The sequence below is a fragment of the Strix aluco genome, chromosome 28, assembly GCF_031877795.1.
Source record: "Strix aluco isolate bStrAlu1 chromosome 28, bStrAlu1.hap1, whole genome shotgun sequence".
Lineage (NCBI taxonomy): Eukaryota > Metazoa > Chordata > Aves > Strigiformes > Strigidae > Strix > Strix aluco.
This window is the reverse complement of record NC_133958.1, coordinates 7,075,353-7,129,742: the sequence shown is the minus strand read 5'-3', so window position 1 is coordinate 7,129,742 and position 54,390 is coordinate 7,075,353. Positions and strand designations below refer to the sequence as shown.

The 54,390-nt window shown below is 39.8% G+C and overlaps 1 protein-coding gene across 3 annotated transcripts; it reads left to right on the top strand.

Moving 5' to 3' along the window:
• Positions 1–891: 891 nt before the first annotated feature.
• On the top strand, positions 892–49,601 carry KAT6A (lysine acetyltransferase 6A). Of its 3 annotated transcripts, none has more exons than XM_074808331.1 (18): positions 892–1,009; positions 2,882–2,931; positions 3,046–3,813; positions 23,938–24,046; positions 24,616–24,731; positions 24,954–25,035; positions 25,812–25,947; positions 27,643–27,980; positions 29,154–29,272; positions 29,644–29,759; positions 31,976–32,117; positions 32,544–32,705; positions 33,639–33,732; positions 34,835–35,066; positions 36,199–36,409; positions 37,327–38,019; positions 38,848–39,163; positions 44,494–49,601. In XM_074808331.1, the coding sequence occupies exons 3-18, from the start codon at positions 3,211–3,213 to the stop codon at positions 47,079–47,081; spliced, it is 6,057 nt and encodes a 2,018-aa protein (XP_074664432.1). In that variant the 5' UTR covers positions 892–1,009; positions 2,882–2,931; positions 3,046–3,210; the 3' UTR covers positions 47,082–49,601. The 3 variants fall into 3 exon arrangements, with proteins under 3 accessions (XP_074664432.1, XP_074664433.1, XP_074664435.1); XM_074808332.1 differs by having other exon boundaries at positions 893–1,009; positions 27,643–27,956; XM_074808334.1 differs by lacking the exons at positions 892–1,009; positions 2,882–2,931 and adding an exon at positions 8,663–8,727 and having other exon boundaries at positions 3,680–3,813.
• The last annotated feature ends 4,789 nt before the right edge of the window (positions 49,602–54,390 follow it).

Genomic DNA, 54,390 nt, shown 5'->3' with positions numbered 1-54,390 from the left:
CAGGATGGGTAACAAAATGAGATTCTTTCAATCAAATATAACCTAGAAGAGAATGCTGTAAAATGAGAATTTGCCCTTTGCTCATTTCTGCCACCTTTCAGGACACGCTAGTCCAACACTGTACCTCTGCAGAGCAGAAGAGAACCATGTTGTTCTATAAATTAGCCAAGGATGGACCCCTGTTCTCAGACCCCTTTTGATTTCAGTGACAGCCAGCTCTGCGGAACCCAGACCAAAGTACCTAGACAGCTCCCAAGGTATTTCCACATGGAACCGCTAACGTTCTGGCCGCATATTTTTACTCTACAAACTATAAACGTATCAAATATATCAGAAAGTTACAGAATTACCTCACAAAAATGCCCAAGGACCGACCAGTCTTGCACGTGCAGGCACAGGCGAGGCACACCCGCTCTCCAGGCCCAACGGTGTCGTTGTGTAGGAACTCCACACCGCTTCGGTACCCTGAAGTCAGAAAAACCCAGAGCCACTGTGCCAAGCGCAAGCTTAAGTGAGCGTAAGAGACGGATTTCCTACCTTACAGGTCACAACCACCTACACCAGGGCACAGCTGCCCGCCGAAGCCCGCCCGCCGAAGCCCTCCCGCCGGCTTACCGGCGGCCGCACGCCCACGGTCCGAGGCGCGGAGGACCCCCCCACCCTCACCCAGAGCGAGACGCTCCCACCCCAGCGCCGCTGCCGCTCCGTCGGCCCCGGCCCCGTCCACCTTCCCGCCGCGGCTCCGCGCGCTCTGTCCCATGGTGGCGGCCCCGCCCCTCGCCGCCGCGCGCTCCCGGCCTGGCCCCGCCCCCGCAGCTCTTCCCGGCGGCGGCCGCTCCCGCCCCGCCGCGCTGTTCCCCGCGCGCGCCCCCGCCCGCCGCGGGCTGTTCCCCTCCCACACCCCCTCCCCCCGCCGCAGAGCTCCGGACCCAAGATGGCCGCCGTGTCAGTTTCGGGCTTCGCCGCCGTCCGGCCTTTGCCTCTCGGTTCCCGTCTCTCGCGGGCCTCGGTAAGTAGCGCCGGCGGGACCCCCCCTGCCTCAGGTGCCTGGTGCTGGGGAACCCGGGGATAGGTGACTGGCGAGCTCCATGGTCTGGGGAAGGGGAAGGCCCGCTGGGCGCTCCAGGCTCGCGGCCTGTTCCGGCCCCGCCGCCGCTCTGTGCCAGGCCCGGACCCGGCCGCCCGCTCCCCTGGGGCCCACTGGGCCTACAACTGCGGGGCGGCGGCGGGCATGGCACGGCGCAGATGAGGCAGGCGGTGCAGGCCGGCGGCCGCGGGCTGAGCTCCTCGCTCCTCTCCGCCCCTGGCGCGGGAGAGCGCGTCTGAGGCGGGCGCGGGCGCGGGCCCGGCCGAACCGGTGCGAGGAGCCGCGCTGCGCTGCCCGTCTCCGTGGGGGTGAAGAACTGTGTGGGGCCCGGCCGGGCGCCAGGGCTGCGGCCTGCGCCTCATTTCTCCTGATGCTGCTGGTGCGAGTCCCTCGGCTGAGGTTGGGCACCCCTCGGGGCGCCGTGTGCGGGGCCTGTCCGGGATGGGGATGGGGATGAGCGGTGGCAGGTGCAGGGGCCGCTTGTCGCGCAGACAGCGAGAGAGCGACCCGGCCGGGCTGGGACCGTCCCGGTATCGCCCCGGCCTGGCCGGGCGGTTACGTAACGTCCTGCGCACGGAGCTCTGCTGGGGACAGGGCGCTGCGTCCTCCTTGGCCCCGGCATCCTGGCGTGCTGGGCACCCCAGGAGCACAGCTCCGCGTTGCCGGGCGGGCAGCGCTCGGGGACCGTATTTCCTTTCACATCTGTTGTTCACGGGCTAAAAGAACTCTGGGCAAGCGCCGCGCCCTTTTGGTCTAAACAGTAGTTCTGAATCTTTCCAGTACTGGCTGTATGGAGCTGTGCAATTGAGTCTGATATCTGTATGCAAATGTGATCTGTGTGTTGATAAATTCTTCAGTACTTACTAGAAAGTAGAATGGGTGAACTGTGTTGATTACTAGCTTGTGACTAAAACTTCCCTTGCAGAAAATCGTTATTCCTTATAACAAACAGTTTGCAAATACTTCTTGGTTAGTGTACTTTTGCGGTAGAACTTCAATACAATGTAGTGTTATCATACTTAGAAAAAGTCTTTGTTAAAAACAACTAAAGGCTGTGAAGTAGAGCCTCGTACCCTTCCATCTACATCTTTAATTAGCAGTGTCATAAGCATTCATTCTTCATTGTGTATGGTCACCTGTTACTTTGTCCTCAAGTGTTTTCAGTGTGTCTCATCTATACTGAAGATTATAATGTTGTATTCTTCTCTTCTCTGGTCTCTGAAAGTGGAACATTTAATTACAATCTCCAGCTGCGTTTCTTCACTTTTTTCCTTGATGGAACAACTGTCTTCGCTTTTCTTAGCAGGAGGGAATCAGACCTATGATTATGCTCCTAGAAGAGCTCTGAAAGTTTCTTGCTGTTTGCTTAAGACTCTTAGCTATTCCTAGTGCTCTCTCTTGAAGTTTCAGACAGTGTCTTCCATGTGCAGAAATGAAGAGAGCTGCTGGTTTTTTTTAAGATCTTTGTTGTGGTGGTTTTTACCCGCCAAATACTTATTTAGGTTGTGCCCAGTAATGATGTAAAACTTGGTATAGAATTTATGCTGACTTATGGATGGAAATAAAAAGGGCACACTTTTTTTCTCGAGGTTGTATGGAGTTATTTCAGTGTTAAAGCATGCTTTTGTTAGCAGTGAAGATGAAACTTTAAGTATTACTTCAGGGTTTCCAAACTCTAGTAGTGGATTAAAACTCAGCTATGTGTTTAATGAATTAATGTTGGCTGCTAATTTTTTTCTTCTTTTTTCTTTTTCCTAACTGTTCTTTGGAAATGTCTCTCTTGTTTTCTTCCAGGCCTAATGTTACAGTTCTTCCGATTGTGAGTGCGCAGACCAGAAGCTGAGGTGAGATACGCTAAAATCTTTATACCTTTGTGGAAAAAACCTTCTCTGAAGCTGTTACGGGATTTATTGGAAAGAATGAGGAAATTTCTAATTGTTTTACTTTCCTCTCTTTAGTGGAAAACATAATGTTTGAGAAAGGAGGAGTAATTCAGAACAGAAAACGTGTATGCTATGGTTAGCTGGTTCCCATCAATCGAGAATCTGTTTTCTCATTGTGTGACACTTGTTCAGCATCGGGATAAAGGATAACGACTCTATGGATATACAGAATTCTTCACCATGGTAAAACTCGCCAACCCGCTGTATACAGAGTGGATTTTGGAGGCAATCAAAAAGGTAAAGAAGCAAAAACAGCGTCCTTCAGAGGAGAGGATATGCAATGCAGTGTCGTCTTCGCACGGTTTGGACCGCAAAACTGTTCTGGAACAGTTGGAGTTGAGCGTTAAAGATGGAACTATTTTAAAAGTCTCCAACAAGGGTCTCAACTCCTACAAGGATCCAGATAATCCTGGGAGAATAGCACTTCCAAAACCTCGGAACCATGGCAAGTTGGATGGTAAACCAAATGTGGACTGGAATAAACTTATCAAACGGGCAATTGAGGGCTTGGCTGAGTCTAGTGGCTCATCCTTGAAGAACATCGAGCGCTTTCTGAAAGGTCAGAAAGATGTGTCTGCATTATTTGGAGGTAGCGCTGCCTCCATTTTTCACCAGCAATTACGACTAGCTGTCAAACGTGCTGTTGGCCATGGTAGGCTCCTTAAAGATGGACCTCTGTACCAGCTCAACACTAAAGCAACCACTAATGCTGATGGGAAGGAGAGTTTTGAGTCTCTTTCCTGTCTCCCTCCAGTGTGTCTCCTTCCCCATGAAAAGGATAAGGTAAGACCCAGTTTTTGCATGGGCATTTTCTTGTGATGGATGAAATGTGTCAATACACTGTTGCAATTTGAGGTCAATGATTTGTTTAACTTGCATCTTCTAAGTTAGACATGACTGATGTGCATTTAGGATCCTACCGTGTCCAAATCTCTAAGCGTAATAGATCATAATTTGTACTTTGGACCTAAAAACTGCAAACGAACTACTGTGGGGAATTTACCTCTTAATGCTTCTGTACAGTGAAAGTGAATGTATGATAACAGGCTTACTATAGTTATGTTAGCCAAATGTAGGAAGTAAGCCTCCTCAATTTAAGGTGAGGTGGATTTGCAAAGCAAGCTTGAGGTTGTCTCTTATTTTCTCATTTTTATTTGACTGCCAGTTCAGCTTCTTATTTGAATACATATAATATAGTGAAGCGCTGATTAGCAATTGCCACCTAATGCTGTTGTAGAGGCTTTCTTTGTTCACAATGAAAAAATCACTTTCTGTCCCAGAATAGCTTTGTTGTGAAATAGGAAGAAAAGGTATATAGGATATAGCAGTTGAAAAGAGTGAAATCAGAGGATGTGGAGAGCATGGAAGTGCTAGAATGAACACTCATGGACTTCTACTCCCTTTTGTGTGCCTCCCCCCACCCTTCTTAAATACAGTTCATTATACAAACCAAAGTATTTTTATATTATTTTCTCTTTTTTATGCTTTTCCCCCCTCCTTTCTTCCATCCTTCTGCATGCCTGAGGTCTTTGATCCTCCACTCCAACCTCAAGATGAAGTTGTTGGAGTGAAATTTGTACCCAGTCAGTATCTTTCCTGTCCTTGTGCTACTGTGGAAGCAGAGCAAAAAGGAAGTCTGTCTTTGTTTATTGAAGACCGATTTTCCAGTAATTCATATCTTTGCACTACTAGTCTCCAGGACTTCTAGAATGTGAAAATTATTTTTTTCTATCCATAATAGACACACTTTTCAGCAGTGTTGGAAAGTTTTTGTTGTTGTAAATATCCTCTTCAGGGATGAGTTCTTTGAGTGTCTACTGCTTGTGTTTTTTCAAGTCAGCTTTACTCTGGTGAGAGGGTTGCTTTATGATCTATTAGGATTTGAAGACTTAAAAGTACTGTAGGAGTCTTCTTCCTAAAAAAAAAAAATTATTCACAGATGCTTTATCACCAGTAAAGTTTCTCTGAAGCTCTCATTTAACTGTTGGAGCTCTACTGTGGATGTAGGACTTAGCTAGTCAGAGCATTGTGTTGTGGGCTGGTGGAACATAGGAAGTAAGTATTACTGTGCTGAAAATTCCAGCAGCTTCCTCTATCCTTTTTTTCAAGTGTTCTGTCTACAAATGTTTCCTACATACTTCTCCAACTATATCTGTAATGAAATCAATATAGCTGCAAAATGAAAACTGGATGTAAACAAGCCTGGCAGATGAGGCAGCTGGATTGAGAGTGGTAGTGACAGTGGAAAATACTAGCTGTGCATATTATTATTAACACAGTATGTTTTGCAGCCTGTTTAGTCTTGTAATGTCCCAAAAGTCAGGACCAGCTTGATATTCTTTCAGATGAAGTGTTCCCTGAGGTTTTCTTAAAATGGGTTATATCAGAGTGGTGAATGATAATATGGACTACTGTAAATACTGAATTTGGTCTGGGGTTTGGTTTTTGTCCCCTGGAGGAGTATGTGTATGAAGTTCTTGTGTGTGCAAGTGTGCATAAATATAAACACACATGCACAAGTATATGTATGTGTGTTTTGGGCTGTTAGATGTGCTCCCTAATTCCTTCCTACCTGCTCAAGTCTGAGCAGCTTGAACACTAAAAGGATTGTTAGTAACATTAGAATGCACAGTAGCTATAGTAGAAATTTTGCAAGGGATTTCTTCATGAAATTATTTTGATTGGGGGGGGGGGTATATGTTTTAAACTAACATCCTAAATTTCTGCTCTTCATGTACCATCTCTGTGCTGTGTAACCAATGCTGAGTTTCATACTAGTTTCTTAAGTCATTTTGAAGGTACGATATTAAAACAACTATGTAGATTCTGCCAGCATTAATTGACTGGCAAGTTAGTGGAAGTGAAAAGGTCAGTTCCTATTCTATATCAGTTATCTATATCAGTATATTTTGGTGGTTTTTTTTTTTAATGCACACACTATGTGATAATCTTCCTTCACTCTACTGTTCTATGTTAAATCTCAACCAGTTATGCAGGTGCAAAAGGCTTACTGTGTTGCAGTAATTTTCTTGACTTATTGGGTGCTTAAGAGTGGTAAGGGATTTTGGGTTTTGTGGGTTTGTTTTATGGTTGTTTTTTTAATGGAATTATTCAGTACAGATTCTTTGGGAGTGTTGTGACAATGTGTTTCTCTTGATTGTTAGAAGAGCCTTGGCAACAACATGAACAAAAGCTCCTCCCAAACCTGAGAAATCTTAATGACCTGTCTCTTGTTTGCTCTTGTTAATCTTTTATCCTTGCACTGTTTGGTCTTTAACATCCATTTAAGACCTCTCTATATATCATATGATCCAAATTTATGAATCTTAAAGGCATAATATTTTTTCCTTTCACTTGTTCAAACGTAGCTTCCACTCAGCTGCGTGTTTGACTGTCTGTTTCATAGTAGTGTTACTTTATTTAGATGCCTAGAAGTGAATATTCAGTTTTGGATATTTTCCGGTGTATTATGAAATTGAGTACCTTGCAAGAGGTCTATGAAAGTTGAGGCTTAAATTTTTTAAACAAAATGAACATTAAAGCAGCACTACAGATCTTTGTTTAGTAAATATTATTTGCTTTTTCTTTGATCTTATTTTTCATCTCAGTGTTCTGTGAACACCACATTCTAGCATTCAAGGGCAAAAAAAAAATGGTAAGTTACCATGATTTACCAGGTAGTAATGACGTGCTGCTGACATTATGGTTTTGAAATCCCTGGCCTAAAAGCACTACTTGAATAAAAACAAGCAAACAGAAAAAAAAGCCTGCTGATGGGCAGAGCTCAGTGCTGAAATTTGCTTATCTGTTAGTGACGATGGCTGACCAAAGAAGAGTTGTCTTTTAATTTCAGTTTTAAGCGCTATGTGTGCCTTCACTCGTGTGAAGGCTTTAGGGAAGTGGCCTTTTCTTTCTCTTCAGTTTCCTGTAGTTCAGAAGCTAAAATGGGAATTGCAGTTAAGGGCTATTTTTGCATTCCTTGCGATGTTTTGGACAAAATGCTGCACTTGACTTTGTTGTTTCTGTGATAGGTGTCAGGCTGGTAAGATTCAATACCTACCCCCGTTTGTGGCCAGAAAGAAGGGGGGGTGGTGGCAAATTGTTGCAATATCTAAAAGTAAAGGGAGTTCATACTGAAATTATAATGAAAGAGAGGCCGGTTGAGTTGCTGCCTCTTGGGTAAGTATTGGGCGAGCACTATCCCTTTAACATAGCTGGAAGTGAGGAAATGTAGATGTCAGGCCTCCCACATAGGTCAGCCAAAGAGGTGATAAGTGTGGAGCAAAGAACGTTCCAGCTGAGTCCACCATCCATCAGTGACATCTGTAGGGAAGGAGCAATACTGTGCAAACGACTCTAAAATAAGTAATCCCACTATTACAGTGCAATTTCTACAGTAAAGCCCTGATTAAATATGCATGAAATAATTCTTTAAAGTGTAACTGTCACTTCTGTTTCATGTGTAGTTAGTATGCTTGTAGACTGAAACAGGACTTTTTAAAGTTTGTTTTTTCTTGAGGAAAAATTGCTGTATGTTAGTATTTGTTGAGAGTAACTGTTTCATTTCTTGAAACTTCCTACTAATTATTATTTTTAAAAAAGCTTTTTCTGAGGTGGGAGAAAAAATTCTTTGGTGCTGCTTTGGAAGCCATAACTTACCTTTAAATGAATGCCATGTATCTTTAGATAGCTGAGGGCAGAAATTTTTTTCATCTTCCTAACAGCTAAACAGATCGACAGTGGTACTGTTTTAATATATACTGGCTATTGAGATGTCTTTGGGAATAGAAAGGCTTGACATGAGTATGCAGAAAAAACTGAGTATCTTGATGAGACTTTCTGGGATACTTTCCCACCACTTGATTGGGTTTTTAGGTTGTGGTTTTTTTTTTTATGGGGGTGGTGGTGTCATGATTGGGGCAGGTGCTGTAGAGGTGATTTAGGAAGTTAATCTTACTTGTACTGACACCTTGCATCTCTGCCAGAGGTTACCATAGCCATTGCAAAGATAAAGCAAGTGGTGTTTTGCTCCTCAACTGCTGTGGTTTGTAGCACGGTTTATTACTATTAAATGAAATTGTTGGTTTAAGTTAATGTTCTGTGTTGTGAAATTCAGCTGCTGCTGGAGGGAGAGAATCTCCAGTGAAGGGACAGAGAGGGCAGGACAGGGCAGTAGCCTCTTTGATAATCTCTGTTGTGAACTGGCACATCATCAGAGGCCTTGGCTGTGTGCTATTGAGTTGGTCATGCAACCTATGATACCTTTGTATTATCTGTACCACTAATACTTTTAGTTCTTTGATTACATTTTGGCACAAAAGGTGGGTTGCATTTGCCAGACAATAAAGACTGATTTCTCTCTTATAGGCACTTAGTTTGAGATGATCTATTTGTGCATTTGAAGCCCAAAAAGTAACGAGTATCTGATGCTTATGTATGAATATCAAATGCATATAATATATTTAATTGTGAGAAACTTCTTATGCAGTTGTGTGCTGCATCTCTAGAATGCTGGGGGAAAGGATTGCAGATTACAATACTTTAAGAGTCTTTTTTGATCAGAAACTTTGAAATGGATAACTTTGCGTGCTTTTTTCTTTTTTTTTTTTTTTTTCTGTTTTGTTTGAAACAGAAGAGCTCACTGAACCTATGTTAGTCTGGAAAGCCCTGGACTGACTTCCTGAGCAGTTCTCACTGGTACAGTGGCCTTTATTTGTAGGGCTGTGGTACTGAAAAGCATCTTGTTTTAGAAAGTTGGCATTTAGTGTGAAATAAGGCAATACTCATGAGATGGAGAGCACAAGATAACACTATCTATGTAACAAATAACGGTCATGGTATATTAGCTACATGCTGAAAATTTTAATCATGTCTTTTAGTCCTTGTAAACCATATGCATTCATGGTTTTGAGATTACAAAAAGTTATGACTGTGTATTATGGAAGTACTTAACTGCAGGGTGTATTTTCCTTTGGAATCATTTAGTATTATTTTAAAATTGTGTAGTATGACGGTCAAGCTAGAAGGAGGAACGCAGCCACAGCTTCAATACTAGCTTTAGTCAAAAACCGATGGAGATGTGGGAGATCAGAACATAGTACTTGTATAAAAGTCCAGGCAAACTGTGTTACCTTATTAATGCAGCAGGTTTTGATAAACGCTAAAGCTGTTATTCCCAGAGTGCTGAAGTTTCATTACCTGCATGTTCTGTTTATGTATTCATTGTCAACAAATACAGTAATAACATATTTAACAAATAGGAATTAAATTTACCATTTGTATGGTCTATGTGTGATTTTTTTTTTTTTTCAGTATGACTACAATTAACAAGTACTGTTTATTAATTAATATTGCTACAAAGTAAGAATTGCTGCACTACTACAAGACTATTACAATGCAGTAATGCTTAGTACTGTTTAAGAGCAAAGAGCTCTTTCTTGGTACATTGTTGTGAGGAACTAAGCTATAGTAAGATGCAGGTCTTAAGGCTGGAAGCTCTAGATAAAGACAGTTTGCTCTGCTTTTGTTGACACTTGTTACAGAACACAGGTTAAAAAGGCTGTAAGAATTTTTGTAAAATTATTGTTATTAAAAAAAATAATATGTTAACACATCAGCTAAATGAAGGAGAAGTTGAAATAATTGATGTACATGTTGGAAGTTTCCAGAGCATTTGAAATTTGATCTCAGGACAACAGTAGGACTGTTTCTTCCACAATTAAAAGGAAAATACAGATGGTATTTATTGATCTCCATTTGCACTTTCCTTGAAACTGTCTTTTATGTCAGTTAAAACTGGATAGGGCTGTAGCAACCCTTAAGTAAATATCTTAATATTGTGCTGCAGTACAGCTGAGAGTATAAAAACAAAATTCTGAAAGTGCTTCCTAAAAAAAAAAAAAATGAGGGAAACTTGTGGCTGAAAAAGAGGAGGAATATTTAAAGTAGATTCCCTGTGCCGGTGTCTCGTGTGTTCCTTATGGCATGTCTGTTTCCTAGTTTTATGCTGCTATTTATATCTGTTAGTACTTATCAATCACCTTAACTGTGAGTTATTACACATGCATCCTCCTTTAGGACTTTCCTCTTGAAAGTAATAGTTCTAGATCCCAGGGTGTACTCGTGTTTATCACATGAAGCCAAACTTGGATCTTTTTAGAAAGTTCGTATGCTTTGAGGGCATCATAGTTGTTTTGAAAGCCTTTAAACATACAATAGCTATTGCTATATTATGCCTGGTTTAGGTTAATAACTGTTAATTCCATGTCTTAAAGCAAAGGACTGTCCCATTGCTGGTAAGGAAGTTATTTGTGGATTGGTTTGTTTTGGGTGGAGTACATAAATGATCTGCAACCAGAGCATTGTAATTACATTTTGCTCTCCAAGGGTGCTCTTCAAGTTTTGGCTCCCAGCTGGAGGAGGATTAGGATTCATTCTCTTTCAGTGGGTTGTGTGGAAGAGAAGGCTGTAGTTCTATCTAAAAAAAATCATGGTTGATAACAGATGGCCTCCATCTGTACTCTGTGTAACTTTGGAAACTCAAGTGCTAAAAAATTACTTTGACTTGATGCACTCAGTGAACAGGTGAAGTAGCTCTTAGTTAATAGAGTAAGTGTGAGCATGTCAGAAATGTTACTGTCATGGACAGCTATGAATGGATGCTATGAGACAGTGCATTCAGGGTGAAATGGTGTGGAATAGTACCAAGAGGGGCTCTGGCAGTATTTAGAGAAATGGTATCTTGAAGGCAAAGTTTGTGACTGTGGGAAGACATCAGATGTTGTGATGAGTACCAACGTCAGTGGGGTGCTACTGTGGAGGAAGTGTTTTTAACGGCATTCTCTTGACACAGTTTCAGCAGAAGCTGAGTATAGGATAGGTGCTTTAAAAGGAGGAGACTAGTCCAGTATGTTGGTTTGGATCCATGTTGTTAGTCCTTTCTGCCCTGGGGATTGTTGACAGATATGGAATGACACATCTCTGAAGTTTGGTTAATAAAGGAACCTTATTTACTACACAGCTTTAAAGTATTGTCAGACAGGGAGGAGGGTGGATGATGGAGAACATTGCTAAATAAACAGCAGCTTGATTCCAGTGTTAGATTTGTTATGTAGCAAGGGAAGAAACAGCAGAGAGAATGAGGGCAGATAATTCTGTCCCTGCCCTTCCTCTAGTCTCACAGCAGTTTTATCTTATAAAGTCATAGTGGTGGTAGGAAAACCAGTTAAAAAGGTATAAATATTAAATGAAGTAATGTCATTTTAGTTGAAAGATAGGTTCCATGTTCTTAAAATAAGTACAAACATGCAATCAACAGAAAATCTGGCAAACAAATCCTGTGTGACAGACTGCTGAGTCTTTTTACGTCTGTCCTCTGTGGAGTAGGTGGATAGATAGGTTTTACTCCTACTTGCCTCGTTAAAGGGTTTCAAAGTAAATTTATCCTAATGAGTTATAAGTCATGTTAGTCGTCGTTCCACCTATTTGGCTTTTCTCTTTATTTGTTGTGTAAATCTGACTTATTTTTCTGTCCTCACCAATTTTTTCTGACTGTGTGAACACCTTTCCTTGGAACAGCTATTAGTACTGCTTCAGACATTGGATGAGAAATTGTAGCTCATTGCTTGTTTCATTGTCCAACAGTCTGGCAGTCTTTTCAATGTTACCGCTATTGTAGTAAATCTGGACTCGCAGTCAGATTAAAAAGAAAGGAGGGAGAAGGGTGTCCAGAAAGAATGGCCCCTGCGTAGCAGACAGAATCCCATTAATAATATATTTGCTTGTTTTGAGTTACTTTTGAAGGCCAGTTAATCAGTCTGTGGAGCCATCCATGAACAGTGAATTCTGGGTTGAAAATACTGGATCTTTCAAGCATGTTTCTATGAAGACCTGTGAATTATTAAAACTTCTGATTATCAATACCTCTATCAGTTCACTGTATTTATGAAAATTGGATAGAACAAATTATGGATCTTGGTATACAGCTAAAGGCCTGCACAAGTATTATTAAAAATATGAGAACGGAGCTCTTCCTTTTCTGGAATATTTGCTTTTAAATCTTCATCAGCAAGTTGAGTCACCATTCTGTCTCCATTTATTCATATGTAAAATGGAAATTACATCAGAACTAAAGGTGTTCTGAATTATAAAGCAAATTACCATTTCTATGCATTTCTCCCCATTTCTGTTAAACTGTCCCATCTAATCTTAAAAGTCCAGAAAAGTTGGTGATGGATACAGCTTTTATATGTGTGTGTAAATTTGACTTCATTTAAAATTCTTCAACAATATACAGCCTCTCCCAGGCATTAGGTTTCTCCTCAGTCTTTGAGATTCAATCCTGGATATTTAGTAATGAGGTGTTTTGATTGGAGCGCTGGATCTCTGAACTTGTCTGGACTCATAGTGAATTCCTTGTGTGTGGAAGGAAAGGATAATTCTGCTGCTCAGTGTTACAATGACTAAGATTCAGAAACTGCTAATCATTAAGGTGCATGCAGAATCTTTAGCATGATCTCAGGAAAAAGTAGATGCACTTGCTTTGTGCTGCTACCAATTTTTATTATTTTTTTAAAATATACATCCATAAACATACAGTGACTGAGTGCCTTCAACACAGGCTTCACCTGGCTTTGCAAATTCAGGGTACCTTTGTATGGGCAGTCTCTCAGCAGCAGAGTTGTTTGGAAAAGGTTTTGTCTGCACCTGTCTGGGTTTTTGCCATGCTTGCTGTATGAGGCTGCTCATGTGGGAATGATCTATGCTTGTGCAGACCGCAAAGGGCGTGGAGAAGAATAGTGCTGTGAGAGGACTGTGGGTCAAGAACATGGGACTTCTGTTAAATCTTACCTTCAAGAGTGTTACACTGAGCAGTGGATTTTGATAGTGAAGAATCATATGCAGAATGTTTATTTTCTTTTTTTCTCTCATATCTCACATTCAAGGTGGTAGAGCTTCAAAAAATAAGTAGAATTTAGTCCTGTAGTTGCACTTGTGTGGGTATCCTGAGTAAACTACAAATAGCAGCCTTGTATCAGGTGTTTTTAATGTGCACTCAGTTCTCATCCACAGTTCCTTTTGTGCTTTCTCCATTACCATGTTTATGTGGGCCCCTGCATTGTGTTAAATCTTTTTGTTCATTCATGTTTGTTTTCTAACAAGTATTTTCCCTTCTTTTAAGGATGCAGCTAATGTGAAAGTAAAGCAGTACTTAAACATGGAGTAATTACCTATATGGACAGAAGTTACTTGGGTGTTTACAGAAGTCTCTTCCCCAAAATAATTTGTTATTTTTAGAAATCAAAGTCAATATTGAAGTTCCTTTTCTTTTTTTTCTGAAGACCGAAGTATCATGGAAAGCAAACTGTTTTCAATGGGAGGAGTTAAGATAGTAGTTTACTGTTAATTTGAGGGGTGTGTTTTGACTTTGTAGCTGTGGAAGTCTATGACTTTTTAGAAACATTTTTTTTGTCTAAATTGTTATGGAGTTATAGAATCATATTTTACTTCAAAGACAGCATCCTTTATTTTCTTGAAAATTAGGAAGCTGCACAAAGTATAGAAGAGAGCTTACAGGATATAGCTTCAGTAACTTGAACTGCCAGGTTCCTGAATCAGTGTCAAATGAAGAGGGTTTCTTTATACTGCAAATAAAGAGATTTGAGACTCCCTTCCCTCCTGCCCACCCCCCCAACCCCCAGTTTGCAGGCAGGAAGTCTTGGCATGTGATTCTGATTGTGACGTACAAATCTTGAATTGTTTTAATCCTCTGATTAGGGGACTTGTTAGCTCTGGGAAGGTTATTTAACAGTTGACTGTCTAAATATTTCCAGTTGTCATTCTGTAAAGTTCTTATCTTGTGCATGTCTAATAGTAAGGCAGTTTCTTCAGTTTGAATGTCAGTCCCAAGTAGTATCTGTGTTGCTTTTTTTTGTAGGTCTCCAGATGTCATAACAACTGCATAGAATTCAGCCTGTATGTACTGCAGTAGTATATAAACTACTAACCTTCACACTTCACTTTGCACTTGTAGCAGCATTTCAGATGTTCTTTCTGTTGTAAGAGTCCTTCCTGGAACCGCAGCACTTATTTTGAATGTCCTTTGATTTTTCTTTTTAAATGACACTTTTATGTTTCTGTTAGGAACAGGTATGTATTTCATGCTTGTCCTTTCTTCTGTATACTCTTTATCTTTTCTCCCTTACCCTTGTTTTAATGTAGCCTCATGTTTTAGGCCATCATTCTGCCATATAAATATGCCTCTTTCTTTCGAGTGAGACTCAACTAAGTGAATTGGAGACAAAATATCCATTGACACAGGCAAACATATGTGTGTTATTGTAATAGTTTTTCATGTGTCTATTACAATATATTTAGCAGTGTTTTCTTGAACATAAAGAGTATCTTAAGGAATTTCCATTTTTACTTTCAGTTGTTTTGTATTTTTTCTTCACCATACTCTCTGGAGAGAGTGTTAAGAATTATGATTTGATAACTCAGGTAGAAACAGAAGGGTGAGTCATTCACCAGGTTAAAAAGCCTGAACCCCTTGCTGCCACAAGTTGATGCTACTGAATAGTATTTCCCAAATTACGCTGTTTTCCCTATATACAAACAAAAATTACTTTGGTAATATAAAATTCATTAGTTCTGGTTTTATTGAGGCATGGAACTGAAGCAATTTTCTTCCCTAGCCACTGGTCCAAAAGGCATGGTATCTAGGCTTTGTGATGCCCCACTCACTCACTGAAACATGTTTCTTCATGTTTGAAATCATTTTCTTCACGTGGTGTAGGTTGTACTTCCCCTCTGGCTTTTCTGGTTCATCTGCTCTTTCCAGTAGCTTCAGCATTTGAGGCAGATCTTTGCAACAGCATGGGCTATTTGAAGTGAGGAGTAATGGTTTGTCTCTTGTTTAAAAACAGACACACAAAAAAACATTACCTAGCATGAATTCTCAGAAGCTGTCTATCAGTGCTCCCGGATCATAACTTCCTAGCTAAGAAACAAATGTACTGTGGTGGGGGTGGTTCTGTAAATCCTAATTGTGGTGGATTCTCTCTGTGGAGGGCTCACATTCAGGATGTCTTAAAGAGCAAAGCAAAAAAACCCTAAAAAAAAGTTGGTGTGAATGTATGTGTTTCTTTTACACTAGCTTTAATTTTACACCTCCTCGATTCTAACCACAATGACTACTACAGGCAGATGTGTGATGATGGGGAAGAGACAGTCCTGGTATCCAGTGAGTTTCTGATGGTATTAAAATATCTGCAGGAAGAAAAGTGCATTCAGGTTACTGACGGTGATCACTGTGTCACTGTGGGCTACAGAGTTGGCTGTGAGTTTTGAGGCATTTTTCTGCCTCACTTTCTGAATTGAGATGACTGTAAAGCAGATGGATTGTCCAAAACTGAGATTTTAAAATTCCGCGCCGCGCTCCCCCCCCCCCCCCCCGCCCTTCTCCATAGGCACTTCCCTGTAGTTGCCTTTAGGAGGGGATACAGTCTGTGAAATCTGTAGAGCGCGTTTGGTTTCTAGACATCCTTTGTATAGTAACAACATGTGCTGAGACGCTGGCAGGCTGTAAGACACTGTCAGTCCAATTTGTTCAGGCTCCCTCGCTGAATCTGGTGACATCACACAGATAGATGTGCTTGCGAGAAAAACAGCAGAAGGAGTTGAATGTCTGCCAAAAATTTTCAGTATGAAACTGAGCTGGCTGCTTCCAGTCTTGTTTTCACGAATCTTTCATTGTGTGCTTGCGTTTTTCACTTGCCAGGATGTTCTTTGCTGAACAAACACAGCAGCACTGAAATCTCCCCATACTTAGCATAACACAGTCTCACACAGAAGCTTTGGAGGAGTGGCCTGATCTCCACATTCAAAGTTATTCCAATTCATTAAATTATTCTAAAACGTTTTGAATTCTAGTAGAATCTTATTCTTTAGTTCCCCAAACTCTAGCTGATTTGTTTTTTAAGTGTGGTTAAGTGTTTGTTTGCAGTCTGTCAGAGGTGGTAAATACAGGAAACATTGAAGCTATGAAAGATAGTCTTTGATCTGGTTCTGCCAAAGCTAGGCTGTTTATGTGTGGACATCCAAATTTGAAGGACTGTGGGGATGAACGGGGTGTGCACAAATACTGGCTAGACGATATAAGAAAGACAACCTTAGACTGTTGGCTGTACAGAGGTTCTATAAAATCCTCTTTGATTAAATGAATTGCTCATGTATTTCCTGCAGACGATACATGAAATAGTTTACTTCTTTCCCTGAAAAGTTGTATGAATGTTCCAACTTTGCTTTCACAGATGTTATAGCCACTGTTAGATAAGGCCAGCTGTGTTTGGGGAATTTTTTTCAGTGAAATGGTATACACTTACTGCTCCTGTTTGCAGCAAAGTATTTATATTCAAGAAAAAAAATCAATTGCAAGACAGCTAATGAAATTCACTGCTAAGATTTGCTAGTCAGTAACCTATAGAAAAATAGGAGATAGGGAGAACCATAACAAATATAACTGTTCATGTCTTCTAATGTTTCATGAGGAATATGCAGCTATTATGGTCATAAAAGCATTCTGTAACTAGCTCAGCTGGAAATGTATGTAATCATAGGAAGCTATCATTGAATCTGAAACAGTTCAGATGTGAACTATTAATACAATAAATTCCCCATGACTTGTCTGCAGGGGCCGTAGTAGTACTGCTTTTTTTAATGCAAGAACAAAGTATATTGCACTGCAACTAGTGAAGCAGTTGTAGAAGACTCTTTGATGCAACATTGTGTGGCAGTCATGGGAGTATCACTAAAGTTTGGTTACTTAGATTACTTGAATGAACTTTATTTGTAGGTCATTTTTTCCTACAAATTAGGTTTCTTCTGGCTAATGTCATATACTTTGCAGCTACGTGAGGATTTTGGAGGTGAAGTTGGATAGTGTCATGTACAAGGTGAATAGAAGCATAGTTAACCGCAGTTTGCTATTGGGTGACTTGCAAGTACACATGCAGTGTAGCATGCAAGTGAAAGTGTGGACTAGGAAAGTAATTTTGAGGCTTGTTCTTAGTGAAGCAGGATGGCAGTCTGAAATATATCAGACACAAGCTCACTTGGTTGTACCTGTTTTTTCATGCTCACTGTTCTTTAGTGCCATGTTGCTGTTACATTATAATAATATTCTAAAACACCTCAGTAAAATGTTCAGCTGCCCTGGATTGCACAATTGCTTCAAGTTTTCCCTTCAAGTCAAACAGATGAAAGAAAAATAATTCTTCCCTTACTTATTCCAGTTAACATCTAGTAGTAATGCATACACACAGCTGAATGAAAATAGTTGAAATGACAATGAAAACATTGAAGTTGTTCTGTTTCAGTGTAACTGCCATGCTGAAATTGAACTCTAATACCAGAATTGGAGAAAGGGAAATGTTTCCTTTTTACATCCAAGTAAATCAAAAGTGGAGGTTATTGTTGTCACCATTGTTGGTAAGGTGGAAGTGTCCTTGCTCACCAGGAGAAAGCAAATACACTTTGGGGTACTGCTGCCTGGAGTAAGTTCTTGCTCCAAAGGAAAATATAATTCCTTGGTTAGTAGATTACATAATTCATGCTCTGACAGATTTTTGTCAGGGAGCGTCTCTGAGATTGCCATGTTGCTAACTGTCCGTTATAAAATATTAACTTTGTAGAGCACTTCTTATTTTAAACAAAAACCAAGGACTTTTGCTTAAAGTTCTGGATTTTTTTTTCCCACTGTGTCTCTTCCTGTACTGGCCTTTCTCATGGAAGGTGAGGGAGCAAATTAAAGAAGAAGGAAGTTGACATGTTCTTTAGGATGTACTGGTAAAACTACCTTCAGCTAAAAGGCTTGGAGAGTAGCAGGTGTTTTTCATATTTAAAAAAATGTAGGACTGAAGCTCAGGAAGTTTTCATTCTGACAGCAATCCACTGATTGAATAAAGATATGTTTATAAAAGATAAATTTATAAATCTGGTATAGTAGTCTTATCTTTTTTCCCAAAGGCAAACTGCCTCATTAATGTACTAGACATCTTTAAAGCATGTCAGATTATATAAGTGATTTAACTCCTAGGGTTTGATTTCTAAGAACCATGGCAGTTTCTTACAGGGGCTTGCACCAAAAAAAAAAAAAAAAAAAAGTGGTGGGTTTGAGACAGATAAAAAGAAACAGTAGGTCAAAGTGTGTATAGTTTCCTCCCAGGAAAAGAAATACTGTAGTCTCTTGGATCAAAAAGTCAGAGGTCCCAACAACATTCACTGATGCTAATAATGCAGCCTTCACTGTTGAATTGATGTTTGCTGGGTGCTCTTTTTGGGGTGTGGCGGCGTTAGTGGTTTTTGCCATCAGGAGAAAGGTGGTAGCTATAAATATTGGTCAAAGGGGCATAGCTGCCTACAATCTTTTCTAAGCTTGGAAGTCTGTCAGACCTTTGATCAGACTGCTTCCAGAAATTACACTGCTTGACATGTCACTTACATGTTCCTATACAGTGTAGTGGGTGATATTGCTGTTCATTGCTGCTGGCTTTTCTGTGCCAAAAGGAGTGAATTGCCATCAGTCTTACTCTCTGCTGCAAAAACTATTCCGATGTGCTCTGCATGTAGTTTAACAAGTTGATATTTTATAATTACTTGTACAAAAACTAACCACAGCATTTGGACCAGCAAGATGTGAAGATGCAATTGATATTGAATGGATTGATGCTTTCAGTGGATAATAGTATCACTGGTATCCAGAAATGTCTGCTGTCACTTGTGAAATGTCTGTTCTTGTATGAATAAATTGCACGTACTTGGTAAGAGATTCATATGTGTGGGCATGTGTAAGTCATCTAAAACTATATCAAACAGTACTCATGGTAGAGGCTAACATATAATTTAAATGAAAGTTTGGACCAACAGGTGAATTTTGATGTGGTGTAGTAAATATTCTTGAAGTATACAATAGGGTTAAATGCACAATATTTCTTTATAATGCATTTAAACAGTCAATTTTTAAATTCCTTTTACTGTCCCGGTTCTTTGATTAATAAGTATATAGAACTGCAGCATTCAGTGCCACAAGGTTTCCCAACAGGTAAGAAGGAATTGGCAGAAGAGATGTATTTAATGCATCTAAGCTGTTAATTGTTGTTCTTTAGGAAAATGTACAGAAAGAGATCTTTTAGTAAACATCATAAAGACTGGAAGTCTTAGTAGTATCAGCTGTTGGCATATGAACTGTAACTCGGGGGGATTTTTAAATGGGAACTACTTAAGGTTGCCAAAGAGGGCATTTCATTGGCATCGTGTGGTAGGATTACCTCAGTAGCTGTTTCCCAAATATTTGTTGACTATTTCTGCCTTTCTTCATGTTTTCAATAATAATTCCATGATGTTTTGTAAGAAAAGCTGTGCTTGGGATTCTTTACCCATAATACATTTAAAAGAGATTCTTATTATCTATACATCTGCTGGCTATGGATTTCTCTTATCTTTGTTACTTGATTTGCATATAGAAAATAATAATTTAAGACTGTGCCTATCTAACTGTGGGGAATTGGTTCATCTGCTATTGCTTTGTCAGAAAGGTTGCTCTATATTCATGTTTTATAGTTCTTCCATGTATAAATACTTACATTTAGTGTCCAATTCATTTCTCAGTCATTCCTGAGTATATTAATTCCTGTAGGTCATCTATTCTTAAATAATTTTATTGTCTGTTCTTTGAAAACTATTTCCCTATCCTGCTGTTATGTGAATATTGAAGCTAGACATACAATCCTAATAATAGTCTCAATAAACGAATTTTTATTTTATATTCTTCTTGTATTTGTCTAATATTTAAACGTATAAAGCAAAAATAGATCAGAAATATTTATTCCTTTTTTTTCATCATTTACAATTTTATCATCTGCTCCCTGCAAGGAGCCTGTTGCCATTTCTTTCTCCCTTTCCCTTCTTGTAGGTTGTTCTGTTCTCTTTATTTTTCTTACTTGCTGCCCAATAATAATTTGTAAATTCTTACTGTATCTTTCATGTATACCTAATACTACTGGCAAAAATCTGCCAATCTTCTTGTCCTATTTCATGTGATCTATCTCATTACATGGTGTCTGCTGTGATGTTGACCAGAGGGGAAGAAAACCCCTTTTATACTTCGTGCTTTGCGAGGGGTTCAGTTTTTCAAACTACATCGCTTTGTCAGGAGCTGTAGCATGAGACTCCTTCAGAAGTAGTAAAGCTATTCTCCTTCATTTCTAAAAAAACCCAAAATACCCCCAGTCATAATTACCAAATGGTGTTTATGTGTTAAGTGGTGCCAAAAATGTGAATGTCATATCTGTTGTTACATTGCAGTTCAGTAATACAGTTAATAAGGTGTGACTGTGTAATTAAGTCCATTTCACTACACTTGCAGATGTCAAACCAAATACATTCTTGAAGTAATCTGTAAGGGATGGTAAAAACATCAATTCTCACTTTCTGAACACAAATATGATTTGCCTGGTTTGTCTTGTAATGTTGGGGTACAGCCCTTCTCTGTGAATTAGTAGTCTCTCCAAGTGCTACTGTGATTACATATACAATAGAAAATGAAATTCTTCTGGTTATTTAATTATAACTGTATGTTGACAGCACTTCTTAGTACTTATCTTCAGCAGTTTGATTCTATATATCCAGGTTTGCAGAGTAGGCATTTTAGGCTTATGTCAAGTCTCTGAATTAACTCATCATTTTACAGCCCTTTGAACTAAAGCCATAAATGTTTTCTTGAGACGCGTAAGCAATTTAGATGGAAATTTGGTACAGACTTCAGTTCTGAAAGTATATCATCCCTTTGTATTAAGAAAAAACAGCATTTTGTGCTTGTTCTGTTCTACTACAGTATCACTGAGATTATTCTGTATTCAGAGCAAGGAAGTGCTGGGGTTTTGGATCATGGTTTCTTTTTGTATTTTTGGCAATCTTCATTTACTTAATTATTTATGCTTTGAATTGGTAACTTCAAAGGCAACAGAAGTGTGTAGAGTAATATAAATGTTTTTGTCAGAGCTTGGTTGTCAGTCTTAACCCCTCTTCTCTGCTTCATTGCTTTTTTTTAATACCAGATGTAAACCTCAGCATTTGATACTGCAACTTTAATGTCACATTGGCTCTTAACTGTGAGTTAAAAATCAGTAAATTGTTTGTGTCAGAAAGTAAGATTTAGCCAGGGAAATTGATGCTGTTGAATGTTCAGTCCCATTAAAGTTTAACTATTAGAAAGAACAAATGTTCCTCTTTTACCTTCTGTCTGAAATACTGTTATACCGTAGTTGAGATTCTCTATGCAACTTTATCATAACCTCAGACTGAATTGAGAGGAAAAAGAATGATTCTGGGATGTTAAATTATGTTTGCTGAGTCTATTTCTGGCAAAACCGCACTTTTAATATTGTGGAAGTTACAATTTGCTTTATTTAAAAGAAGCTAAAGAGTTTTGTAAATTTTTATTTTATTTTTATTTTAACTGACTGAGCTAATATATGACCAAATATAAAGAATGAACGAACATGCCAAACTGGATTCTAAAGGATTCTAAACCTTTTTACTGCAACTTTGTGGTGGCTCAAGATACTGCATTTCTTTCGGAGAAGACCAGCAGATGCCTAGACAGGAATCACTACATTCTGTAGTTCTCACGGTGATCTGCTTGTTGACATTACTCAAGGAATTTTCTCTGAGCGTTTTCTTATCTGAAAATGGGAATAATGGTGCTTATCTACTTTGTGTAGTATTTAAATATGAATAAAATAGCAAAAAAAGAAGCAGTTACTATCCTTACAGGAAGGATGAAGGTTAGTTAATAATAACTTTTTCCAAGAGGTAGTAAGTATTCCTCAGGAAGAAGAGATTGAAGGTAAGAAGACAAGTGAATGTTTCTCAGAAGGTGGAGGGTAAATGTAATTCCTGAAATCTTAATTCCAAAGAAGTTAAAGCATTGACAGACCCTTAAAACAGTTTTTCTCCCCAGTAAACCTCATACTGACTGGGAGCAGCTAGCTGTCTGGCACCTAGGGTCCAGTCATGAACAAAAAGAAAACGATCTGTGTACAGTTGGTCCTCTCTCTATTAATAAAGAGGATGGGGGATCTCTACATAGCTATTTTAGCCAACGTTACTATGGTGACTATGGCTGGAAAGATACTTCCTAACTTCCTGTGGAAGTGAAGATGCTAGTTTCCCCCTCCCACTTGGATATTAACGATTTGTATGCTTGGCATAACTGTCTATAATTGTCTTATTTTCTCCCTTTCTCAAAAGGAGCAGAAACTGGAATCCTGCAGTTAACTAAACCTGTGAATGTATTTCACAGGCAGGTGATTTCGTATTAGTTTACACTTCAACATCATCTGGGATTTACCGAAAGGCTAAGATAAACACTTGTGTTCAGGATGAGGAATGTTAGGCTTTCATTCCCAAGTAGTCATTTCACATTGTGTGGCTTAATTTTGAAATAGGAAATTTCCTAACATGTTTTGATTGTTTCCATCTAGTGGATATTTTAAGGAACACACCTCAGTCTGTAAGTATACTGGATCTGTACACCAAAGTAAAGATACAGCTTGAAAATTCCAGTTTCTATATTACTGTAATATAAACCAACTTGATCTCTGCAGGAAACTGTTCTGGATATAGCTTTTGCTTTGGCTTAGCCAGAGTAAAGATTTCTTGAAGTTCTTCTGGCATATGCTTCCATACAATAATTAACTGTATGTGCATGTGTAGCTGCATAATATACTCTGAAAAAGGTATTTGTGAAATCATTAACTGTAACGTGATACAGCTATATAAAGAATGTGTCTCAAAACTTACCATAACCTAACATTTTTTTGTTTCCAGTGTTTTTAATGTGATTTTAGCATATTTTAATTATTTTTTAAATTAATTTTGCTTACATATTTGCTCTGGAAACTATAAATCACAGACTTGTCTTGGAAAATGCAGAATTGGATTAGAAAGAGTTTGCTAGATTATGAAATCCAGCCTTAATATTACTGGAGATAAGACTATCTTTTCCCTCTCATTAGTTGATCAAGTGCCACTTTAAAGCAATCAGTTACTGCACTTGTTACCTTTTTGAGGAGGCTGTTGTAGAATGTCAGTCCTTTGGTTTAAAAACCTCCTGCATATTCCAGGCCAAATGTATTGTTGACTAGTTAATATCTATTTGTTATTTTGCTAGCATTGTGCCTCATCTTAAATACATCTTTTTCCCTACATGGTGTTTAAGCCCCCTGAACTTTTTCAGAGAGAGCAAACCTTTTCATCTGCTGCCTTAGGGTGCTAAACAGCATACCCACATAACTTCTTACAAGATAATTTTCTTTTCATTTTTCATAACCATGTTAATAGTTGTATAGTTGTTCTATAATACATTTTATTCCAGGTAATGTATTGCAGTTGTTTTTGATGATTGCACTGTTGCTTTCTGGATACTTGATGGGGATTTCTAAGACTACTGTGTTATGGGGTCATCTCTGCCTTTTTTCCACCACTGCATCACCTCATAGCTTATTCATTTGTTGACAAATTGAGGCACCAACTCTCTCTAACTTTGTATTTAGTTATGTATTAATTTATAGGCCTCTTTCCCAGCTTGTTTTTCCAAGTTCCCCCTAGTCCTGGAATTCCATTCTCTTTTCCTTTGTACCCAGGATTACGTCTCTTGTCTTTGAAGTTCTAACTTCTATTCAGGTTACAGTTAATGCAGTATTGTGTGGTGAGAACCAACTAAAATCTGTGAGACACAGTGTATATTACATACTGCTTACATGTGATATAAATGTTTTGTGTGGTTTTGTTTATCATGATTTGCTCCCTTGATATACTCAGTGCTTTTATTGTCTGTTTTCCTCACAGCCGGTTGCTGAACCAATTCCAATCTGCAGTTTCTGCCTTGGTACAAAAGAGCAGAATCGAGAGAAGAAACCTGAAGAGCTCATCTCTTGTGCTGACTGTGGCAACAGTGGTAGGTGACCATTTACAGTGCTGCTAGTAATAACCCATCCACTTGAGACAGAAGAGCTTGGTATAGTGACTGCTACTGACCCATACATGTGAGGGGTATGCATCTAATAATTACCTGGCCGCTCAAAACAGAAGTCTAGTATAGTGACTACTCCTGACCAGTACATATGAGAAGTATGCATCTATGCCGTATAATCCAGTTTGTTCAGCAGAATCTCGTGCTCCCAGAGGGGAGACAGTTAAGTTAACCTACCATAAATAGTTCATTTGGCTCCTGGAGCTTTCTTTAAAAATGTGGTAATGATGACCAGTTTTTCCATGTTTTGCAATTCAGTTATGAAAAACTATCTTGGTGTTCTTCTGTATGTGAGCCTGCCACTTCCTATCCAGGATGTTGTTTTTGTGTTATAAGTAGGTAAGAATAGAAGCACCTAAAAAATAGGAGTATCTGGATAACCAAAATTCTGCATGGGAACACATGATTGATAAAGTAATCTCTCTGTGAGCTATCCATGAGCATTAACAGCAGTGGAATGGTTTTACTGGTATAATGTTCTCCTTTTTCTATAGGTCATCCGTCCTGTTTGAAGTTCTCTCCAGAGTTGACAGTTCGAGTGAAAGCCTTGCGATGGCAGTGTATTGAGTGCAAAACATGCAGTTCCTGTCGAGATCAGGGCAAAAATGCTGTGAGTACAGCAGGGTATGGACTGAATGAGGAGGATATCAGTCTTGTGGCTGTTCTGTTAAACTACAAGTAAAATAATTCTAGAGTCAAATATTTGCAGCTTTTGTTTGAGTCTGGTAGTCTTTCTGAGACCTGTGAAATACCATGATATGTCTGTAGATGAAAACTGTGCTTGATGCTAATGCACATCTAAAGAAAGATTAACTTTGTATGTCTTCAACAGGATAACATGCTATTTTGTGACTCATGTGACCGTGGCTTTCACATGGAGTGTTGTGACCCCCCTCTTACCAGGATGCCAAAAGGTGAGGACTTTGTGATGAAAAGGGTAATTTAAGATGGCTTTGGAAGAGATCAGTGGGTAGAAAGTGCTTCTACATATTTGGTCCTCTTTTAGCTACATTTAACTTGTCCTTTACAGCATTGTTTTTCATGCTGTAGAGGAGGGACAGAGCTTCACATCCAGATTTTCCACTGTCTCCTGTTTCCTGTACATTACTATCTCTGAAGAGTTTTGAAAAAAATCTTTAAGGTTTGAGGGAATAGAAGTGATCCTTGCAGATTAAAATGATTGACTTACATTTGAATGAATAGCCTTATACAGAAGAAAGAGATGGACTTCTACGTTTTTGAGGTTGTATCCATTTGGACAGTGGAGGATCCTGGAGTACAACAACTTTTCTTTTTCATCAGAAAGCAGGTTATCTGTGAAAGATTCTTCCTTGGTAGTTAGAATAAAATTTTCCTATAAAAGATAGTTGGAAGTTGTGTAGTCGTAAGCAGGATATGGGATAATTAAATGTATTACTCTTTTATGGTTTTCTGATAATGTGCTATGAATTAAAGAGACTTCCTGCATGGTTGTGGGAAGTATATCTGAGGGGGTGGGGTGGAAAATTAACTGGACTTGGGTTTAGATTGCTGGAACATACTCATAATTTTTCTTGCATGTGTATGTGATAATTGGAGCTTTTGGTACTGTTCCTACCCTTTCTGTTGGAAGGCCTGGGGCCTGTAATTCTCCTTTTTTGTCCTATATAGATGTCCCTTGCATTCAGTGATGGGGATTTGTGTCTTACAGGTATGTGGATATGTCAAATATGTCGGCCACGGAAGAAAGGAAGAAAACTTTTACACAAGAAGGCAGCACAGATAAAACGACGCTATGCTAACCCAATAGGACGTCCCAAAAACAGGTTAAAGAATCAAAATACAACGTAAGTCTCTCCATAAGGAGGAGTAAGGTGTGACATTCTATAGGGCAATAGGTATTTCTGAAGTGTCTGGTCTAATCTGTGAGATTTCTTTTACAATGAACAGTCTTTCATTATTATTTAATACAGAATTTCTGAAGAGTGCCGTGAAAGACTAGAAGTAATCTCAGTGCTGCTTTTTGCCTAAATTTTTGACTCTTTGTAATAACTTACTGTTTAGTTTTGAACTATTCCTTGTAGTCATAGATTAAGTTTGCTGTTTGTGTCAAGTCTGTTTTGCTGGATGGCTGCTTCTTCCAGCATAATTGTTTTGCTTTGCATTTCTGGAGAACCCTTTCTAATGTTTAGAGTAACTAAGAAATCAACAATAAAGCATGTGAGGTGGTTGTTTGATGTATAATTTAATCTGACACTGCTACCAGAAAATATTCGTCCCCTTTATGCTTCCCTTCCACATGTCTCTGCGTTTGTGGAGCACTCTGCTGGGCTGGGACAGACTGTGTGGCCTTGTGATGGTGGTTGTGGGGCAGCCAGTCGTCAAGGAATTGGATTTGGGTGGGTGGGAATTCTTTGGATAACTGTTCAGCCAGAGCAATTTCCTTGAATTAAGATGGCTGTGCAGTGCTTGTTGTGATACAGGACTATTGACTGTGCAGGGGACAAAACAATGAAGGAACAGAACTTCTGTTTTGAGCATCAGATCAGCTGGGAAAAAAAAAAAAAGTTGAACCACCACATGATCCTAACCAATAGCACCAAAGGATGTTCTGGGGAAAAAACCTTACAAAGTTTAATGCTTAGGAAGACATAGAGGGAATGTCTCTTAAACATCCTAATTTTTTTTCAGTCTGTGTGATACCTTTGCGTAGAAGAACTCCCAACATAATTCAGAGAGGCAAAAGGAAAGCTAGCTATCTGCTACTGCTGTTTTTTCTCCTTTAATTTTTACTTCATTATTTATTCACAATTTTTTTGCCTTTGTTCTATCATTCAACTTGCAAAATATATCCACAAAATTATGCACAGATGCTTAGTTTGTCTTTTTAGGAAAAAACAGTCTATTTCTATCCTCTGTAGTTGCAGAGATTGTAGCTAAAACAGTTAGCTTCCTGAAACAGCAGTTGGTCTATGGCAATCCCTCTGAGAAGAGTTACTCAGTTATCTCAATAGAGTTTTAAAATTTCCAGCCTGAAAGATGGCAGCTGGTTGGAGATCAACGCTGTTTCCTGCTAGGATGACCATCAGTGGTATAGGTTCTTTGCTAACGTGTGTGTCCTGCATGCATTAGCTTTCTGTGTAGTTCTTATGACTATTTCCTATCAGTACGAAAACTTTAACAAATGATAAGTGTAAATGTTTAATGACTACATAAATTGCAACCTTCTTTGCAATGTATTCATTCTGGCTACTGATTTTAAAATTTAATGTTGTATTGAATTTGGTGAAAATCTGTTGTTTATACACAGATTAATTGCACATAATGTTCAGTGTGGAGAGAAATAGTGCAGTACTTCTACTGAGACGTTTAAAAACCTGGCTCCTCTGTGGTACACAGGCTCTTGAATACTCCTTTATTATTAAATTCTTCAGTTCATGATTGGCTTCGGTGTGATTGATAAATAGGTAGGGAAGATGGTAGTCCACTTTGCAACCCAAAACAAGCCACCTTACCATGTCTTTTGCCTTCTCATTCTTTAGATCAAAAGGCCCTTTCAGCAAAGTTCGAACTGGCCCTGGTCGGGGTCGGAAGCGTAAGATCGCTCTGTCCAGCCAGTCAGCATCATCAGAAAGAGGATACCTGGAGCAGACAGATGTCTTGGACTTCTGCAGAGATGGCAGCACCACCTTGAAGTTTAACAAGAAAACCAAAGGGCTTATAGATGGCCTTACTAAATTCTTCACTCCGTCCCCTGATGGACGAAAAGCTCGAGGGGAAGTGGTTGACTATTCTCAGCAGTATAGGATCAGGAAAAAGGGTACCAGGAAATCTAGCACTTCAGAATGGCCCACAGGTAAAGATTTTTCACCCTGCCAATGTAAGTATCCTATACACCAAGAAAATGTTCAAAGGCTAGTGTGTTGAAGTGACTAGAATTGTTAAAGACTGGAAACTTTGAGCTGAAAGTTAACACTCAAATGCAGTTATCTTTGGTGCATTGAGGTAGAATACCAGTTGGAAGAAGAAGCGATTCTAGAGACCTTTGCCTCTATATATGATGGCGAGGTTTGATGCGGGATTAAATGATTACTGTGAGGTAAAATGCCCTTTGGTAATGAGGGGCTTGCAGATAGCCCTAGCTAATGTGCTAAATAATGTCACATTTGAAAGAAGTAATGTAGGGAGTGGTTAATGAAAATAAGAATAGCAAGGTAGAAGTATGAAATGGGAAACAGGTAATTAAAACTATCTGACAGACCCATGAGTTTCCAATCTATGGTACAGGCTTGCATGCAAATGTTTCTTAATTTTCTCAGCCATAGAGGAGCCTGCTTAGTGCAGTTTGGCACCTTCTTGCTGAAGAGCATCCCTTCTTTTGAACACAGTTCTGTCTTCCTTGTTTTCTTCTCTATTTTAAGACCCTTAATCTATGACTGGACTTTGATTTAATCTCTGTATTCAGATCTTTACAGTCTTGTTGAATAGTTTCATAGCTTGAATTGTTCCTAAGCAAGCAGTGTTGTTCCACAATAACAAAAGTTTTACAGCTTTAGAGTAGTTATGTGCATTAGCCTGGCTGGTGCTGAAAGAACAAGAATGTATCTCAATGCTTTGGGGGTGAGGTGAAGTGTCTTGTGGGATTTGTTTGCTTTTTTTGTGGAAGGGGTGTTTCGTGGGTGATGAACGTAAGTGTCCTGATTTTGGTTGCACCAGATACGGCATTTAAATAGTTGTGATCCTTGTTTGTGAGAAACTGGCGTAGCGGTAAGCCATTTATCCAAAACTGTCTCATTGTTACAAATGCCTTTATGATACTATGAATGTCCTAACTGGTGAGTTTTGGACCTGGTTAAATATATGACAATACTTCTTACATGATCACAAATCTAGAACTGGTTGTTCCTTCGTGGTCCCAAATCTAAATAGAAAAATACCATCAAAAAAACTTGGCACAGTGTCTGAATACTGCCAGAAGATAGTTGTTGCTGTACTAAAAAGCAAGTACTCCTTTGTAAATGTAGGTGAAGACAGTTTTCTCTCTCATTTACAGACAATCAGGATGGCTGGGATGGAAAACAGGAAAATGAGGAGCGTTTTTTTGGGAGCCAGGATGTCTTAACTGAAAAAGACATGGAGCTGTTTAGAGATATTCAGGAACAAGCACTGCAGGTAAAGTTAAATTTTCAGTGTCTGGCAGTAAGTACCAAATCTGTAAAAGAGATTTAAACAAACCCAAAACACTAGAAAAAGATTGTGTTAAATTTTGCTGTGTACTAATTTGTATTTAAAGCTACAACGTGAGAGGTAGTGGAGGTATGTGGTATAACAATGCATACTAATTCTTCCTTTTTGTGAATCACATGTTCACTTGAAGTGTGACTGATAGTAGTTTTTAGTGTCAGAAAGCAACATCTGCATCTTCCTAATTCTCTGTGAGTTCACGCAGTATGGACTGTGTAGATAAGAATGTTTTTAATTTATTCAGCTTGGAAGTCTTTCACTTGGAAATACATGAAAACTTTTTTTTTCCCTTTGCATAGAAAGTAGGGGTGACTGGGCCTCCTGATCCACAAGTCCGATGCCCTTCTGTCATTGAATTTGGCAAGTATGAAATCCAGACCTGGTACTCCTCCCCGTATCCACAGGAATACTCGAGGTATGACTGAACATTCTTCTCCTTTGTTCTGCTTCAGTATTTATGGGAAAGCTGTACTCCAGCAGGCGTAAAAATCTTAAGAAGGTTCTATCTGAATGTAGGACAGAAGCAAAGTACACATAATTCAGATACTTTTCATGGTAGTTAATAGATGTCTTAAGGTCTTTTTAGGCTGAGTCAAAAAGTTGATAAGCTCTCTGCAACAATCTGCATATGCTGTGAGCATTCAATCTGCCACAGGAATATATGATTAAATGGATTCCCAAAGAACTGACATATTCCACGCACTGAGGAGGGAGCAGCCTCAGCTAAATGACCTGATACTGGGCTGTTTTTAAGCATGTAAGTGATTAGAGTATCTGACTCTCAGAGTACATTGGTTCTTCACATGTGGTATCGTAGAATGGTTTGAGTTGGAATGGACCTTTAAAGACCATCTAGTCCAACCCCCCCTGCCATGAGCAGGGACATCTTTCACTGGATCAGGTTGCTCATAACCCTGTCCAGCCAGACCTGGAACACTTCCAGTGACGGGGCATCCACAGTTTCTCTGGGCAACCTGCTCCAGTGTCTCACCACCCTTATCATAAAAAACCTTCCTTCTGTCCAATCTAAATCTACCCTCTTTCAGTTTAAAACCATTGCTCCATGTCCTGTCACTACATGCCCTAGTACAAAGCCTCTCTCAGTCTTTCTTATAAGCCCCCTTTATATATTGAAAGGCTGCAGTGAGGTCTCCCCAGAGCCTTCTCCTCTCTAGGCTGAGCAACCTCAACTGTCTCAGCCTGTCCTCACAGGAGAGGTGCTTTCAGCCCTTGGATCATTTTTGTGGCTGTCCTCTGGACTCACTCTGACAGGGCTGTGTCTTGTACTGAGGACCTCAGAGCTGGACACAGTACTCTATGTGGGGTCTCGCGAGAGTGGAGTAGAGGGGGAGAATCGCCTGCCTCGAAATGCTGTCCACGCTGCTTTGGATGCAGCCCAGGATACAATCGGCTGTCTGGGCTGCAAGTGCACATTGCTGACTCATGCGCAATTTTTCATCCACCACTATCTCCAAGTCCTCCTCCACAGCGCTGCTCTCAATCCCTTCATCCCTCAGTCTGTGTTGATACTGGGGATTGCCTCAACCCAGGTGCAGGACCTTGCACTTTGACTTGTTGAACTTCACAGAGTTCATATGGGCACACTCCTCCAGCCTGTCAGGGTCTCTCTGGATGCCATCCCTTCCCTCCAGTGAATCAACTGCAGCACTCTTCATGATAAAAAATAATAAATCCGTTTAGGGAATAGGATGTTAACTGTGTATTAAGTGATTTGATTAGAAATGGCTGTATACTATCTATGGGAGTTGAAAAAAAACAAATAGAAATTTCATAGGAATTACTTTCATGTATTGTTTTTATGCTGTATGTAGTTCAACACAGCTAAAGAAGAATGTTGAATGTTATGTGGTTTGGCATCTGAAAGATTGTTCTGCTGTGATGCATGTATATTTGTTTTGATGTTCTCTTGCTTACGAACTTTGCAAACTGTCTAACTGCAAACTCCCTGATCTTTAACTTGATTCAGAAAGAGGAATAACATCTAAGGGCCATATCTAGAGAGAAAAAATTAAATAAAACTCTTTATTCTGCCATTTAATAAGAGCATGTGGTCTGTCATGAGGAATTATTCTAGCTCTGCTAAAGTCATTTGAGGTGACTGAAAATAGCATTCCTGCCCAAGCTAGAGTGTGTAAATGGAGTTACATCACCACAGTATCAGGACACTTGCATTCAATTTGTTCATGTCAATGTAGTATGTAGAGTGGTTTTAAAGCAAACAGAGAGATGGTGTTGTGACCCATTGCTTGGGGGTATATACAGCTGTCTGTTACAAGGAGGGAAGGGAGAAGCATCACTTGTGCAAAACTGGGGGTCTTTTGCTACTTTTTCTAGGATTTTAATCTATGCATGTATTTCTTCTGACATAATGCCCTGCATAATTACTTTTACATTAAGTTAAGTACTTCTTGTTTTTAACATGCATTCATTACAGAATAAGTAAGTGCCATGACTTTAAGTATGGTAAGGTGCCTTTGGTCTGATTAGCACATACACAAGATCAGTATATACTGGGTTTGTTTTCATCGAGTTCTCTATCCGCAGGAGTAAGGAATTTTATACAAAAGTCTGTATCTTCAGTCTTTGATCTTTCTTTATCTTTGCTTACAGACTACCCAAGTTGTACCTTTGTGAATTTTGTCTAAAGTATATGAAAAGCAGAACTATTCTCCAACAGCATATGAAAAAATGTGGCTGGTTTCATCCTCCAGCCAATGAAATTTACAGAAAAAATAATATTTCAGTCTTTGAGGTAAGTTAGAAAAGGAAGCCACTCACTTTTATCTGTAAAACAAGGTCTTTAGCACTCAATCATGTGATAAGTTTTCCATAGCCCTAAAGATCTTCATTCTTAAAGCATTCAGTTGCTAAGAGTGAAGAACTACAAGCGAGCAGTGGAAGCTGACCTTATCCATAAAACATATGAGAAGGCTTGCTTTGTAAAAATGCCTTTTCTTTTTAGGAAAAGGAATTTTAAGTTCTCTCTTAAGCTAATGAATGTAACAGTGACCTGGCCACAGCCTTTATGCTGTGGAAGTTTAAGTCCTTTGAGACGCTACCTGAGACAGAGAGGTCTTCCTCTCACGTTAGACATTTCAAACATACAGGGATACCCAGATGAAGCATGTCCTTGCATGACAGCAAATGAAGTGATAAAACTTTTCCTCATCTCTGTAAGGTTGATGGCAATGTCAGCACTATCTACTGCCAGAATTTGTGCTTGTTGGCCAAACTCTTCCTGGACCATAAGACTCTCTATTACGACGTGGAGCCATTTCTTTTCTACGTGCTGACGCAGAATGATGTCAAGGGCTGTCACCTCGTTGGCTACTTTTCCAAGGCAAGTATTTGAGTACTTCAGACTTGGGACTGCATTTGCTGTGGTGAGAAATGCTGCTTCAGAGTCTTTCAATTGTTGTAATTTAGGCCCTTGCATTTTCTGTAATACGTTATGTAATACAGATACAGAGACATCTGTTGCAACCAGATTTTCTTTGTTACGTTCGGAGACCACCAACTAATAAAACCAAGCTTCCTCATAATGTCGAATAGCTTATATTCTCTAAGGAGCTTGTACTGCAGCTAGTAGCTAAAAATACCCCCAGCTTTTCAAATGACTTCTTACTCTTGGTGGTGATGGGTAGTACAGTTTGTGAGATGAGCATTGTTACCCAGTAGTTCTACCTTATCTTGCTTTCTGTAAATACATTGGTTTCCAAACAAGTTTGGCAATTTTGCACTTCATTTCAAACCTTTCATTTTTCTGAGGGAACAGGGCCAAGATTTCAGATAGGCCTTTTCTTAAGCTTTTTATCTGTAATTGTTTTACTTATTTTTAAATAGCTTTAATTGAAGCAGAACAGCAGATCTGAGATTGGATTTTAGTATGTTATGGTTATGCCATTTAAAGATTCACTGGAATACTGCAGTCTTTTTCAGTGAATTAAGCAGTCTTCAGATTTATGCTTTGAACTTTACCTGCTATGCAGCTCATGTTCTTTACTGAATTGTATCTAAACAGAAGGTGGTAGTTATGTCAAGGTTTCATTCTTCTTGTTTTTCTGAACTGAAATGGTGGTAATAGAGTTTTAATATTACTCTGTCTTTTAAAGTCTTTCCTTGGCTCATATACATTGTTGTTCCTGAGTAACTTTGACTGTGGCTTTCTATCTCAGTTCTTGCTATAGAAGTAATTAGGGACTTGTACGGAACAACTTCTATTTCTCACTGGTCTGGTCTTTTTTTTTTTTAATTTGCTGCTTTTTTCCAACAGGAAAAACACTGCCAACAGAAGTACAATGTTTCCTGTATAATGATTCTTCCACAATACCAGCGTAAGGGCTATGGCAGGTTCCTAATTGACTTCAGTAAGGAACTTTTTCTTCACTTTTTTTAGTCTTTGTCTTTTCATATTTTAAAGAAAGGCTTAATTGTGGAAGAGGGTATTTTTCAAATTAAAAAACATCTCGGGACAAAGGATTCTAAAGTTCACAAAATCATCTGAACTTCACAATTTACTCTTATTGTTGGAAGGCTTCAATTCTGAAGACAAATTGATCATTTTTCCCCTAATTCTCATGTTTTCTGTGTAAACAACTTATGGTGGAAACTATGGGCAGGTGTCAGTATAGTGTTTTTAGCAGCTTACCTTGTGCATGCAATTCTTTCTGCAGAATGTCAACCCTAAAACTTGCATGGTCTGTTGAAACCTTCAGCAGCTTAAGTGAATGAGTGTCTTAAGCAAAAGGTAGTCATAGTTACATTTTAATTTAGCTTTGAGAGCAATAAAACCAGACATACTTAGGCTCTGAATACTCAAACAATTCTCAGATTCATACATGAATCTATCTTGAGAAATCAACAAATGTGGGCTATATTAGAGCAGCAGTGAGAAGACACATTTGTCAGCTGGTTCCTGGGGGGGTGGCCTTTTCATACTGGGGAAGATATAACCTCTCAGTCTTTATTGAACTTGTGCAGTGTATCACAGTCTTAAATTATTTAAGTCTCTGCAGATAGAACTTGGTACTCTCCAGTATGACCCTGAAGTTTGACAGTAGAGAATTTTCAAGAAAATTGGTTGCCGTATTAGTTTTAAATGGCTAAAATATGTTTTCCCTCTGTCATCCTCAAAATTGCTATTGCAATTGGAAGGTGCTCAGCAGACTGTGTGCTTCAGGCTTAGTGTAGTTTCTAGGCAGGCAACTGCTGCCATCTTGTGGCATTGCCCATAGCCAATGTCTGATGGCAGTGTAGTTTGAAAATCTCATATTCTGTCATTGGATAACAGGAGTTTAAACAACAACAAAAAATCTCCAGACCACTCAGTGTATCCTTCAAAATTATAATCTATTATCTTGTAGGCAGCATTCAGCTGCTTTCTGGAAAAATGCCTTTGTAGAAGTTGGGGTGGAAACAGAAGCTATACATGCTAATCTTTTTTGAAAATTTTTTCTTGTATATCTTTAGGCTATTTGCTTTCAAAGCGTGAGGGTCAAGCAGGATCACCAGAGAAGCCCCTGTCGGACCTGGGGCGCCTCTCATACATGGCTTATTGGAAAAGTGTAATATTGGAGTGCCTTTATCATCAACGTGACAAGCAATTAAGCATCAAGAAATTGAGTAAGCTGACTGGAATCTGCCCTCAAGATATCACTTCCACTCTACATCACCTACGAATGCTTGACTTCCGTAGTGATCAGTGAGTATAGGAGTCCTGCTGTATTTCCAAATAGCTTCAGATGTATTTGAATGAAATTCAGCGATGTTTGGAGACAAGCCACATCTAATAAGCTTAATTTTATCTAAGGCTTAAGTGTCCAAATACTGGCTGTGGAGTTTTATGATGCTCATGTGCAATGCAAGAATTGTTCAGTACCAAAGCTGTATCAGATCTCCAGCTGTGTAGCTCTGTAGCTGTGGAACTTCTGAGTAATTTGCAGCTGTTAGAGAAAGCAAACTGGTCTCTTGGCCATGTTCTCTGGGGTCCCTCAGCATAATCAGTCTAACATACAAAACAGAGCAAAGAACAGCAACTTCCCTTCTCTAGAGGGAAATCTGTTCCTTTTTCCAGTCACTGAGCAGACAGTTGTTTCCCCCCTTTTCTCTGTGTCTCAAAGATGCCATTAACTGTGTGGATTAACATGGGATGCTTGAACAGTGGGATAGATCACTGGGAGAAATTAGGTGTGCGGATATAGAATAGAGGTAGTCTGCTTGCCCAGCTGAATGTACAAGTCAGGTGAAATACTGGAAATTAGTCTTGATTCAGACCACAGCAGTTTTGGGAGTGGGGTTGTGTTCTATTGTGCTTTGTGTTAGACTTAGAACTTATTTGGAATACTTGAAGTTATTTGAGAACAGGTTTATGTCCTTGTTTCACAGTATACTTTAATCAGTGATATTACTCCCAGCTCCCTGAATAAAATCCACTCTGATAGTGGGACTGTAACTTTTTTAAGCAGTCCTTTTATTACCATTCAGTGTCTTTCACCTTTTGTTGTCTGTTCCCCAAATGGTATGCCCCTTGTCCATTTAACACGTAATAAAAGTGATACTTTGCAGCTGAATGTTGCCCATGGAAGGATAATGGCTTCACCATTAACAAGAGGAAAGAATTTAACAACATTTTCTCAGTTTTAAGATGCTTTCTCTGGTAGTCTGACAGTACTGCAAATTGTACAGTTTTAATAAGCTTTCTGTCCCCTCTGAAGTTGTTCATGGCAGCACTGACTGAGAGTACACAGATTTTTCTGTAATATCCTATATCTGTTTCACATGACAACATGTACAGTATGTAGTCTGTTGCTGATCAGAGTATTATTACTGTTTAGATTTGTGATCATTCGTCGGGAGAAACTTATCCAGGAACATATGGCAAAGCTTAGAACTAATGTCCGACCTATAGATGTGGATGCAGAATGTCTGCGTTGGACACCTGTTATAGTTTCCAACTCAGTTGTCTCTGAAGATGAAGAAGAAGAGACAGAGGATGGGGAAAATGAAGAGCAACAACAGCAGAAAGAAAAGGATCCAGAGACCAGTGTAAGAGTGAATCTGTTACTTCTGTGTGGCGCATAGTTTATACTCAGTGCTTTTGCAGGCAATGCTAATGAGATTTCAAATGCCAAGCTTGGGCATTTGGCATAATCGTAAAAAGCAATGCAGTCATGATTAGTTTATGTATCTTTATAGTTTCAGGTTAGAAATTAAAAATAGCGAAAACATTGAGGCATAGTCTAGAGAAAGGTTAAAGACTATCTCTGAAAAGAGTAAAAAGGCTCTTTCTGTCCTTAATGGTTTCTCTCATCAAATCATTGAAATGGATTTAGATTTGAAGGACCCAGTATTTCTGTAAGTGACAATAACAAATGGAAATTAATCAGCAAAAACTTCTAATGTTTTTCACTAAAGGTTTTTGCTGTCTACTTTTGCAAAACCACTAATAGCTTCAGAATTACTACCCACAGAGCAGTGGTTTCTGAAATCTAGGCTGCTGTCCTTGAAGGGTTGCACTCTCACATCAGGTGATAAGCAATGACTAGAATACTAAGAGGTGAATTATGTGCTGTTGCTGTATTTACATTAAACTAATTGTGTGTTTTAATGGAAAAATAGCTTCAAGTTTGTCTCACTTTTTTCTTGAAAGTTACGCAAATACTGTGTTTGAATGTAGCAAGATGATGTTTGCATTCCAGCAGCCACTGCATGGCTGCTTCTGACTGAAGTCACTTGTCCGGGAAGCTAATTGAGGAACATTATCACCTGGGAGGAAAGGAGTAGCAGTTAGCACTAATAGAATCTCATAAAGGTCAATTCTTTTGTTATTCTCAGTTTCTTAAAAGTCCTTCTTGTTAAACTTTTCTGACTTCTTGCTTAAAAGCTTTTGTGGATTCTAATTCACGCTAGACATGCATGCTTAAATAAGAAGTGTGAAATCTATTTGTTTTTATTTAAATCAGATGGTAAAATCTGTGTCATGGGAGAAGAAAGAGCAAGAGCCTTACTCACCTACAGAAAGTGAAAAAAAACCAGACATTGTTGCTCCAGCCAATTCTGCACGGCCAAACAAGCACATTTTTCCCCTGGATAGTCTTCCTGCAAACAGTCAGCCATCACGAAGAGGTCGATGGAACCGCAAGGGCAAAAAGCTTCGGGAGCCCTTTTGTGAGAAAGAGCCAGTATTGCCCCTTGAGGACAATACAGCAGTTCCCAGTGGGCGATGCAGTGAATGTGAGGAGAAATCAGCAGCCTCACGAGGCCGGTGCAGTGACTGTGAGGAGAAGTCAGCAGCCTTGCAAGGAAGATGTGGTGAATGTGAGGAGAAGTCTCCAGCCCCAAGAGGCCGGTATGCTGAAGATGAGGAAAAATCTGCAGTTTCCCAGGGACAGTATGGCAAAGGTGAAAAATCTGCAATTCCCCGTCGACGGTACAGTGAAGGTATGGAAAGGTGGAGAGGGCAGTTGAAAAAGAACACGGAGCCACTGAAGTGTAGATTCCCAGAAGACTGTGACAGATTACCCCGCCGCTATAGTGATAGTGATAGGGCACTTCTGAGGTGTTTTAGTGAGAGCAGTGAAGAGGAAGACGATGAGCCTGTGAGTCCTCGATCAAGCTCTCCACCTGTTCTCACCAAGCCAACGTTAAAACGAAAGGTGTGTGCCTTATTTCTTGTTGTCTCTGACTATATCATGCAGTCTATTTTGTCAGTATGTTGGTGTTTTCTGAAGGATTGTGCAATTCATGAGGTATGTATTAAGCATACAGATACTGTCTGTTTGGTGTTCCAGAACTCAGTCTTGGAGGGTACTTCCTGCTCCCTTTTTGTAGTGGTGGCTTTTGTTCAATCAGAGGTAGTTTGTTTGGGTTTTGTTTTGTTGGTTTTTTTTTTTAATTCTAACTTCTGCATTGTGCTTTTGATTTTTTCCACCTTGGTTATTAAAGTTTTACTCAGTCATGCAAAATAGAAACAGATGTGGTCCTACTTTTAAAAGAAGCTTGCAAAACACAAATGCTGTCTAAACAACTAAAATCACAGCATAAAGTTTTTGGAATCAATTACCATGGAGATGTGAACTCTATCAACGTGACCAAGAAAATCCTCTCTTCATGGGATGCTGCACTAAAAAGTTCTCTTCTATACCATCTTTGTAGCTTATTCTAAACTATTCACATCTATGTTGTAGCGTCTCTGAACTTTCAGCTGTTGTGGATGGGCTGTTAGCTTCAGCTGTTTAAATGGTTTATACTATTACACAAATGTAATCTAGCAATCTTCATGGAAGTCGGTGGTCTTGCAGTGTATTTGACATCTGTCTAACTGAAGGCAGCTGCCTGTCACTATTTCTGGTGAAGTCTGGATTCCAGATTCTGTCTGCTCCTGCTTAGACTGTTGAACTCTGCTGTTCATGTTTTCTATTTATCAGTGGTTTATTTCTACTGCATGTGATAAAATGTCTTCTCCTCTCACCTTCCTCTTTCAGAAACCAATTCTTCATCGGAAGAGGCGAGTCCGCAAGCGCAAGCACCACAACAGCAGTGTTGTCACTGAAACAATCTCGGAGACCACAGAAGTGCTGGATGAACCATTTGAGGACTCAGACTCTGAACGACCAATGCCCCGATTAGAGCCTACATTTGAGATTGAGGAGGAAGAGGAGGATGAGGAGGATGAAGAGGAGGAGAATGAACTTTTGCCCACTGGATACTTTCGGCACTTAGCCCCACCAGACACACTCAGGCATAGACCCTCTTCTAAGAGGAAGTCCAAAGATGAGGAGGAGTCTGATGACACTAATGGTATGTTTGGTGGTATGCTGTTGAAAGTTTGATATAGATACTGTTTCAGTGAGTGTCAGATGATATTAGCTCATGACGGAACAAGCCGATTACCTTGTCTTGTAACTTCTAGCCAAAATGTAAGATTAGGCATAAGTTACCAGTCAAACCAGCCTCAAACATTCCCAAGTCTTACAAAAATGTGGTGCATGCCTTTAACTATCTTATTAGCAATGTCCTGATCACAGGGTGTCCTTTTGATTCAGCTTTCCTAGTGGAATCAATATCTGTGATTGTGGAAGAACCTGTGCAGCAGAGTCGCTTACAGAAATAAAACAGAAAGGAATTGGAGAGCCCTCAGTTTTTCATAGCAAAGAGAAATAATAAGTTGGCTCTTTTGAGATCCTGTTCTTCATCGCATTGCATGTCCTGCCTCTCAGCTTCTCATATCTCCTTAAAGTTCTCAGTTCATAAAATAAAACTATTTGGTTGGAACTGAACTGGTTACTTAGAGTGTGCTGATAATTCAAAAGAAACATCTGTCATTCAGATGCTCCCTTAGTAATCTTCATTATGGCTGTTATACGTTCTAGTCAACATAGTGTAAGGCAGTCAGCCAAATGAAAACAAAGAACTGTGTGAAAGAGAACTATGTTGCCATTATCCCACAATAAAAAATCGTTGCTGGAATGAACTCAGTAATTTATGGCTTTCAACTAGCCTGTGGTTAGCTGAGGAGAGTTCTTCTGTAAAAGTATGTAAATACTGAAAGCATCAATATGACTACAGCCATGTATACTATCCATTTAGCATCAGTTACCCTTAAATGCTTATAGCAGCATATAACTATGTAAATTTAGTGCCAATACATGTTGATGCAGCATTAAGTTTGCTTAGTGGGAATATATGCACAGTCAGCTTATACCATTGGTTTTTTAATTCTTTTGTGATCAGATTACTCCTGAAACACATTTTTATGGTACTCCAGCACCATTAGTAGGACTACAGAGTTGGGAGAACATCTGTTAGATAAGTGGTTTCAGTCGTCTTCATTTGCGCTCTCCTGCATGTTTTCTGGTGGAGATGCAGATCCCTTTAGAGATTCACACACATATTGCTTTATAAAATACATCAGTTATTTTTAACAGTCTTTTGTACACTACAAATACTCCATAGGTGCCCAGGGATCAAAAATGGTATTTAGAAAGCTACTGTTTTAACTCACACCCATTACATACTACAATGATAAGTTTCTTGCTCACTCTATAAATACTTTACTTTCTTACTCTCTACTTGTAATTTAGTGCTTTCTGTTCCCTTGTGTCACTCGTGTTGCTTTCTTTTTTTTCTGAACTCCTGCAAATTTGTCAGAACCTCTGAAGTAATAAAGTAGTAGCACACTGTTTTAGGGTATTGCTGCTCCTGACATCAAATGGTATCTGTTGGCTGCTTATACCTTTAATGAAGGTGTCTTTGCCTATACATAGTAAAACTGTAACAATCTTAAAAAAAATACAATGTACTTCCAATTACCTGAACATGTTAACCCACAGAGATAATTAGTCATCATAAACAGCTGGCCTTTTTTGATAAAAAATTAAGCTGGGTGGAACAGGGCAGCACTGCCTTATGACAATTCAGTAATATAGTATTGTAGTCATTAATACTTGGTTCATATATAGACTATTGTAATCATAACTATGAGTTAGGAATGTTTATAGGAAGCTTAGATTTTTTGAAAGTTTTCCCATCACTACAGAAACCTGCTTGTAATTTTTTTTTTTTAAACTTTCTGACTAACAATGGTTTGGGTTAGATTTTTCCCTGAGAACTTAATCTCTAGCTGAGGCAATGTACTGAAAGTGTTTTATGATTTCTCTGAAATGTAACATTGCAGTCTCTTTAAATTTCGTGTCTGATGAGAATTTGAATTGGTTCTGATTGCTGTCAGGGCTCTAGTGAAAATAGATAGTGTGGTGTGGTGATTTGAGGCCAGTATTTAATAAGGGTTAGGTGTTCTGGAAGACAGAGTGTTCTGTGGTGTGGAAAACAAATAAAGTTTGTCTCTCTGTATTCTACCAGTTCTGTGCAACTTGATTAGTGTGGTGTGGAGGAAGATGGAGCTCTGTAATAGGCTGGGCTGTATTAATTTGCTTTTCCTATTTCTACCTCTAAGTTTTACTGTGAATGTGAATACTGTAAGGATCCTCAGTTCGAGCTTGCGTGCACAGTAACGTTTAAGTGCAACTGAATGAGCACATACATATGTTTCTCAGTATCCTAAAAAACTATGCATGTGAAATCTTGAGTGGTCATCAAATCCATATTCTTTTGCAAAGACTGTGTCAAGTCTACATGGTAAAAAATCGTAGAATCACAGTCCCTTGAGGTTGGAAAGGCCTTCTGGAGGTCATCTTGTCCAGCCCCACTGCTTAAGCAAGGCCACCAAGAGCCAGTTGCTCAGGACCATGTCCAGATGGCTTTTGCATATCTCCAAGGAGGGAGACTCCACGCCCTCTCTGGGCAGCCTGTTCCAGTGCTCAGTTACAGTAAAGAAGTGTTTCCTGATGCTCAGGTGGAACCGCCTGTGTTTCAGTTTGTGCCTGTTGCTTCTGGTCCTGGCAGTGGGCACCACTGAAAAGAGCCTGGCTCCATCTTCTTTACATCCACCCTTAAGATACTTGTACGCATTGGTAAGATCCACCCCTGATTCTTCTCTTCTTTAGTCCCAGCTCTCTCAGCTTTTCCTCATCGGAGAGATGCTCCAGTCTCCTCTTAGGCATCTTAGTGGCCCTTTGCTGGGCTCTCTCCCATAGCTTCATGTCTGTCTTTTGCTGAGGGAGCCCAGACTGGACACCTTTAATATTACATTATTACAAGGGGAGCTTCTCATCATAAGATAACTTACTTTTTTTATGTATTCTTAAAAATACTAAATCCATGACAGTACAGATAAAAGCAAAGGGTCTTTACCTAAGAGGTAGTAAACCTAATCCTCTGTAGTAGATAGGAAATGTGAAAGAAGGGGGAACAGAAATAGCAATTTTTAAAAATTTTTTTATTTGTAGAGAGGTGGATATTTTTTTTTTTTTGGAAGGGCTTAAGCGTTAATGCTTTAACAAATACTGTGAAAGTAGTGTTTCCTTCTTTCTGCGCAATGATATGCTGACTGTGGTAGACCCTTTCTTTCCTTTATTCACGTTCCAAATATTTGTTTCATGGATCACTTCAAAGAGTTGTTGAATTTTGAATTCAGTATTTGTTTTAAATTCATCTTTTAATACTCAGATTTTTTTTTTTTCAGAATGCTTCTTACTGGAGATATTTAGAGCAATGCTTGTCCGAGCAAAGGGCAAGAGTAATTCAGCTGACCTGTGATTAGGTTTTAAGAAGCGTGTTTGAACTACTAGGAGCACATTATTTAGTTTTACCTTCATTGCATAACTGTAGACTTAAAACAGCTCTTCTTGGGAAATTCATAGCGTGGTAACAATAAAATTTTTTTTTTAAGATGGTATAAAGGGCAGAAATGTGAATAAATGTAGTTTGAATATTGGGGGAAATTGATCTTATATCCATATAGTGGAATGACCAACCCAGTTACAGGCCCATCAGTGTGATATTCATCCTAATTTAAATGGTAGAATGGCTGGCTTATTACTCAGTAGAAAGTCCAGGGAGCGTTATTTGCTCAATACTAATAAACACTGGTATGTGAAAAATGTATTTGTTAGACAATGATATATTTTTACAAGACCTACAGCTTGGTTAACAAGGGTAATTGATGTTATCTACTCAGCATTTTGAGAGGTATTTGACTTAATCAAAACCAAATGCTTAAGCTGAAATGTTACAGAATCAAGCTAATACATATTAAATAAATGAAGCCGCAAACGAGTAATTAAGCAGCTTTGTTGTTAGTGGGGTGCAAGACAGTTGGACTAGTTGATTGTTGTAGGACCCCTCCAACAGAACTATTCTATTCTAAGGGAGATTGATCTGGGTCCTGCGTCTGTCCGTACTGCTATTTTGTGGATAGATTAAAAAATAATGTAGCAGCTGACAGAAAAAGAGGGCCTTTGGTAAACGAAGTAAAGGGCAATTCACTAACAAAGTCTATGAGAGAGTTATTTGAAGGTCATGTCCAGTAATTAGCATGGTTTTTGAACTCAAAGCCAAAGAGATTCAGATAATCCTTAAATACATGAACAGGGGAATATCAAGAGGAGTAGACACATTCTGTCATCTCTTTATTTAGCTTTGGTGAAACTACTACAACCATCTTTACTCAGTTATTCACACTTGCTGTCTCATCAAGTTTTGCAAGCGCTGATAAACTGGATTAGTTCAAACAACAGTTGTGGGCTGATTAAGACACTAGAACGAATGTTCCATAATGATAGATTTAAAGAAGGGGGTGACTTGATAAATTTAAAAATTGCTTACATGAGAACTGTTATTTGGTAAGAGAGATTTTCTGCCTAGCAGACAAAAGGAAAATTAATACAAAGGCAGATTAAGTAAATTCAGTGTCTGAAGACAGAAATTCAGATGGTAAAGTGTGAATATCGAGTGTCAATGATTAACTGTTGCAGTAGTTTACCAACAGTTGTGTAAAATGTCACTGACTATGCTAATAGACAAGTTCAAAACAAAATTAATTCAGGGAATGCCTTACAGTATTCAGTAAGTTCTCAGTGAATGATCACATTCCTTTCTGGCTGTATAAGCTCTGAACCTATACCTGTTTGGAAAGTCACTGAAATGCAAAACTTGCTTCATCAAATAAAAGTCAGATGAGAGAGAAATTCAGCTTCCTTTTAATGATTTCTCAGACTTTCTTTAAAAAAAAAATCTAGCCAAATTCAATCGTGTGTATTTATGTTGGCATTTAAAAGCATAAGCCATGAAAAAAGTGGAAATATTTCCTTTCTTCAGCAGATGCACAAAATACAGATCTAAATGGAAACATGCTTTTATTGCAACTTCATGTGTTCCCCTATACTGGAACATTTTAATTTGTGAACATACTGTATAAATAAAATTTGCAAAGGGTGGTGAGTCTTTTCAGGACTTTATAGCCTAGTGTTTAAATTGAATTTTATGTATTAAAGGCTCAGAGCTTTGACCATGCAAAATCTTGAAAGCATTGGTGTTCTTTGAAAATGTAATGTGCAATGTGATTGCTAATGAACAGACCTTGATCCTTCTTGTTACCCTTCACAATAAATCTCTAAGCTAGTATTGCTACATAAAGCTGATAAACATGATGGGAATGCTTGGGAAAGCTTCCGTGAATGCTGAGGTCAAACAAAAATGTTTGAACAGTATCTTTCAATTTGTATTTTCAGGTAACCCTACTTTGAAACCATTATCTATGCTGAGAAAATGTGAAGCAAAGGATTCTTCACTTGAGCCAGATACTTCTACACCCATGAAAAAGAAGAAGGGATGGCCAAAAGGGAAAAGCCGAAAACCAGTCCACTGGAAGAAGAGACCTGGTCGAAAACCAGGTTTTAAACTGAACCGGGAAAAGGTGCCACCATCAGTTCAGGATGAAGGAGTTGATGCAGTGGTGGCTAATTCAAAACCAGGGCGTAAGCCAAAAATTTCAGATAAAGAAGAAATTGTTGAGCAGAAAGAAGAGCTGTCTCTCATTGAGGAAAGGAGAGAGGAAGATGTGAATATGGAAGCAGATGAGGTAGGAGAGGGAGAAGAGGAAGATACAGCCAGCAGTGAAGTAAGAGCAGTTTCTCCTGTGGACAGCAACAGCAGTCCAGTGCCAGAAGTAAAAGAGCCTGAGATAGAAGAGGAGGTAGAGGAGAAGCCACGGCTTTTAGAAGAGCAAAGGCAATCAGAAGAAGAACAGCAAGAACTAGACGAACCTGAGCATGACCATGAGGAAGAAGAGGAAGTTGCAGTAGTGACAAATCAAAATGAAGATCACGATGCTGATGACGAAGATGATGGTCATCTGGAGTCTGTGAAGAAAAAAGAGTTGGAGGAACAGCCTGTTAAAGAAGGGGTGAAGGAGGAGCCTCAGGTGCAAGAATGTTTTTTAGAAACAAGCATACCGAGCAGTAGAGAAGATGCAAAAGAAAAAGATGAAGCAGAGGCAGATTCTGAGGAAGAGCAAGCTTCCAATGAGACATCGGTGGGCTCAGAGCACGTCCCTGGGTCTGAAGATGATCATGAAGAAGAGCAAAGTAATAAAGAAGGATTAATTGAATTAAAGGAAGAGGAAGAGATTCCTCATAGTGAACTAGATCTTGAAACTGTTCAAGCAGTCCAGTCCTTGACACAGGAGGAAAGCAATGAGCATGATGTGGCTTACCAGGACTGTGAAGAAACTCTTGCAGCTTGTCAGACTTTGCAAAGTTACACCCAGACTGAGGAGGATCCTCAGATATCAATGGTTGAAGATTGCCAGGCCTCAGAACACAACAGTCCAATATCCTCTGTTCAGTCCCACCCCAGCCAGTCTGTACGTTCTGTCAGCAGCCCAACTGTGCCTGCTTTGGAGAGCAGTTACACCCAGATAAGTCCTGAACAAGGATCTCTGTCCGCACCCTCTATGCAGAACATGGAGACCAGCCCCATGATGGATGTGCCTTCAGTATCGGACCACTCTCAGCAGGTGGTGGATAGTGGCTTCAGTGACCTTGGCAGCATTGAGAGCACTACAGAGAATTATGAAAACCCCAGCAGCTACGACTCCACTATGGGAGGCAGCATTTGTGGAAATAACTCTTCCCAGAGCAGCTGTTCGTACGGAGGACTGTCCTCTTCTAGCAGCCTCACTCAGAACAGTTGTGTTGTCACTCAGCAAATGGCAAACATTGGCAGCAGTTGCAGCATGATGCAGCAAAACACTGTCCAGCCTGCAGCAAACTGCAATATCAAGTCACCTCAGAGCTGTGTAGTAGAAAGGCCTCCAAGTAACCAGCAACCAACAACGCAGCCACAACAGCAACAGCCTCAGTCACAGCAGCCACAGCCCCCACCTCCACCCCAGCAGCAACCTCCACTGTCTCAGTGTAGCATGAACAACAGCTTCACCCCAGCACCTATGATCATGGAAATACCTGAATCAGGAAGCACTGGTAACATAAGTATCTATGAGAGGATTCCAGGGGATTTTGGTGCTGGGAGCTATTCACAACCATCAGCCACGTTCAGTTTAGCCAAGTTGCAGCAGCTGACAAACACCATAATGGACCCTCATGCCATGCCTTATAGCCATTCTCCTGCTGTGACTTCCTATGCAACCAGCGTTTCTCTGTCCAACACAGGACTGGCTCAGCTAGCTCCCTCTCATCCGTTAGCAGGCACGCCACAAGCACAAGCCACTATGACACCCCCACCAAACCTGGCGTCCACCACCATGAACCTCGCGTCGCCTCTGCTTCAGTGTAACATGTCAGCTACCAATATTGGTATCCCACACACGCAGAGGTTGCAGGGGCAAATGCCAGTCAAGGGGCACATTTCCATTCGCTCTAAATCCGCACCACTGCCCTCTGCAACTGCACACCAGCAGCAGCTCTATGGCCGCAGCCCACCCGCAGTTGCCATGCAGGCTGGTCCTCGCACGTTAGCTGTTCAGCGGGGTATGAACATGGGAGTCAACCTAATGCCAACCACCCCTTACAATGTTAACTCCATGAATATGAACACCCTGAATGCCATGAACAGCTACAGAATGACACAGCCGATGATGAACAGCAGTTACCATAGTAACCCTGCCTACATGAACCAGACAGCACAGTATCCTATGCAGATGCAGATGGGAATGATGGGGAGCCAGGCCTATACCCAGCAGCCTATGCAGCCAAATCCTCATGGAAACATGATGTACACTGGCCCCTCCCATCACAGCTATATGAATGCTGCTGGGGTGCCCAAGCAGTCTCTCAATGGACCATACATGAGAAGATGAGCAAGATGAACTTGCATCCTAAAAACTGAAATATATATAAATAAAGGAACCTTTTATACTGACGAACCAGAGAAAATGGACCTTTTTCCAGTTAAAATATTGCTGTAGATTTAGAGGGATTTTCTTTGGTTTATTTTATTTTTTAGGAAGCCTGGTCTTTATTTTTTGGATTTTTTTTGTCTTGCATTTTTGTTTTCTTCACAATCCTGAAACATTTTACAGCTAAAATCATTTACAGATGTTTTTTAGAGGGGAAAACATGCACAAAATCTTTTCATAATTTAAAAAGAGCCTTACTTTGCTGACAATGTGGACAGAATATGTGTAACAGTGAAATCATCTTTCTAAATTTTTTTTTTCAAATGTATGTCCTTCTCCCTTCCCTGTGCCCCTCTGTATGCAGTTTCTAGTACTGCAGTAATGTAAAATGTTTGACATCTCAAAGAATAACAACCCTTCCCTCTAAACCCCACCTAGCATTTCCTACTTCTAGCAGGAGGCACTTATTGGGAAACTTGGAAGGGGACACAGAGGACAAATGAAGCTCTTTATTTCTGCAAGTCAGGAAAAATTTTTAATCTTTAATTTTCCCTGACTCCCTCGCCCTCAGTAAAATTTGGAGTTACGTGTAAACAATAAAGTATTCACATTGGTGTTTTTGTAGATGAGTTAATTGAAATTGTATGTTTCATGCTGAAAATATAATGTAACTTTAAAATGATCCCATTCACCACCCAGACATGCATGTGCACCACGTGTGCATGCATGCACACATGTTCTGTCACTCTGAACTACTGGAAGCATCTCAAGAGAGAACTGTTTGCATCCCTTGTGCAGTCCTGAGGAGGATAGGGTGGTTAATGGTCTGTTAGGACAAGAAAATGGTTGCAGGCTCTTCTGGTGAATTGCAAGTCAGCCACAACTCTTGACATCCCACACTCTGCTTTAGTATGTACTTCGAAATGCTGAGGGTCTTGGTTCTGAGCCTTTGAGTCAGGCTGAGCTCAAAAGCAGCTGTTTCCAGTGGTCTGCCTCTTAATCTTGTTACTTAGGTAATCTTGGAAGATAGAGTGTACATTTTAAGTGACTTGACGAGAACCCTGTGGTGTCCTTGTCACTCTCTTACCATTCCTGTTATGGGGTAGGAAGTTGCTGAATGTGCCGCTCTCTGGGAGAGTCAGTGATGTTTTCCCTGATTCTCCCACTATGTTTGAGACCCATCTTATAGGAATAGCCACACTTTTGATCTAGTGTGGGAAAAGAAGGGAATCGGCCTGTTTTACAGGAGTGAAACAGTCCAAACACTGTAGTAGGATGCAGGCGGCAGGATTTTGCTGTTTATTACTGCATAATCCAATTTACATTCTTTTTGGCTACACTGCAGGCATGTCACCCAATACAAAAAGGGACACCCTTTAATGTAAAGTTCTTTTTTTATTGTATATGAAGTAGAAATACAGACACATTAATAAGACTAATTTGTTTTTAAACCAAAAGAGTCTAAAAGAAAGTTGGGGTTTCTTCAGATGCACTAAAATAGACTTTCCTCCAGTAACTGCTAACCATGAAAGGCAGAATTCAAAGGACTTCCACTTTTTATTTGTTTAGTTTTGAGCATGTACAAGGCTGTGTAGGACCCCATTTCTCTGTATATACTATTCCAGTTCCAAATAACCCATGTAGAAAGCGCACTGTGCTGCCCTCTCCTTCCTAGATCTTCAGCTGTGTCACTGCTTCCTGATTGCTAGGGGTGGGGTGGGTAGGGGGGTGGGTAGGGGTCCGAGACAGGAGGAGAAGCTGTTGAAATGAGGGCCGTGAATTTAGTTTGTTTGCTGTTACGTTTGGTTTGGTTTTGTATGGTTTTTTTATCAATTGGGCAGCTCCCTTTTCCACAAGCCTTTGTGACTGTAGAACTATTGTAGAAAAAAAATGTTCTTTTCTATATATAAAAAGAAATTATCCAACGCAGTAATATTGGTACCGACCATTTTTTCACTTCTGTTTAAAAAAAAAAAATGTATTTTTAGCAAGATAACTTGGGTAATCTTCTAAAAGAAATTAAAAAAAATCTCACTGTTAGTGACTTTGATGCCTTTTAAAAATAAGAGCTTTTTCATTTCATTCCATCTTTAAAATTTTTTATCTTTGTTGTAGAATATTAAAAACTATTTTAAGAAAGATAAAAATTCTCTTTAAAGAGATCTCTAGAGTGTGTGAATAGGAGCTCCAGATGCCTCTAAAAGCCGCATGTACAAATGAAGCTGAGTCTATTCCTGTCTGTTTATATTTGCTTTTCCTGTTTTGTAACCTCTTTGTACTTTGTTCATGGTGACTTGTAAGCTAAGGGGAAGGGGTGCCTAGATGCCTTTGTAATTCTCCATGTCATACGCTCCTGGCTGGATGGTCTCCCTTCCTCTCCTTGTATGTAATATCACTTTTTTTTCCCCTTTCTAGCAAGTACTTTCAAAAGAACTCTGTACATTTTAACATAAAAAATAAATTATGTTGAGCCATTTTGGATGTTAGTTGTGCATGTGGATTTTTTTTCTTCCATTTGAGCAGTGAACTCTTGTCACTGATCCTTGGTCCTGAGAATGCAATTCCCGGTTGGCCTTTTGATGGGGGAGAGGTGGTACTTGGAATTTACTTGCAAGATCTCTGTCCATATTAGTTTTTATCTACAGCTTCTGATCACAGAAAGATTGAAAATAAGAAGAAAAACCAGAAACTTGAAAGCCTCTCCAGAAATCATTACCTTCAAATTCCTCTCTGAAAGGGCTGCCCGAAGCTTAAGCTTTTCGTCAGCTTCTGTTTGTGCAATCGCTTGGGTGTCTTGACTTGTGCGCTTAAAAAGCTGCGATGTGCGTTTGAAGCTTTTTCGCTCCCTTTAACTTGCGCTCTCCTCTTTACAGTTAGCATTTTGCGTAGAACTGGACATTTTACCCAGCAGAGTTTTCCTTGCAGCTTCAAGGCAGAACGGGCCCAGGGGCGAGCTCTCGGGTGCGGCCCCGCGCCGTCCCTCCGGCGCAGCTCTCCTCTACCAGCTCACGCCTTTCACAACACTAGATGGAAGCAAACTGCAGCGAGTGCCTGCTCCTTGCCCAGGCTTCCCCGCGGGGACCGTGTGGCAACCAGCCCCGGCCCGGCCCGGCGGGGGCGCGGGGAAGAGCGGGGAGGGGCCCGGAGGCGGAATTTTCCACAGATGTGCTGTCTCGAGTCTTCAAGCAAGCAAACTGTGTGTGTCGTGGTAGACTAAAACTAAGTTTGACGCGCTTTTTGTATCTCCAGTCCTCACCGAGAGGGAATGTAAGTTTATGTAAGGTGAGGGTGATGCTGCATCTTCCTTTAAGCTTTTTCCTTGGACTCGTTATAGTTATTCTGTTGAGGCACCTGAATTTTCAGATCAAACACGTCAAGATACAGGTAGATGTCACTCATACAGGGGTGCTCCTGGGTGATTTGTGCATTTATTCTAGTTTTTAGGTTGTTCAGGTATGAAGGAGAGAGAGGCAGGGTGACCTGTGATTAAGGTTTTCACTAAATCACTTGTGAAGTACAGTGTACAGGTAAGAGTCATCAGGATCTTAGTAGACACATGTATTACTTCCCCAATGCTGGAGTTAAGACTGCATTAACCATTTGGTGCTAGAAAGCTGTGTTCAATCACTCATAGTTTACTTTTCATTTTTTAAAGTTGCTTATTAAAGGAGGCTTTGGCACTGTCCAGTAGCAAAGTTATGAGGTGGTGGCTGCCGCCCCGGTGTGCCCTGTTTTTTACATACTTAATTGTGGTTTGGGGTCTTTTGGGTTTTGCTTGTTGTTTTCTGTATACACTGAATTTAGCAGATTTGATTTGACTGTTAAAATGTGCTCGGCTTGAATTGTTATCTGACAACGATACAGTTAGAGTCGACTTTTATTTATTACCAATTTTCAGAAACGTCTGTCATTTTTTAGGATACAATATGGGTTTTAAAAGTGAAATACCAATTGACAACAGTTGCATGTCCTCCAGCAATTCAAAATGGCTTTGACTTCCAGAATTAATGTCCTGAGTGATTAGACTAAAGTATAATTCTGCTGCTTTAGATAACTAGAATTTGGTCATGGCAAATCACTTCCGTGAAATAACGGCATGTAGTTACGTTCCAGTAAAATGCTTGTATCATAAACTGACAGTAGGGCAATTCAAAGTCTTCATCTGATGCCCTGGCACCAAATTATGGTCACACATGCTGATATCAAATACTTTTCAAATAATTAAGGTCTTTGCAATGCTGAATTGCAAGCTGACAAACCCAGGGTGAGTAGGGCCAATGCTAACAATAATTAAAATTAAACTTCTTCTGTATTTCTCAGTTTTTAAGGTAGTTGAAACTATTTTAAGAAGAAAAAGAAAATGTCTAGATAAGAACATAACAATTTATAACAACTTTCTAGCTTTTTGGGCCAAGGAACCTAGGTAAGTGTTTATGGCAATCTATAAACAAGATCATGGAAATGTGATTCCAGTTAATGAGCTGATAAACAGTAACTGCTGCTTAAGAAATGTTTATAAAAAGTATTATTTGATCAAATAGGCTGCACTGTTAATAGTTTCCGCTTGTTTGAAAAAACCCCACCTGTTTGCGTGAGGTAACATGATGATAACCACATTTAGGAGCCATGAACAAGGTGACCTCTTTTTTAGAATCTTGTTATACAAACTATCAAATTCTACTGTTAGAGAATGACTAAATAGGGGTGGGTTTTTTGTTGGGGCTTTTTCTGAGAGAGAGTTGCCAAGGTAGAATAGAGTTGAAATCAGACTATCTTGAAGTGCAAGAACCTTTAGTACCTTATAGCATGGTGTGAACAGCTGCTGCTGCAGGGTCAGCATTGCCACAGCCAGATATCATACTGTGATATATCATACTGTGATATCATACTGACATGGTGAGAGTTGTTCCATTCATCACTGTTAGGTTTGCTCTAAATTAGTTGATATGTGGACCAAAACATTACCAACTCTCTATATGCAGGGAAGAGTTTGAATGCAACCCAGAGCAACATAGAAACTACTGCCTGGGAGACTAGTGGTGTGATTTTGAAAGAGGCTAACTGAAAGGAGAATGATCTTAAAGGGGTCTGACAGTTCTGAAAGTTCATCAGTGAGATAATTAAGAAAATGCTAAGAAGAATAGAACCATCTTCATTAGGTTCCCAACTCAGGGAGAGAACTTCTTGCTGAGATCCTATCTCTGCAGTAATAGAGGAATGCAGATAGTCTGCCTCAGTTTAAGTTTACAGCAGCTAAGGTGGGACCTGCAGTATCTTTTATCTTCACAGCTTGTCAACCAGAATAATTTACCTAAAAATAGCTGCCTGAAGTTGAGCTTTGAATGTAAAATCCCTTTGCCCCTAACACAGAATCTCAGCAACTCACCAAATGTTGATCTTCGCCTAGAGCAAGGCAGGACTCCAGCTACGTGTTTAATCTCTTGAAACAGCTGCAGCCCCTTGCAGAGACAAGAATTTGTTTCTGTGCTTGCTTTCTTATAGGAGGTTCTATTCTGGAGGGCAGCTCTGTATGTGGAATTGGCACATTATGACCTTGTTCATTTTGTGTGATTACTTTCCTAAGGGTTCCCCTGTCAGTATCTATTTGTTCTCCCTTGCCAAATACTTTACCTTGTAAACTCTTTGGAACAGGGACTCTGTTGTCACTATGTTTGTCAGTTGTGTTGCATGGTAGAATCCCAGTCTGTGATTGAGGTACCAGAGCGTTATCATAGTACAAATAATCTGTTTTCAAGGAAAAAGTGTTAAATATGGTGCTCCGTGCCTAATAATTAAATAAGTTTATAGAAAAGCTTATTTTCTACTAACGTGTTGGCTAGTATATGCACATGGTACCATTCAGCTAAAGGAAGAAGTCTGTTTACTGAAATTCTGTCATCCTCTGTTTCCCCGTTTTATCCAATAGGAACAAGCAGCAACAAGATATCACACATCTACTGTTCCAGATATTTCCCAAACAGCTTCTCCAAAGAAGAGAAAAATCACTGTTGGACAAAAAAATTATGTGGTGAGTGGAGTGAAATTACTACTAAGTCCATTTCCCACTTGTCCTGTCCTGAGTCCTTGCTGAAATAGCATGAAAAGTGAAAATGATGAGCTTCTCTTCATGTACCAGCAGATCTCTACAGTCCCTTTCTATCAACCATATAACTAGAGCACATAAAAACTTGGTATCAGTTGTAGGCCAAGTGCTTCACAACCCAGAACATCGTGCGCGTAAGCCCCTGCACAGGACAATCTTATGTGTATGGCAGAGATACCTCATTCCAGTTAACCCAGACTTTTAAATCATGCTGTCAAAATTCAAGACAAAATGTTTCAAAAACAACCACCACTGGCCCCAAAGACCATTCAGTAGGCATGCCACTCCCTCTCAAGTTGGAGCTATATATAACTTCAAATGCTAGCAGCTAGGGCTGTACCAGGACATAGCTCTGGACCTAGTTAACAGGGATGAAATCCTCCTTGGTATCTCGAAGGAAAAGGGTGTCACAAAGGAAGAACTGAATTGTTACGGGATAGCAGATTTCCTGAACCAGGGCTTCAGTCAATTCTGCTGGGAGGAGCTATTAGCAAGAGCAGCAGGTTCAAGCTGCTTTGTGTTCCCTTCTAATGAAAATCTTCTACATTCTGAAGTAGGTAAGACTGCAATTGCTTTAGGAGTGTCCTTGTCCTCCTTTGGTTTGTGTTAGCGAGCATGCTCTTGAGACCAAAGCAAATAGCAAATTTGGTTCTCAGAAAGTGATCAGAACTGCCTGGGCATATACAGCAAAGGATCAGCAGGTGATGGTTGAAAGACTGGGACAAAGGAAACCACTGAAAAAACAGTGTCTTTGGAGGCCATTGCAGACACCCTTGATCATCTCTATCTATCCAGCTGTGAGACAGGCACTTTGATCTGCTAGGAAACGTGACCCCTGTCCTCGAGAACCTTCATCACAAATACTGCTCAGGGCTTGGTGAGTCCAAGCAATGAATGCTGGTGTAGGAGGAAGGTAGAGAATTGTGATGTTATGAGGTAGCTGTCTGGAGGGTCTGAGTGTATGTACAGCTGTGGATCACTGTGCTATAGTCACGGTCTGAAGAATAGAATATTACTCTGGATGAGGTGGTGAGGAAAATGATTTTGAACAGGAAGACATTTCTGGCTTTGGGAAAGAATAGGTATCCCTCTGAGCTGCACTAGTAAAATCAATTCAGCTGCTCAAGTGCACCCTCCTTTTCTGGGGATGGCAGATAATGCTTTTGG

Coding starts and splice junctions, on each gene's coding strand:
- KAT6A (XM_074808331.1), top strand. CDS start 3,211: ATGGTAAAACTCGCCAACCCGCTGTATACAGAGTGGATTTTGGAGGCA. Junction 3,814..23,937: donor TTCCCCATGAAAAGGATAAG/GTAAGACCCAGT, acceptor TTTTCCTCACAG/CCGGTTGCTGAACCAATTCC. Junction 39,164..44,493: donor GGAGTCTGATGACACTAATG/GTATGTTTGGTG, acceptor TTGTATTTTCAG/GTAACCCTACTTTGAAACCA.